This window comes from Pinus tabuliformis, chromosome 1_2 (assembly GCF_031772625.1).
Source record: "Pinus tabuliformis cultivar Carrire ecotype Pingquan chromosome 1_2, CPIR1, whole genome shotgun sequence".
In the NCBI taxonomy this organism is placed as follows: domain Eukaryota; kingdom Viridiplantae; phylum Streptophyta; class Pinopsida; order Pinales; family Pinaceae; genus Pinus; species Pinus tabuliformis.
In genome coordinates this window covers 822,483,828-822,555,916 of record NC_142298.1, presented here as the reverse complement: position 1 = coordinate 822,555,916, position 72,089 = coordinate 822,483,828, and the positions used below count along the sequence as shown (strand labels likewise).

Genomic DNA, 72,089 nt, shown 5'->3' with positions numbered 1-72,089 from the left:
TTGTTGAGGCTTTTAATTAGCATAATAATGTTAAATCCAACCCACTATGGTGGCCAAAAATGTCAACAAAAGTGAAAAGACACCCCTTCTCCTTGATATGTAGTCATAAATGTATGGCCATATGATAGACTAACTTATATTTGTAAGTCCACGAATCACCTTAAAACTCTAATATTTTTTGGTACAACCTTGTTCTTTAAGTCTTGCAATGAGATTATTGGATATAAATTTCAATAATTTTGTGCATATCATTTAGTTTATGCATATCCTTTATGATTTTTTTTTTATCTATGTTGTTGAGGTTTTTAATTAGCATAATAATGTTAAATCCAACCCACTATGGTGGCCAAAAATTTCAACAAAAGTGAAAAGACACCCCTTCTCCTTGATATGTAGTCATAAATGTATTGTCATATGATACACCAACATATATTTGTAAGTCCATGAATCACCTTAAAACTCTAAATTTTTTTGGTACAACCTTGTTCTTTAAGTCTTGCAATGAGATTATTGGATATTAGCTTCAATTATTTTGTGCATATCATTTAGTTTATGCATATCCTTTTCTTTTCTTTTTTTAATGAAACTGATTTTTTCTCCATAGAGTTTTTTTGAAAACTTGTTCAAGTTTTTCTTTATTAGTGTATTGCAAATTATTTTACATTGGTGTAATATAGTTTCCTACTTGGCATATTATATAGATTTTTATTTTTTCAATACAAATTTTTGTTTGTGCTTCATAATGATTTCATGTCTAATGAAAAATTGCCAGTGTGAATATATGACTCCTATTTAAGGAGGTGTTGTCTTCACTTATTATTTAATTTTTCAACCCAGGGTCTAATGACTTGCGATGCTCTTGGTGTTGCATGCACAAGTATCAAAATTCCTACCACTTCTACATGTCTCAAACTTAACTCAAAGAAAGCTTATTGGTGATATGAGGCCTAAGTATAAATAGGGCTCAACTTAGTAATCCTAGTTCAGCTATGTGGTGTACTGTGTATTGAGATCACAACTCCACACTTAGCTCAATGTCATTCTCCTTATTATAGTGAAACGACTTTGTAGGCTTGTCTTTTCATAACAGCGGCTACGGATTTCATAGTATCTAGATTTCATAGCACAACTACGAAATCATCACCCTACAAACTTGAAATAAAAATGTGACTCGATTACAAAATAGCTAATACACACTCAAAATGAAATTCAACACACCATTTACCAGATTGCAAGAAAATGAAATTAACAATTGATTTATAAAATGAGCATGAATGTACCAAACTAAATTTGTAGATAAAACAAAACATAAACTAATAAGATGAAGTAATACAAGAGCTAATGCTATGCTAGAAGAAAAATTGAAAACACATTTATGTAATAGCCCTGGTGAAAATTCCATGTAAAAATATATAAATACCATGGATGATGGGACATGTATTCCAAGGTGAATGGTGGGGGAAACATCCTAGTGGGTGTTGATTCGGTTTATTATGGTTAAGGAAATTGGCAAAGGCAATGGCTAAGGTTTGGAGAGGCATGAGGTATTTTGGCACATTTATTTATGAAAATAATGGAAATTAGGAGAAAAAGGAGGTGAAAGGTCACAGGTTGCATGTGAGGAGGAAAATGAAGGAAAATAATGGAAAATGAAGAAAATAGAGGCCTCATTACTAAAAAGGCTTCTGAGGATCAGTGGGCAAGCTTGGTTAGTTTAGATTTGGAGCTATTTAATTATTCTCACTCTCTCTATCATAATCTTGGACACTTAGAGTTTTCTTGGAGCACTTTGGCGTTGGAACAAGAAAGGCAAAGAAGGTAAGAGGAAGTAAAGATCAAGTAGGGAAAGGCAAGATCAAGAAGCTACAACAGGCTTCATTGTAGGTATTGACTTGCATGTGTATTTTCCTTTCTAGATTTGGCATGCATGGGATTGCATGTGTTTATTTTTTACCATGGCATGGGTTTTTCCAAGTGTGACAGTATTTTCAGCCTAGCCTTGCCATTTCCTGATAGTTTTGATGAGATGGGTTCTCTCCTTCAATTTATGTGGGATGGCCGGATTGGATTCAAAGCTGAGTGTGGTGGATCTCGGAATTGAAAAACACATGGTGTAGTGGTCCTTGAACCAAACTGAGGATGCATGAAGCCACTGGCCTAGTAACCCCTGGACCAGACTGTGGGTTATGGTAAAGCTAGATTATGTGCCTCGGTGGGGCTAGGAATCGTTGTTGGTGAATGGTTGGATATACGGTAAAGCCAAGAGGTGGATTTTCTCTCCGTTGGGCCTAGTGATTCCTGGATGGAATGCATGGTAAAGCCTGGAGAGTATGTCTCAGTGTAGGGCCTAGTGATCCCTGGATAGGATTGTGGATGCACGGTAAAGCCTGAGAGACTAGGAGGCACTCAAATTCCTCAAGGTTTAGGTGGAGAACTCTAGTGGAATCCATATTGATTGGTGTTTTTGATGTGTTCTATGAGTCCCACATTCATTCTTGGAATATGAAACAAGGGTTATTGGTTGAAGAGAGACTTGGCTTAGCCAATCTACGGTTGGGTGGAATGTGGTAGTCCCATCACTAGTTGGTTCATTGTATTAATTAATGAGAAATGCATTCCATTGATTTTATGTGTAAATGTACTGGTGTATATATGGATTTTGATGGCTGATATGTTTATTGTATTTATGTTCCTATTATGCTAGTTATATGTACATTTTATGGCAGCAACTATGTTTGGCTCTCAACATGTTTTTACTTGTATTTGAATGGATATTGTATCTATGACCTAATAAGTGATAAGGCATCAAAATACATGAGGAAACAATGGTTCATGGTAATTCTCAGATAAGTATGAGATATCTACACTTAGTTCTGTTGTTTACACTTGTAGGTTACATGTTGACAATATGTTTGATGAAATTCTTGTCATGGCTAGTAGGGGTTTGGTTAAGGTCTTGATCAACTATTTACTTTTGCAACATTGTTTCCTTGTACTTTACTTGATTCTGAGCTTTAATTCCATTCTAGGCAGTGGCCTAGGCTCTGGGCCTGAAAAAGTGGCTTAAATCCGAAGGTCGTTGGCACAGAACTAGCAAGTTTGGTCCACAGTCGTTGGCATGTAGGCCTATGAGAGCGACTTTAGGTCTGTGGTCACTCCCTTGCCCATAGCATGAGAGCGACTATGGCCTCAGAGGTCCAGAACAACAATAGGACCCAGGGATAGTCTGTATGATGGCTAACTTGTCTCATGAGGGTTTTGTTGATGATGTTGGATGACTGTGTGTAACGTTTCGTCGATTTTACTTCCTTAAGGTCGCCTAGGAGGGTCAATCTGATCATAGTAGCCTATTGTCTCATGTTTACCCTAGTTCGCATGGTTACTTGGGTGGATGTGGGAGGAGGGTGTTACAGAGTGGTATCAGAGCATGGTTCAACTCTCAGATTAGATGGCTTGAATGTGTTAGTCATGCATGCATGTCAGTTGCATGTGTGTCTCTAACACTTATATACTTGTTGCATCTGCTTGATGTTCGATTATGGTTATAATATGGTTATCACGTAGAATTTGATATTGATTTCGTGAAATGCATTTTCATAAGTATGTGACTCATTATGTATGGATTATATGTCAATTATATCTTGACTTTATGTCACCTACTTACATCCTTGTATGTTAGGTTACATTCTTGAATATTTTGGATTACATGTATCAGTCTTATAGGTTGATTACAAGAATTGATTACTTATGTTCGACTACATGTGTCTATGCACATGTGTGATTGATTTGGCATTGCTTATGCACATTGTTGGTTGCATGTGGAAATGTATAAAATGGAGTAATTGTTATTATCATGCATGATGTCATGGTTTGTGTGGTTGAAATGGTCATGCATTGATGACTGGGCTCTAGCTAGAATGATGTGTGTATGGTTTGGTACTCATTTGTTATATGTCTATATACAGTTGATATGCATGTATGGTCTTGGTTATAGTTTGAATATTAGGTCAATCATGCCTTGTGAAGTCATGGTATGCAGTTTAGGTCATCATGGTGTTATTGGTATGTTATGATGCTAATGTGTTGAATGAGGTAAAGCAAGAGATGAAGATCATCATAATGAGGTTGCAACATTGGACTTTGGGGTAAGAGAAAATCGTCATACAAGTAATGTATGTTTGGCATGAAGGTATGTAAGTCAAGGATTGTTATATGCATTAGGTTATATACATTAGGTTTATGTACATGGTTTTTGATGTCATGGTTACATACATGATAGATGATTGTTGATTAGTGTAGTTATATGCACATGTGTCGGATAGTCAAGAATGATAGTAACATGTGGTTGTAAGCATTGCTATTGTTGGTTAGGTTACATAACTTGATGATTATGTTATATGATATGTTGCTGATGAGTATGTTGTAGGTTAACTTGTTGTCGCTATATGACAATTAGCTCGATGATTAGGTTTTATGTTGTTGATGAGCATGATATATATCTTATTGTTGTTATGTGCTATTAACTTGATGATTAGGGTTATTTCATTGGGATCTTGATGTTGTAATCTAGATTGGTCATATGCGTGATGGCTATGTTCATTGAATTGAAGATCTTGATGGTATATGTATTATGTTAACCTAGTTTGATCTATGCAGATGGTTATGGTTACGATATTCAGGTATGAGCCGACATATTTGTGATATGGTGATGTACTAATCTAGATTGACTTTACATATGTGTGAATGGTGATTGATTATAAGTTTATGATGTGAACATGTTAGTTAAGTGATCATTACAGATAGCATGATCTTATTTATGTTTGAGTTGATATCTCGTGAAGTTATATCATGCTAACTAGATTGATTGTGTAGACAAGATTGCCTTCCCTGATATACACTAAGGTATGAGTTTTCTTATGTTATATATTTGATGCTTGGTTGTTTGATTATGACATCTATTTGGTGCTTGAGTGTTTGGTGCCTAGTTGATTTATTTAGCATGGTATTTTGCAAGTGGGTTCAATGTTTGATGAATTTCGTAATATGAGTATACGTTCCAATGATCTTGCTTTAAGATGGTTTTACTAAAACATATGTGTTAAGACAGTTGATATGTACTTGAGTGTAGTAGGTAATAATTGATGTGTTTATATAACTAACAGTTGGGTGACGTGATAGTATATAGTAAGACTCAGTTGTAGCAAAGGTAAAAGAAAGGAATCGGGTAAGAATTCCTTTGGCTATGTTTGAAAACCCTAATTCCAAATGAACAAGTGCTTTGCATTCACGGAGTCTTCTTAACCTTTATTTTGTTTGACATTATGTGGATATGTGCTAGATTCATGAAAATGTATTTGACATGTATATTAGCTAGTCTTTAGTTACAGGTGGATCTATCAAAGGATTGGAGTCCCTTGAGAGATGACATGGATGTGTTCAGTTGCAAGCAACGTGCTTGGCACAACAAGATGAGGTAATGGATGTATTGTTATGTTTATTTATACACTGAAAATTATGTGTTTATGGCAATCTGATGCAAGGGACTGCATGGCAAAGAGAGGTTGCCATGAAATATTGAATAAGGCTCTCATTGAGTTTCCCTGGGAACCATGGGGATTGATACATGGTGTTTGTTGTTAGTCTTGTTCTTTTGGTCCTTTTTTATTTGCTTGCACTTAATTTACAACTCTATTTATGTCTAGAATATGGCCATACCACTTCGTTTGCAAAGTTTTGTTGTTATTGGTTTTCATGGATTTCTTCTTGTTGTTGTTTACATTCTTTCCTTTTATGTTTTGAGTCTAGAGAATTGATTAGGGAAGAGGAAAAGTTGATGGAGCTCGAGGAGAGCTATGTGGTACCCAACATTAATGTAAGACACGGATGAAGCTCGGTGTATGAGTAAGCACAACGAGAGATAAGACTATGACATTCGGTTGGACTGGTTGGGTTGATTGTGGTAAATGGATGATGACAGAGAAATCATGGGAAAGGTAATCAAGAAAAGTTAAAGTAAATGGATTTGAGTTGTCAGATGCCTTGGCTATGTTGGGAACAATTTTTCTCAATGTTGTGTATGAATAAAGGAAGTTCTCTTAACCTTGACCTTGATATTTAGTAATTATGTTATGATCATGATTGTGTTGATGTTTATACATGTAGGTGTGTATGTATGTCATGTTTGATAGGGTCATCATGGATCATGATTATTAATGCTAACATTTATATGTATACATGTATGTATGTTTTTTTTTGTCTGACAGGATGATGATTGTTTTATGTTAATGATTATATAGGTATGTATGTGTCTATGTATCTATGTCACTGTCTGACAGGGTCATCAGGAATCATTCTTATGGAGGAATGATTTCTTACGCAGGAAAATGACATGAATAGGTTCCTGGTCTATGCAGAATCAAGTGGGAAGAGTAGTCATGACAAACATATGAGATCAGTATCATGTGAATATGAATTTATATTGTATGCTTGTATTTTTCCTATGCTTATGTTATGGACAATTTATACCGAGGGATACATCAGCAAAGTGAAGGTAGTGTGGTCTGCGGCATGCTAGGACAAGCATGATAAGACACTGGAGGCAAGGTTTCTTGGTAAAGATAGTATGGTTTTCAAGGTGTGGTACTATTGTTGTGCACATGTTGTATATGTTGTACATGTTGTATCTATGATATTGTGTGCATGCCATGTTGTGTATACATAGAGTGTGTAAATGTTGCTTATGCAACATTATGTACATGATGGTACAGATAGTGTTGTGTGAATATTGCATATGCAGTGTTGGGTATGGATTGTGCTATGAAGATGTTGGATATGCAGTGCTATGTACATATTGTATTGTGCGCATGATGTATATGCGGAGTTGTGTGCATATGGTGCTTTGTGCATGTTGGATATGTGGTGTTGTGTACAAATAATGTTATGTACATGTTTTATATGTGGTGCTATGTACAGGTGGTGTTGCATGTATGTTGTACATGTGACGCTATGTATATATGGTGTTGTGTGCATGATTCTACAAGTGGTGTTGTGTGAATGTGGTGTTGTGTACATGTTGTACAAGTGGCGCTATGTGCAGGTGGTGTTGTGTACATGTCATGCATGTGGCGATGTGTACGTATGATTTTGTGTACATGTCATGCGTGTGGTACTGTGTACATGTGATATTGTGTACACGTTGTACATTGGTGTAGTGTACATATGGCGTTGTGTACATGTTGTGCAGGTGGTGCCATGTACATGTGATGTTGTGCACACGTTATGCATGTAGTGCTTGGTACATGTGGGATTGAGTGCATGTCGTACATGTTGTGTTGCAGGCATGCGATACTATGTATGTGCATTGTGTAGTCATGGTATCATGACATATGCACTCATTGTGTTGCATTCTAGATATGTATTTGAGTTGTGTTGTACACCAGGTGTAGGTGTATGAGTCGTTTTGTATACCGGGTGTACATGTATGCATTTTGTGGTGTCACACATTGTGTGTGGATGTATGTCTTGTGATTTACATTGTGCACATATACGTATGTACACTAGGTGTAGGTGTATGTGTTGTATGTCAGGTATTGGTGCATGCGTTGCATGGTCTTGTATGGCATGTGTGGTTGTATTTGTGTGACACACATTATGCATATGTGCACCTGGTGGAGGAGAAGGCATTGGATGTTTTTCTGGTGTGGCAACTAATCTAGAGTGCATACGAAATGAAGACAAAGGTAAAAGCTAAGGATTGATGAAATGATGAGTATCCACATTTTATTTAAGTTTTATTATGCATGTGATTTATGACTATGGTATATGATGATTATATGTGATCTATGATTCTGGTTTATGATGGTTACATATGATTTATGATGTTGATCTATGGCGGTTGTGTTTTGAGCTAACCATATGTGATATGTTTATACGTGATGTTTTGATCAAACCGTTAGTTTGACTTGTTGTAATAGGAAGCGAACAGGATTGAAAATGTACCTTATTGACGAGATACCCATGAGGTATGATTTGAAGTTATTTAAATTTATTTTTTAATATAATGGAAGTTATGTGCTTGGTACAGGAAGCACAAAAATGCCTAGTTGGGTGGTTAAAATCAATTGCAAGAATCAGCAGCAACATTGAAAAGAATTGGAATATGCAGTAGTATGTTGGTAAAGCACATCAAGAACAGGGCCATTGTGGGACACTTGTACCCTATTGTGTCCATTTATTTCCATGAACATGCTATGAATGGTATGATGGTTTTGAGACAGGTATATTCCTTTGTTTTTGTATTTTCTAATGCGAGGAAGTATTGCCAAGGGATGCACTACCTGGGATGGGGATGCCAGTGGAACTTGGAAGGTGAGTGATTGCATGGAAGGGTTCACCAGATTTCCTGAGGCACTGTGTAGTGGAGAAGGGAAGGTCGGGGATGGATTTTTTTTGGTCATGGGAATTTCCAAATGGAATCAGATGCACATTGGGAGTGTGCCTTGGAACAATGAGTCGGTAACTATTCACTGAGAGGACAAGTAGCGCAGGATTGCAGCGCTAGACATTGGATGCAGATTTGACTTTGTAGTGGATTATGGACTTCCTAGAAAGGAGATGAATCCTAGTATTACTTTGAGGGTGGAGGTGTGAGCCTCTAGATTCCCTTGTTTCATATGTAGGCATCATATCCTTCTATTTGTTGGTTGAGAAAATGTGCATATGTGTATATGTGTGCATTATTGTAAATACCGTAATGAGTTTTGTAATAAAGCTCCAGTATGTGGTATGGTTGTTATATTGTCGTGTTTTCATGATGTTTTTCTTTTGAGAAGGTATTTCATTGTAAATACTGCAATGAGCTGTGTTATAAAGCTCCATGGGAAATATGTTTTGTTTTCAACAGTCTTGTTGGTTATAGGTGTCATTGAACACCGAGGACGGTGTTCTCATAAGGGGGAGGGTTCTGTAATATCCCTGGTGAAAATTCCATGTAAAAATATATAAATACCACGGATGATGGTACACGTATTCCAAGATGAATGGTGGGGAAACATCCTAGTGAGTGTTGATTTGATTTATTATGGCTAAGGAAATTGGCAAAGGAAATGGCTAAGGTTTGGAAATGCATGAGGTGTTTTGGCAGATTTATTTATCAAAATAATGGAAATTAGGAGAAAAAGGAGGTGAAAGGTCACAGGTTGCATGTGAGGAGGAAAATGAAGGAAAATAATGGAAAATGAATAAAATAGAGGCCTCATTGATAAAAAGGCTTCTCAGGATCAGTGGGCAAGGCTTGGTCAGTTTAGCTTTGGAGCTCTTTCATTATTCTCTCTCTCTCATACTCTTAGACACTTAGAGTTTTCTTGGAGCACTTTGGCATTGGAGCAAGAAAGGCAAAGAAGGAAAAATGAAGCAAACATCAAGTTGGGAAAGGCAGGATCAAGGAGCTACAACAGGCTTCATTGTAGGTATCGACTTGCATGTATATTTTCCTTGTTATATTTGGCATGCACGGAATTGCATGTGTTTCTTTTCTATAATGGCATGGGTTTTTCCAGGTGTGTCAGTATTTTCAGCCTAGCCTTGTAATTTCTTGATAGCTTTAATGAGATGGGTTCTCTCATTTGGTTTATGTGGGATGATCAGATTAGATTCGAAGCTGAGTAGGGTGGATCTCCGAATTGACAAACACATGGTGTAGTGGTCCCTGAACCGGACTGAGCATGCATGAAACTATTATCACCAAAAAATTGATCATCTAGCCTGAGTTACTAGATGGATCGAAGTACACCATGTAAAGCCAATTTTACCATAGTAAAATTTGTTTCACTGTGAGAAATTACTTAATAAACCACCTTTGTTAAGTAATTTATAGTTAAACCCATGAAGAATAATTAAATAAATCACTATTTATTTGATTTTCTTCTAGGAATAATTAAGTAAGCCATTGTTTTATTATTATTCCTTTTCAAATTTGACCCAATCATGAAAAATAAACAGATAAATCATTATTTTTCTTATTTTTCTTTAAGAATAACTAATTAATCATTAATTAATTATTATCCTTTGTTAAATTTGACTAAATCCCTTAGGAATAATTAAATAAATCATTATTTGTTGATTATTCCTTAACTAATTCCTTGAGATGATAAATAAATCATTTATTTATTTATTATTTCTAAATAAAAGTTTAAATACTTTTTCTCTCCTAAGCAAATATAATAAAATATTCCAGGTGGTTATTCCAAGAATGGGATCAATAATATTTTATTATTGCTCATTATTCGAGGATAACTCAATATTTTGTTATAGATACAAGGGTTTTCCATTCATTATTCACGTTTGATTATTTTCATTGTTGCACTCACTATTGTAACTCTGATTATTTTCATTGTCACACACCATATTTTTTGCTATGTTTATGCATTATAGAGGAGAGAGACTCTACAGAAGCTGAAGACGCTCGAGGATAGCCAAGAACCCATCCCATAGAGGGGGACTGGTAACATTTATACGTTCTCTTCACAGGTGTTATTATAAAATTATTCTTTACATATCTGGTTTCCATTAGATAATTGGGGTTATTACTCTTTCTTTCATTGTTTAACTATGATCATAGCATAGATCAGAATTTTGGCAGGTTTTGTTTCTATCAATAGCTACAAATATACAATGTTTAGAATCCATTCATATTGTTGAGATTGTTTGTCATCCACAATCTTAAGTGGGTTCTTTTCGTACATCATTGAGAAGAAAACACTACAACAAATTGGCGACTACACTCGGTTTTATACTTCAGATCCAAAAACCTGGGTGACCTTCGGTTTTCAGCTTAGGGTTTCTTCTTTTTTCAATTTTATTAATGTTTCCTATTTCTTTAACCTTAGATCTGATAAATTTCTAACTTCCGCAAGCTTTCTGGTCGTTTCCGCAGGTCACAGGAACCAGCCGCGACAAAGGTGACACTTTTTTCCAAAATTTGCAGACTGGGATCCTCAGAATAGAAATCACAGTTTTCATCCCAAAAAGTGTGATATGGGCTTCAGAACGCACCTTTCAGCCCAAAAAGTGCGATTTCAGCCGAAAACATGTCAGTACCTGCGATTTCTGGGTTTTAGGGTTTTTCTCAAATCTGTTTCTGGGTTTTGCAGAGAGTTGTCTGACCTTTGTCTCATCCCGTTTAGGCCTTGATCCACTCTGATTTACTCATCGAAGTCGAATTTAGCCTCCCCTAGGACTTCTAGTACACTTCCACCTTTATAAGAAGAGTTTAGCTGGGTGAGAAGTCTGAGTTTCTACAGAGCTTTCAATGACATTTTCTAGATCTGTAACCTTTTGTTTTAGATCTATTAAGAAAGGTTTCTACCATCCATAGTTTCATATTTAAACTTGTTTGTTCATTCCCTTAGGGTCCCATCGGTTTCCCTACGTGTTTCACCCATATCCCTATATTTTTGCAGTGATCTTCCCCTCTGGTTTGTTGTTGTTGTTGCGCCACTTTCCAGTAGCTTAGATTCACTTGATCCTAGTTACACTGACATTCAAATCTATTGACCGTTTCAGTGTATTTCCCATCGGTTTAGCCACCAAGCAATACAGTATTTGCAAACCCAGTTTGGGTGGGGTTTAGTTAATTGTTTTGCTATTCAATTTCTGTTATTTATTTCAGTTTATTTGCAGCAAGCTTTTTTCTTTTTTACAAACACGATCTGGGCTTAATCAATTAATACACTTGAACACACAAGCACACCTTAAGCGAAGGGCATTTGGTTTACACCGCCACGCCAAGACTTAACATAATAAATTTATCTCACTGCATCAGAGACAAAAGATATATTGTTGATCTCCCTTCACTGTTTCCGTGTTCTGTGTGTCCTTCCATCCTTGCGCCGCCAAGGCATGTGTCGCAAAGACTATTAGGCTTCACCCCTAGTTTCCGCTTCAACATATTACCCCTCCCCATCGGGTTCGAGTTCATAGCCCTCTGAGTCCCCATACTGACTCTTCTCCCGGTCCTTCTGATTCCTCCTTTGATTCCAAGCCTCCTTCACCACATATCATCACCATGTCTAGAACCACAGCTGGTGCAGGAACCCAAACTGGTGTTGGCTCTGGTTCTATACGGTGGCCACATCAGGCGGAACAGTGTTAGGGACTGTTTCGGCAGCCCCCATACTCCCCTTTATGGATGGGTTAAGTCTACCGAATGTTAACCAGTTGATAAATGACCCCATACACCATGATGCTAGTTGGCCCCCTAAGCCGACTAAGCTTCCCTCAGACATCCCAAAGTTTGAGGGTATTGTTGGAGAGGATCCTACCAACCATGTCTGATCCTTCCACATGTGGTGTTCATCCAACTCCATACCCGATGACTCCATTCGTCTTCAGCTCTTCCAATGCACGCTCACTGGAGACACTACAAAATGGTATGTAGACTAGCCCTCCGCCTCTCATTCCGTTTTCGTGACGCTTGCTAAAGCGTTCCTTTCATATTTCTAGTTACCTCTCTAGTACGACACTGGTACGGAGATATTGACCACATTCTGTCAGTCCTCTGCCACTCGCCTTTCTGACCATGTTCAAGAGTGGCGTCAAAGGAGGAGCACATGTCGTGCCCCACCTTTCGAAGACCATGTCTATCTAGATTTGTTTCTTAAGAGCCTTCTATCCCCCATCGGGAAAGATGTCGTGTCCCATTTTCCTCAAACCAAGGAAGAAGCTCTCCAGACCGCTTTGAGATATGATCTTGTCTATGCACAATTCGGTTATGTCTATACTGTCATTTCAAACCTCCCTCGTCTTAGAATTGCCAATGCAGCGGGGGCATGTCATGTCGCTGACAGTATCATTGGATCCCTTTCACTCTTCACCATACTCTCAGCAGAGTTATGGCTATCCACAGGGGGGCACGAGTTCCTCCAACATTTATGCCCCTCCTGCTAGAAACATGTTTCCAGGACCCTAACCCGTCTACCAAACTATTTCTCCTTCTTATGCACAACATGGCGCTCCAACCCCTCAAGCATTAGCGCCACAACCTCCCACGCATCCTCAGCCCCAACAGCAACTGCCCCATCAGGGCCAGGTGTTTGTGCAGTAGAGTGCTACCAATCCCCTAAATTCAAAGAGAAAGAATAAGGGGAAGGGTAACAAGGGTAACCAAGGTAACCAACCTAGTGAACCCTAGGGGAACCAGCCTAACACCAACAACCAGCAACAGGGTGGCTAGCCCAAGAAGAACAAGGTTATTCGTACAAACAAGCCTTTTGCATGTTGTGGTGTACATGGCCATTATACACATGAGTGTCCTCTTTTACCCCAGATGCGCCAAATGTGGGAAGCTCAAGCAGCTTCTCGAGGTCAACAATCGCCTCAGAATCCTGCACCATCTCAACCAGCCATGCTCACAAAGCAAGGATTTGTTGCTGCTCAACCTCAGCCAGGTCAAGCAACCCATCTCCTCCAACCTTCTGGTCCTGGTGACTACGAGATCCTTATGATGAACTCTTATGAGGTTAACAACTCTAATATCAACCTACAAACTCGGTCACGCCAATATGACAAGCCCTCCACTTCGTCTGCTACCGAGTCCAAAACCAAAGTATCTGTTGAGCCTCTTAAGACACCAAATGGTCCTTTACAGATCCCTTAACCTAAAGTTGAGGCCATTCCTAAGATCCCAAAAGGACCATTGTGTCGTAATGCGGCTTCTAACAGCGCTACCCATACATACAGTATAGTCGACGACTTGGCACAATCACCTATTTCCATGTTGATGCTTGAAGTCCTCTAGTCATGCCCATCCCAAAAGAAATCTCTACTAACTGCCTTAGGTGCAGTGGATCCTTCTGACGATCGTTTGATTATCTTCCCGGTTGATACATCAAAGCATCCCCCATTTCCTTCATTTGTTTCTTTCTAGATACCAGTTAGTGTCCGTAATGCCATCATGTCCAGATGCATTATTGACAAAGGCGCATCCACCTATGTGATGTATGTTGTTGTTTGGAAACAACTAAATTCACCTGAGTTGTCCCCCTCCACCATCACTTTGCGTGCTTGGGATGGACACTCCTCCCAGCCCATCGACATGTAACGCAACTGTCCAGTGACCCTTGCAGGCAAGACTGTCCATGTCGATATCGAAGTTATCGATGCCCCTTTGGATTACAACATTCTCTTAGGTCGTAGTTACACATATGCCATGTAAGTTGTCACGTCTATGGTGTTCTGTAAGATGTGCTCCCCCCCCATGAAGGGAAGATCGTTACCATTGATCAATTGACTTACTACTAGTCGACATTTGTGACCTCCCATGAGTCCATTATGTTGTCGATGTCCGACAACCAATCTTCAACTCCTAACACCAGTGTCTCACCCGGAGTCTATAAGGATTCCTCATTATTGGGTGCCTTCCCTGGTCCTCCCCCTCCCATTTTTGAACCTACTTCCATGAGTGTTTTCATGTTACAAGCGTCACGGGTTACCCTTAAGCAGTTTGGTACATCTGATCAACAGCTAGCTCCTCAGCATCTTGCCATTGCTCTTCCAGCTGAACCCTCTGGACCCACTCCCCCAGGACCTCCTCCATTTTTGGGTGCCTCTCCTATGTTCCCTCTAGGAACTGTTCATCTAGGTCTTAACCATCCAAGAGCTATTCCGCCGGGACATTATCCTGCTAGCCAAATACCTTTCTTATTCCCCCCTCTAAGATTTTTTTCTGTACCTGTCATGGCTTTGTTGGTCCTTCCTAACATGACTCTAGGGATCCCTGTATGGTACATCGAGCCCCCTTCAAACACTCTGCATGGTTAGCCAAGACCATATCATGCTTTGACCCGAGTTCAACCGATCCCCATGACCCCTGTCGCTGCTTCAATTCCACCAGAACCTCAACAGGAACCAGTTCCTGTTACGAAAGCATTTGGCTAGGGGGGAAATCCAAAAGGAAAGATTCAAAGGACAAGGCTCCCCAAGCTCCTCCAACCCCTAAGGCCCCAAAGCCGACACCCCCGTGTGCTTTGTGCGAAGTCGTTGGGCACGCCACCAACAATTGTCCTGAAATTCCTCAACTTAAACCATTTGTTCGTGAAACGTTCCCTGAGTCGAATATTCTAGAAGTCCATGTTAACATACTAGTCCAACCTAAGAAACTCAAAATGCTTTGCACAAACCACCCTTATGCCCTGAGTGATCTTCATGGTCACTATTCCCATTGTTTCCCTCGTCTCGATGAGTTCCACGATTTCCTTGGGGCGATTCGTGAATACGAGGCCACTCGTAGTGGAGCCTATACTCCTCTACCTATGGATTCTGGTACCACCAATCAACCAGAACACGGAAACTCTGACCCTACTATTGTGATCCCTCCCCCCCAATGTCGAGATGACGGACACCGTAGGCCCCATTCTTTACATGTCGTCATCATTGAGGTCCTCGCCAAAAAACCTTTTTGAGGTTGCTGCGCGAGTTTCTATCGAACCTCTTTCGATAGAATCCTAAGTCTCAACATCCGTAGATCCTCCATCTACTAGTTTGTCATCTACCATTCCAGACGATGCGTATGTGAACCTTATTTCTCGGGTTAATGCACCAGGTAATGCCACCGCATCATGTAGTCAGTACTCCTCTCGTCCGCCCATCTCCCATCCTAATGAGGACACCATGGAAGCTATGTCTACCCCTGATTACCCCTACACTTAAGTAAGGGGGCATTTCTTCAGATAATTTCGAAGGCCATTTCCTTCCTAATTCTCCCAATGCGCTCTACCTGCAGAAATGTTGCTCACAGCACATCCCTTTGATATGCGTGTCTTCATCTCTGCCATGTAGTTAGGTAGATTGCATCATCTCATCCGTTGCCTTTTGCACCCTTCATGTGGATCCATCATCCACACCGTATATCGGTCATGCTGACAGTGCAAGTCGCTTCTCCCGAAATCTAGCCTCAGCCATTTTTACCCCCTTGCATACGTTAGTCCTTTCAAATGGAAGGTGCATTGGATCTGCCACCAATAATCAAGCCGAATATGATGCAGTGATAGGTTTGTTAATTGATGCCCTCGCTCATCGCATCCTTCACCTTCATGTTCATTTAGATTCCTCGCTATTTGTCATGCAATTGAATGGTGTGTATCATGTGCATAACCAAGTCCTATTTAGAAAATATCTAGGAGTGAAGCTATTAGTACGTGAATTTGAAACCATTACTTTCAGTCATGTGCCTAGAGCCCAAAATCACTATGTAGATACCATTGCAAACAACATTATAGATTTGCATTTATCACATGTATACCACAGAATACAACCATAAACAAAACAAATGGTGAACCATCATCGTCATATAAAATGCATAATCATATTATGTATCATAAAAGTGTTTGGAACCATAGTTCTAAATACATCTGACATCCCCATAGCATGTTACAAAAATCACAATCAAAGGGACCCACATGTCCCTGCATCTAGTCATAGTCCGGCAGATTTCGTGCCAAAGGCTCTACTCCACCTACACATAGATCACGTAGTACCTGACTTGCCATCGCCACATGCCACACGATACCTCGCCACTCTGAGGGAAGACTGGTGCACTCATCTGTGTACCGATCCTCTAAGTCGTGCCATCCACGCTCTGAAACCCTGGTCAAGAGTACATAAAACCTACGATGCAAATCAACAAGTAGCGCAATATCCTCTGGACCCTGCTGTGACGACGATGTCCCCCGATCTGCAGTGCCCGGCACTATGACTCAATCTGCATATCTTGCCGGTTTCACCAGTGCTATGTCTGCATACAACATATTTCACACTCAGTACCACATACATGTGACAGAAATATAAAATGCACCATAAAACATAGCAACTTAACACTTATCGTCAGGTCCCCATGCTCTCCCAGGTGGAAGTGGCAAGTCAAGATCCCCTGATAGTTCATCCCGCTATAAGGGTAATCGTCAATGTAAAGAGGCATTTGATCACAATGTGCGAAAAAATCGGCTCGGAACACCCATCCGACTCCCCCTCCTCCCCCCCTCCGCAGTTGCTGCCCCCAGCGGTGCATCCTAGGCTCCCTTAGGCCCCCATCTCAAATTTTTACATGAGGACGGATAGTGGGTATCTTCTCAAAGAAGAACGCACATAGTACTGTACCAAAAGTGCAATCTCGATTCACTGGTCTCTTGCAAATACTCAATTGTCGTTTCACTGACGACATCATCATTTGGGCCCATCCATTGTAGGTCCCGACCAAAACACTCTCAATTAACATCATCTGCCCTCCATTGATGTGGTGGAATGCCTGGCTACCCAAGATCTGTAGCACAGCTGCGGCAACATCTTGTGTCTCTAGCCTCTCTAGATCAACAAGCAGGATAGTCGTGCCCTTGACACAAACACCCCGTCAACAATGGCACTCCATGAACTCAGTAATGTTCCTCCCATGAGGTAACACATGATGAATATCCCCCACCACTCTGAGGGGAGGCAGTTCGGTCAAAAAGTAAATATCCTATAATGTGAGCTCGATCTTGTGCCCCTACATGACAAAGACCTCCTGGTCTGGATCCCAATAGCTCACAATTCTTGATAGCAAGGGCTCACCTGCCCTCATCAGTGGGTTCTCTACCAACTTGAGAACCCCATAACGAGCCAATGCCCCTCGAACCGCTTGATCCCCTTGGATCTCAGATCGAAGAGTATCCAAGTCTCATTCACGCCAGTTGATTTTCAGCTCTACCATATCTGCAAAACACCACATGTCTTGTCAGTTCAGAAAAGAAAACAACTGGCTACATTGATCAACCTGCAACCCCCACCAGGCCAACAGACCAACCCTTCCTTCAGCCACAAATTGTAGTTTTCAGCCTAGAAAGTGCAATCTCGGAGGTTTCCAATTGTTTCCTACGAGCCAGATGACATTTCTAGACCCATAAAGTGTGATGCAATCGTGAGCAAGGGCAAGGGTCTCTAAGGGAGCTTTCAGGTGCCAAAAATTAGGAAATAAACCACTGAAATTGAAGGGATGAGTAAGGCCACCTACCTGAAAGTCGCAGATCCTAATTCCGATGGTCGGTTGGTTTGCTACGATCTCCACAAGATTTAGGGCCTTTTCCTCCTCTCCAAATTCACCACAGCTCACTTAGCAAATGAATCCAAATTGGAGGGAAAACGTCCTTTCATAGAAAAATCCACAATTTCTTTGTCGCCCATTGCGATTAGACTATAGCTCAGTTTGACGAACCATCAGCACCATTGGAAAGATCTCATTGAACTCTATAATGGGTCTTCCTCGTTTTTTAATGATTTGACACTTCACTAGGAAGACTTTATTCCACGAAAGGTCACTTCATCACCTCTCAAAATCGAATTTTGTCATAAAGTGACACTTGTACTTTTAGGTCCACCTCCTCTTAATACTTGTCATACCATATGATTTTCGTCATGAGTAACCATCATTTACTCATGCTTTCATGGTCCCCACTGGGCCTAGTCTATATGGCAGCGTCATCAAGTCACCCTTGTTTAGAGCATCCGCGATGAGTCACCCTTCCATTCTTGGAGTCTATTTCATGTCCCATCATATCATGTCACATTATTCCATCCATATTTGCATATCGCTCATCCTGTGTTGCCCATTTTTGGCCTCCAATCATATTGTCCCCATCCCCTCTGGAGTTGAGTTAGTTGCTGCCAAGTCAACCATGAACTTTATGCTCTAACGAGGGTAGTCGTATGTTTATCCCTCATTCCCATTTTCCCCATTATCCCTGGTGTCAGTGCATCAGTCACATTGCTATTTTCCCTTGTGATTTAGTTGAGGATCCTCATTGCCTCATCTATCGCAGGCCCTATTCTATCGACATCATCTCATTTATTCCATAAGAATGGCCTAGAGGGCAGTGTATCTCGGTTCCAACTTCCATTCTTGTTCGGCGCCTTGGATCGAGTAGAGGGTCTCATTATTGCCCTTTTCCTTGGTCATTTCATGTTTGTGATCCATACACGTGATGGTCCAATGATGCCGCAGATTGTACCAGTGATTCCCAAGTGTGTGTGAGATGTTTCAGACCTCATGAGGGGTTGGCCCTTCAAGTAGCCCCCCACATGCCCGAATGCATACCTACCATGCTACAGCCTCAAATGCAGTTCTGCAGAGTTGATGGGTTCGATCCCTACTGATTGCAGTGTTCATAGCATGCATGTCTCCTCCAAATGATCCATTCAATTTTGCAGAGCCCTTCCTTGTTTAGCAGGGCTTCTCCGGTTGTTATACCCTCCCTCCCATCCATTTTTTTAGGGAAGGGGCTTTGTATCTCATGTACTCATATATTATTGTATTCAGCCATGGCTCATGTTTTTACCAGATGCATTATGTATGTGGGACACATTGTATTATTTTCTGACTCTGTTATGCCAACATGTCATGTACCATTCATCATGTACTTTATTGCTCATTTTCATATTTCTGGGCGAACCATTATTTTTGTACTATAGAGTGGCATTTTGTTCTACCTTTCTTCAGATTGTTATGGATACCTCTCAATTCATTTGGGAATTTTAATTATTTTTAGAGTTTTTTTAAATGAAGGCAATGAAAATATTAAACGTCGGGCCTCTTATTATTTGATTATATTATTATTATTTGATTATATATTTGAGAGCAGTAATTCTCGCTTCTCGCCACTAAAGAACTAATGAGATTTGTTGAGCACGGAATTCCATAAATGGGGTTGACAATATTGGGCTACTCGAAAAGATTAAAGCTTTGGCATAATGGGCATTTTATTTATTATTTTAATTAATATCTTATGTGTAGAAAGGATGGAATTTTTGTTCATATTTTGTATAATAGTGAATATTTTTTAAATTTGAAATATAATTTGGATAATTTTTTTTGTTAATAATTTTTTTTAATTTTTTTTTATATGGTAACATATAAATTTAAATTTGGAGGGATGGGATATATACACATGTAATTTGAATAGTTATTTAAAAAAAAATCTTTTGTTTTACAAACAATAAAGTTTTATATATTAATTTGATGTTGAAATATATTAAAATATCAAAATTTATTTATTTGCATTCCTTTCTGAAATCAACTCTCCAACTGCCACTCTGTGCGATTATGCACCCTTTAATCTTTATGTTAGACCATAAAACTATTTTATACGGTCATATTGATAACTCCATCATGCATATCCAAGGATAAGTGGCATATCCATGCGGTTATTAAGTCCCGGCATATCCATGAGGTTATTAACTTCCAAGCAGCTGTAACGGTAAATAAAGCACACAATAAGTAAAGGAGGAGGGCAGGAGGGTTTCAGTAGATCAGCGATGGCAGTGACAGAGGAGGACTTTGTAACCGACCTGCTAATAACTATGGAAGCTCCTTTTCTTGTGTATCGAACAAAGGCTCTATTTTTGCAAGGATTATCTTTAGATTGGCTCAGAAATCGCTCTAATTGGTTGTGATCACTAGATCAGTAATGGATCAGATACTGATTCATGGAACTCTCCATGTAATTGTCTTCGAGGCAGATTCACTGAGTGATCCTGGTCGAGTAACGGGAAGAACTTCTAAGTTCTTCAGAAAGGTAAAAAATGGTGTAATTTGAGTTTTAAGATATAGAACGATCGAATCCTCTGTGATTCATTTTGTCTTTTTTTCTTTTTTGATTATTGTTTGTGTCTGTGGTTACAGTTCGTTCAGGGCATTGAAGAGACTATAGAGTTTGGCAAAAGAGCTAACACACTGTATGCAACCATCGATCTGGAGAAAGCTCTAGTGGGTTGAACTCGGTCTGGAGAAAGCTCTAGTGGGTTGAACTCCGATCATCTGTGACGAACCCAAAAACCCACGATGGTATGAGTCCTTTCACATTTACTGTGCTAACCAAGCTGGCAAAGTAAGAGTTCTCTTTCATGCACAGGGGACTGTTGAATCTCGACTGCACTTTAAATACTTTGATGCTTGTATTTTCTTCCATCCTGGTTCTAAAGAATATGTTTGGCAATGGCAATGGCAGATCAAGACAACCCAGAGACCCCATCTGATAAGCTTTGCAGGTGTCCCAAAACCCAACAGTACAAAAGCCATTCATTCCGTCCTCGCAGAACATAGGCAGACCAGAGAGTTGCAATTTTTTGAACTGCAATTCCTGCATTTTCCTAGGTCCCAAAAACACAGTGAAGCTCTTCATGTAATCCGAATTCTACCTTCAGCCTCCTGGTGATAGCCTCAGAGATCCCTGTTTGATTCTCTTATAGTTGGGTGCATTCCTGTGTTGTTCAAGCCCTTTACAGCATATTATCAGTATCCATGGCATCTACTAATGAGAGCTCCTATTCAGTTTACATAGAAGAAGAGACAGTTGAAGAAAAGAATATAAATGTGATAGAGGCTCTTTAGAAAATCCCAGAGGAACAGAGGAAGGAAATGAGAAAGACCATAATCCAGGAAATTATGTTTGCTGTAGTGTATGGTGACACAAATTCAAGATTTAAGGTTTTCCATGACGAATTTATGATTTCTTTGAATAATATTTTCTAGAAAACAACTAATCCCTCCAAGGATGAAACCATTTGAATCCATGATGCATTCCATTATGGAGGGGACAATGCATCTGAGTTGAGTACAAATTTTGAAATTTATAGACAACTAAGCTCTTGTAAGAAATTTTTTTGAACTGAGGATACATGTTCAGACGTTCATGGTTTTTGTATTTGCAAATAAAAGCATTGAAATGGGTCAGATTGTTATAGGTGCTATCTCCACGATTCATAGGGCAAAAATTAAAGTGGGGTCTGCGCCCAGCAACTTTCGGTTTGCTAGATGTTATTGTAAAAATGTAGTGAAGAACATAGTCACTGGTTGTTATTTAGTTATGCATTCGTGAACATAATTATCGGCATTTTCTCTGGTTTTAGTTTGGTGGGTAAAGGTTACCAAAAGAAAATTGTTTAATGTCTAGAATTTAATTTCATGTATTTCTTTCTTTTAATATCATAAAACGTGCAAATTAAATATATTCAATGTATCCATGACGTCTAGATTGCGGATTACTCTAATTGTGCGTGGTTTACTTCAGATTATTGTTTCATTATTGTTTCATGGAGCAGGAAGTATGGCATTGGATGAGGTGGAGTAATTTTGAAACACAGTTGAAACGCTATTCAAAATTGATTCCATTTCTTCCTTTGACATAGTTTCTCCTCCATGAATGATGCACTGTCGGTCAGATTGAAATTCTTCAACGCGATTATCCGTCTGCTAGTTAATTTTACAGATTCTTTATTTTTGTTTTGCAAAATACTTTAGACATCACAACAGTTTTCTTAGGGCAAAATCGACTCAAAATTTGGAAGAAGTTTTGGAGTTGTTAAAGGGCTGTCATTTGACCACCCCTACTCAGTTTCGAAGAGTGGTTTGTCTCAACCCTAGGTTCTTCTTTTATAGATCGGAAATGAACCTGACGTCTAAGCTGACTCTCCTTAGGACCTTCATGGAGTAAGAGGATATCTCTAAACTAATTATTACGTATGCAAGCGCATTTGGAGCCAGTGAGAAGAAGCTTAAATCTACAATTTCACTTTTGAAAATATTGGGTGTTGAGGGTCGAGTATTATCAGAGTTAGTAGCTAAACATCCTCGCATGCTCATGGCTTCAAAGGAAAAGGTAATGAAGTCATTTAGACTTGCCGAGGGTTTGGGTTTCAAGCCGGGATCAAAGAAGTTTGTATTTGCGGTACATGGAACGTTTAATCTAGCGAAAGAAACCTTAGAAGAAATATTGCAGTGTTTGAGTAGTTTAGGTTTCTCAAAGAAAGAAATTTCGCAAACGATAGATCGGGATCCGTCTATTCTGTGGCTTTCAAACAAAAATTTGAAGTGTCATGTAGATTTTCTCATCAAAACTGCACTTAGTTTGGAGATGAGGGTGATTCCTCGGCATAGCTGAGTAATGGAGGCATTGAAGTCTATGCAAGCGTTGAAAACAAAAATGCATTTTATATCGATTCTTTATTTGACAGAAAAACGTTTCATGGAGATATGCAGAATCCTCAGTTCTGCGAGATATTTACCACCATTTGAAGGGTGGAGTGTTCAACATTGACAAGGAGACATCTAGTGAATCATATATCGGGCCAAGGATATTCGCCGCGCGCCAAGGCATGAAAGCTGGAAAGTTGAGCGTGGAGAAGGAAACGCTTATTGAATCACATGTAGGGATAAGGCTAGGTCATGGAGAGAGTCATCCTGAATGAAAAGAATTTAAAAATTTGTGGCAGGCTGTTTCAGTGAACGAATGGTGAGATCACTCACACTTTCCTCAGATTCAATGGTACATCAGCAACATGGAGATCAAGATTGTCTACACATGTCAGCATATAGTTCAGAATGAACAAGGGATAATATGGTTACTGTTTAGTGACTAGAGGACAAATATGGCTATGGCTACAGGTAAGCTCTATTATAGAGAAGCAAATTTTGTAATCTATGTCTAAGTGTTTCAGAACCAAGTGCGATGTTAGGTTTTGGTGGATTATTTTTTTTTTTTTTTTTTTTGGTACAGATGATATTGCAGCTGGGAAATATTATGTCTAGTATGAGAATAGCATTTAGTATGAGAATAGCTCGGCAGATAACTGCCAGATTCTGCAATTCTTGGTCTCTGAAATTCATGAGAAAATTTGGGGTAGATAAAAAGCTCATCATTGTAAGCTATATCTGGCCTGAACAAAATCCTTATTAAAATGAGAAATACATTGAATTTGTCAGTAAAAACATTTGCAAAGATCTATGAGTGTTTCAGAGCCAAGTGCGATGTTAGGTTTTGGTGGATTACTTTTTTCTTTTTGTACAGATGATATTGGTGGATTACTTCTTTTTTTTTTGTCTTTTTGTACAGATGTATGAGAATAGCTTGGCAAAGAACCGCCAGATTCTGCAATTCTTGGTCTCTGAAATTCATGAGAAAATTTGGGGTTAGATAAAAAGCTCATTATTGTAAGTTGTATCTGAACAAAATCCCTATTAAAATGAGACACACATTGAATTTTTGAGTAAAAACATTTGCAAAGATTATGAGAGATAGATCTTTAATATGATTTTTCTTATTCATAGTTTTTCTTTTTTCATCAAAGAACTCTAGGAACGTTCCACTTCTGGGAATTTTAATATGGGGACATTTTGGCTATATAATCTTTATGATTGCTCTTGCGGTATTTCAATATGATTGGTAATTTTAAAAAAGTGGCTATATAATCTTTATGATTGCTCTTGCGGTATTTCAATATGATTGGTAATTTAAAAAAAGTGTCGAGGCTTGTTGTTCACATGGTTTCAACTAAAGAGAGTTAGCCTAGATGGGACTCTAGCTTAAATTTGTCATACCTTGTCATAACAAGGAGTGCTTTCAAAAATGTCCCACTTGATCCATTTTGGGCGGGGAAAAGATAGAAATTTGAAGAGATTGGGCAAAACTCCACTATCTATAACAGAGTTCAAGTATTACTTGGACAATCATCTGCCTTTTTAAGTTTTAGGATATGTTGTCCTTTGCAATTTACCAAGTTTTGCTTCAGTTGTAGTTTGCAAAAGTAAACACCTCATCTTTGCAAAAGCTAACAATTCATTTCAATGAAAATGTAGTGAATTATTTGTTCTTAAAAATTTTTAGTCATGTTGTGAATGAGTAGTCCAAATGTATGATGCCTGCTTCATTTGTTTGACGAGATGGTTGATGGTCCTTACCATTACAGTGTTGATTTCTCATCTTTCAACAAATTTTGAAAGTGTGATCTAGCAATTTTAATAAGGGAACTTTTTGGCTATATAATCTTCATGACGCTTTTGCGGTATTTCATGATGCTATCTTTCATGATGCTCTTGCGGATGATAATTTCGACAAGACTTGTTGTTCAAATGGTTTCAAGTTTCAACTAAAGAGAGTTAGCCTAGATTGGACTCTAGCTTAAATTGTCAATCCCTGTCATAACAAGGAATACTCTCAGAAATGCCCGACTTGATCCATTTTGGGCAGGAAAAGGATAGAAATTTGAAGAGAGTGGGTAGAACTCAACTATCTATAATGGAGTTCAAGTATTACTTGGACAATCATCTACCCTTTTTAGTTTTACTTGGACAATCATCTACCCTTTTTAGTTTTACTTGGACAATCATCTACCCTTTTTAGTTTTAGTATACTCTCATAAATGCCCGACTTGATCCATTTTGGGCAGGAAAAGGATAGAAATTTGAAGAGAGTGGGTAGAACTCAACTATCTATAACGAAGTTCAAGTATTAATTGGACAATCATCTACCCTTTTTAGTTTTACTTGGACAATCATCTATCCTTTTTAGTTTTAGTCTATGTTGCCCTCTTTAGTTACAACATTACCAAGTTTTGTCTCATTACCAAGTTTTGTTTCAGTTGTAGTAATGGAGTAGTTGCTTTGATAACATCTAGTTTCATGCTTCCATCTTAACAACCTTTTCTTTGTTGGTGGCATTATAGTTATTACGATTTTTTCCATTACGAACAGATGACCAAAGATGGTGCTACATGGGACACAACCACAACAATATGGAGTCTACAATAGTATTACAGGGACCTAACATATGTTAACCCTAATCATCAAATCAAAGATTAAAATTGTTAGGATGGCATTATCGTTGAAGGACAAATTTACTTTACTTGGAGTCTTTCCCCTTTAAATAGACTATATTCTTCACAAATACCATGGGTCAATACCATGGGTTGTTAAAACCTAGGGTCCAAAAACCACTGGTAATTTGACCGAGTTGAAATGTTTATAGGACGGGACATTACAACAGTCTTTCCCCTTAATTTGACCGAGTCAGAATGTTTACAGGACAGGACATTACAACATGTCTTCCATACTAGGTTGGAAAGCACCTCTTAACGCAATAAAATATTTTGATTTTGAAATGAATTATGCTTTATGGGCATGTGGCATTAATAAGCCATGGTATTGGTCCATGGTGTTGTAACAAAGCCTATTTAGAAGTTAATAATAACCATGGTAAAATAGGGGTGAATATATATGGTTAAGAATCTAGTTATATTGTAAGTGAAATGCCCCATTTGATCCATTTTGGGCAGGCAAAGGATTGAAATTTGAAGAGAGTGGGTAGAACTCAACTATCTATAACAAAGTTCAAGTATTACTTGGACAATCATCTACCCTTTTTAGTTTTAGTCTATGATGGACAATCGTCTACCCTTTTTAGTTTTAGTCTATGCTGCCCTCTTCAGTTACAACATTACCAAGTTTTGTTTCAGTTGTAGTAATGGAGTAGTTGCTTTGATAACATCTAGTTTTATTTTCCATCTTAACAACCTTCTCTTCGTTGGTGGCATTATAATTATTACGAATCTTGTCCATTATGAACAGATGACCAAAGAAGGTTATTGCAAAGAGGTTGTTAGAATAAAGGCTTAGGAATAAATAATACAGGGAACTTAAACAACATAGACTTGGCTTTGGCAGTTGACCCATTCAACCTTGAACTACAATTACAATCTCCCCAGGTCATGTCCTTGAGGTTTCTAAAGATATAAACATTTCGCGATTGGCTTTAGGATCCAATGGGTTGAATGGGGTAGATGCACTAATTTTATTTTTACACTGTAAGGTGTTCCCCTCTAAAATCAACTCTCCTCTTATCTTAACTGTCAAACTATGATCCATTTGATCTGATTTTAGACTGTTATTGTTTCAGTTATAACTACATTTTAATAGTGGCAAACAATTGAAGGTAGACAGCCATGGCTTGCGTTGCAGAGTGAAGGTAGAAGGCCATGGCTTGCAATGCTTGCATTGTAGAATGAAGGTAGATGACCATGGTTGCAACGAGCTTGCGTTGCAAAATGAAGGTAGATGGTTCTCCTTGTGTGAAATAGCTTTGTGGAGAGAAAGAGGGTATATAGAGACAAAGGCAAGCTCTCTGTTTCAGTGGGTAGATGGCTTCAAGGGAGAGAAAAGCAAGGGTGGGTTTGAAGCTGCAAATCCCAGCTCAATAAGATGCATTTCTAAGCCTCTAAGCTCACCAAATTTAGCTAAAAATATATTGCCATTTTTACAGCCTTATTAGGCCTTTGAACTTATGGAGTTGGCATTTTGGCTCTTTTGGCAAAGGAAACTTTTATTAAAACTGCCAAGCCTTGAACTACAAGCCTCTGAACTCAATTAGTTGGCACCTTGGCTCCTGTCATGAAGAAAAACTTAATAAAAACCTTGTTGAACCTTTGGTTCACTAGTTCTCTGCGAATTCATTGAGGATCTGATCACTTATAAGGTGAATCAATCTTCATGAGGAGTTGGTTGGTTGCTAGGATTCCTTGGTTCATTGATGATCAATTCATGAGAGTAAGATTTTGAGATTTACATGGTTCTCTGCACATTGGAAAAAGGTTAAATCCTCTACCTAAAATGCTTCATACTAATCACATAAACCTTGTCTACATGGCTAAAAAATGAAGCAAAAGGAAACTTGTAAAACTATTTTAAATTAACTGAAATGGAGACCAACAAACTCCCTTGGTTTTTTGGCTTCATAAAACCATAACTCACTCTCATGAACTTAGATTTACAAATTGTCTATTGCACAATGTAGAGGACACAAAGATCTTTCAAATGAGTGGTTGGACAACACATTTTGTGTTCAAATTGTCAAGTTTCGTAATGTGGAATGTTGAAATTGCCTAGTTGAATGGATTTTTTTTTTAATGTGCATTTTTGTACCTATGAGCCTTGAATTGAATTCTGTTAGTTGCATTGAGTTTATACACTTCAAAAACATCTACGAAACCTCTTCTAGAATTCCCAAACTCATTTAAGTGGATGTCAAAATATGTGCAAAAAAAAGTTTGGTGCTTAGTGAGAGTGCTGCTTCACTTGAATCAAAGTTGTCTTTGTATGCTATATGGTTTTTAATCTAGGTAATTGATGTTATTAAGATCCTCACACATGAAACTAATTTTAAACAGTGAATGTGGCCTTTGATGATCTGAAATGGGGCACTAAAAGCTTCTTGTCAGCTTACAAGAAACTCTCCTACTCCAAAGCTTAAACAATTTCCAAGATCTATGCTTATGATTGATAATTTGCGGAAATAAGCACTTGAAATAGGTGTATGCTTGTGTTTGCCTTTAACTGCTTAATTGCCTTAAGTTTATTTTCTTATATTGATATATAAACACACATAACAATAAAATCCAGCAAATAAACAAACACATAAGACAACAATATAATATGGAGTTCACCTTGATATCTTGGGCTACATCTCTTTGAGCTTTAATCAACTCGACTAAGCTCTTTGCGATTATGGTAATGCTTCTTTTACAAGTTGCACACTCAACTCCATAGGTTTACAACTGTACCTAGGGGCTTATAATACCATCTTACCCCTGGTTGTCCTTACTCTACAGACAGATCTAGGCTTCTCTAGACTAGATTCCTTCAATTAGTGCTCTGAGCTATCTTGAGCTCTAGCTTGCACCAACTCCCTCAGAATTTTGTTAACTGTCTCTGGAACTCCTTCTTCTGTCTTCGGCACACATCAGACATTAGCAATTGCTTGATCTTTTCAATCTCTTTGTTGTTTTGAACTTCACTGCAGCTTCATGGCTTGTAGAAGTCCATTGAGCCATTTGGCTTTGTGGCTCTGCCTCCAACCTCTGGTGGCTATGCCTCTGTCAACGCTCTGGCTCTGCCTTCCAACCTCTGGTGGCTATGTCGAGCTTCCCCGAGCCTCTTCTTCACTCAGCAGTCTGACTCCTTTGGCATCCACGCATCCCCGTTAACTGTGCTTTCTGTGTGTTTATAACACATTTGTTTACAGTCGCCTCAAGCATGGAAAACAGATTATTTTATCAAAAGAGTCAGTTCACAATTGAAATGAACCGGCGGGCACAGGCAACCTGGTCGTTTGGCCTTCCCCCTTCAGAAATCCCGAAATAGGCATATAACGAAAATACACAGGAAACTCACGAAAACACCATCATGAGCGTTACAGTCGGAACTCAAATAAAATTCAGTTACACGGGAATACAAAGAAAATCACGTAAATCTGGATTTCAAATTATATGAAATCGCGTCTATAATCCCATCGAGTCCGCCTTTGGTCGTAATATCGCGATCGCACAGGCGGGAGTCCAAAAACATCAATACACGAGAATACATAGAAAATCCACAAATCCGGATTTCAAATATTATTCAATCGTGTTCATAAACCTAATCGGGTCCATGCCTTGATCGCTAATTGCAATCACATCTTGCATATGTTAACGGCCCTTTATATTTGGGATTCACCAATTGTCGATCCAATCACAACCGTTGATCCCTTTTATCCATCCAATGGCTACGATGAAAGCGCTTGTCGCAAGTCTTTAAGCTATGGGTCCTGGTTCTTCTCCCTTAGTTCATTGCGATGCGACTTAATCTGGTTCGTTGATTTACCTTTTAATCCGACAGTTCGCACTAAACCTGAAACACCAAGCAGTCCACTCAATCTCCACCATTGATCTGCGATCTCCAATCCAACGGCTGTCAACCATTTCGAGTGGCCCACTTGCACGGAGATTACCCGCCCGAAAAACTGGTTTTCTCTCTCCTACGTGTGCTACGTGCCGACCAGTGTATGGAATCGGGCGGAGCCTCTCCAATACTGCTTACCGCCTGAAGCCTGCCCGAAATACCGTTTACCACAGAACTCAATTCCTTTGTTGTTTTGTTCAATAATCCTTCGGATCCGTTGAAAGCCTTCATGCCTGTGTTAAGGCCTTCCCTTTGGCACATTTGCTATGCGATATAATATTGACCGATTTCCTTTTTTACCAATCAAACAAGGCCACATGGCCCAATCCCGGCCTGCCATGTGTCAACTGTGGATTGGCCCATGAGCCTATGTCAAAAATCAACATTTTCAATATAGTTTGAAGATTAATGAAATTGCCTCCTTTTTTAAGGACATTGGACAATTTTCATTTTACAGTGACTCCTTCGTCCGGAGTCCGTTTTAGTCCATTCAAATTGCAGTAGATTCAGAATGAAGAGATTTATGCAATGGGACTATTTTCAGAAGCATCCCTTGACTTTCATTTTTGAGTAAAAAGTCATCTAGGATCATTTTCTGATCACACCTTCACACTAAAAAGCTTTTGGACTCCAAAATACTGATAAACTGATCTGAACAGGAGTACCTCACCCTCTTCTTTCAGCCTCCATACACTTGCCTTGCATAGTGCCTCTGAACCAAAGCCTTCGAACACTTCCTTCCTGGATGTGCTTGTCTCTCTGGGAAGAACTGTGTTCATCCTTGACTTCATGCAGAACTCCTGTTGAGAAGGTTACAAAAGGTAGTTTAAACCTTTCTGCCTTGATCATTGATCCAAGGCGGCTCAAACAAATGTGAAGTTACATCTTCTTCACAAAATTTTACATTTGTACCTGTTTGACATATTGTCAACAACAACTGTTAAAAACAACAACATTACAGACAACAACTGGATGGCCTAAACTCTTGCTTCATCAAAAGAAATAGATTTTACATCTTGTGAACACCTCCATGTCTTTACCTCTGCATACAAATGATTGACTAGATAACAAGCCAACAAAACATGCCTTTAAAACAATTGACCCTTCAAGTCAAGCATGTAGAAAAAGGAATTCTACAGTTCTTTTTCAAAGATGAAACACTTCATCATCATCTCCATCTTGGAGACCAAATCAACTTTTCCCAAGTCAATATTACATGCATGTTTAAAATAAAGTAATCAACCCTTCAAGTTAATCACACATACATGTTCAAAAACAAGGAAATCGTCAACATCCCTGTGTTCATGCATATCAAACTTGTGCATGCATTTCATCCTTCAACTTTCGCTTAAGTACACTATACTTTTGACGCTGAAATGAATATAATGTTGCAGTAATAAAGTGAGTCTCTTACTCAACTTTTCCATTCACCTTCTTGGTAAAACCTTGCAATTTGCATTCTATTAACAAAGAAATGTATTCTATTGATTTGATGCATTTTCAAAAGACATGCAACCTTAATTGGATAAGAACTCTAACCATTTCTTACCAATCCATTTCAAAGGTACTTCCTTTGTCTGTACATCAACATTAACATGTGGATCATCTTAAAACACATCATTTATGGAAACTTCCTTTCCATTTCTGCCATTTTCTCTTTCCCCCTTCTTCAACTTTTGTAGAAGCATTGTTAGATTCAAAGTCCAACATTTTGCAGCAACATGTCCTTGCTTATGGCAGTAAGTGCAATGCATGTGCACCTTCTTGACAGCATGATTTTCCTTGTCCAGTGGACCTTTGGCTTTTTGCTTCCTCTCCTTCAAAAGTTTCATGTATGTGGTCATTCTCTTCCAACATCTAGAAACATTATGGTTATCCAAACCACAAAAAAAACATGCAATTCTTTTCCCATGCTTATATGGAAATTTACCATGCTTTACATAATCAAAAGGAATATGGCTAGAACCAGATTTATACATTTCTTTTTCACCTTTATTACCTTCATGAGGAGGTGAATCAAATGAAGAAGTAGCTCCCTTTGGAACACCATCAACCTCTTCAATGGTTTCATAGTTTCCACAACTCTCTGTTTCAAGTGTATGCTTATGAACACCTTCTTTTTGAAAATGATATTTCAAGCTATTACATTCCCCAAGAATACAATCTTCACACTCTTGAGGTAGAAGCCCTGAAATGAAACTCTTTCTTGGAACTGTTTCAATTGTCTTCATGGCAACTTTGGAACTTTTTCCATAAGATTGTCCATAGCCAAGACCCAAATACTTAGGCCTTTCCTCAACCATTATTGGCTCAACAATACCCTGTGTATGTTTACCCAAGCCTTTTCCTTCATAACCCATCTTGGAGATTAACTTGGAACCTATGCCTCTGGTATGTTTTTCAAAAGAACCAATATAAACATTCTTAGAGGAAATTGAAGACAAATTGGAATTATTTACCTCTTTTTCAAGTTGATACTTGACCAAGGCTTCCTTGGAAACAAAGAGTTGTGTCTCCAACTCACGCATCCTTTCCAGGTTCATATTTGTAATATGAAGTTGTCTCTTCATTTCCTACAATTTGTCAGAAAGCAACTGCTTCTCTTCTTTCATGGAATTCAACTGCTCTCGAAATATGATGCTCTTCCTTTCATCCTCGTACATTTCTCTCACCATATCCATCATGATGAACAAGTCTTGCTTCATGTCTTCATCAAAGAATCTTGTGATGAAGGAGGAATTTGAGGATTCACTTGTAGAAGTTGTCATTATGCAAATGAACAAAAGAACTTCAACAAGATTAACAAAGAGCTTATTCAAGCAACCTTTTGCAACAAACCTCTTGTACTTCAAGGATTTCCTTGAGGTCTTTCGGGATAAGAAGTATGCCTTCAACCCTTCTTCCTTCTTGTCCTCTCCTAGACTTAGCTATTAATAGCTTTCACCTCTGCAAACTCACACAACAGTGAGTTTACAAACAATCAAACAGTGAAATTCTTTCTACTGTTTGAACACATTTCAAGTCAAACAAGCATATAGATTTCTCTGTCAATCAAGCATTCTGATCTGATACCACTTGCTCCATGCTACCACCTGCTTAAGTATAAGCTCTGATATCACCTTCTTTGAAGGTGGGGTTAATCAACATAATGCTCTGATACCACCTAATCTGAAATGGGGCACTAAAAGCTTCTTGTCAGCTTACAAGAACCTCTCCCACTCCAAAGCTTAAACAATTTCCAAGATCTATGCTTATGATTGATAATTTGCGGAAATAAGCACTTGAAATAGGTGTATGCTTGTGTTTTCCTTTAACTGCTTAATTGCCTTAAGTTTATTTGCTTAAACTGATATATAAACACACATAATAGTAAAATGCAGCAAATAAACAAACACATAAGACAACAATATAATATGGAGTTCACCCTGATATCTTGAGCTACGTCTCCTTGAGCTCTAATCAACTCGACTAGGCTCTTTGGGATTATGGTAATGCTTCTTTTACAAGTTCCACACTCAACTCCATAGGTTTACAATAGTACCTATGGGCTTAGAATACCATCTTACCCCTAGTTGTCCTTACTCTACAGATAGATCTAAGCTTCTCTAGACTAAACTCCTTCAATTAGTGCTCTGAGCTATCTTGAGCCCTAGCTTACACCAACTCCCTCAGAATTCTGTTAACTGTCTCTGGAACTCCTCCTTCTATCTTCAACACACATCAGACATCATCAATAGCTTTATCATTTCGATCTTTTTGTTATTCTGAACTTCACTGCAGCTTCATGGCTTGTAGAAGTCCATTGAGCCCTCTAGCTTTGCGGCTCTACCTCCAACCTATGGTGACTATGCCTCTGTCAACGCTCTGGCTCTGCCTTCCAACCTCTGGTGGCTATGTCGAGCTTCCCCGAACCTCTTTTTCGCTCGGCAGTATGACTCCTCTGGCATCCTCACATCCCCGTTAACTGTGCTTTCTGTCTATTTATAACACATTTGTTTACAATTGCCTCAAGCGTGGAAAATAGATTGTTTCATCAAAAGAGTCAGTTCACATTTGAAATGAACCGGCGGGCACGGGCAACCCAATCGTTTGGCCTTCCCCCTTCAGAAATCCTGAAATAGGCATATAACAGAAATACACAGGAAACTCACGAAAACACCATCATGAGCATTACAGTGGGAACTCAAATAGAATTCAGTCACATCTATAATCCTCTCGGGTCCGTCCTTTTATCGCCTATCGCAAGTCGCATTGTGTAAGGCCAAAAACCCAATTACACGGGAATACAAAGAAAATCCCATAAATCCGGATTTCAAATTATATGAAATCACATCTATAATCCCATCGGGTCCGCCTTTGGTCGTAATATCACAATCACACAAGCGGGAGGTCAAAAACATCAATACACGGAAATACATAGAAAATCTGCAAATCCGGATTTCAAATATTATTCAATCGCGTTCATAAACCTCATCGGGTCCGTGCCTTGATCGCTAATCGCAATCGCGTCTCGCATATGTCAACGGACCTTTATATTTGGGATTCACCGATTGCCGATCGTCGATCCAATCACAACCGTTGATCCCTTTTATCCATCCGACTGCTACGATGGAAGCACTCGTCGCAAGCCTTTAAGCTATGGGTCTCGATATTTCTCCCTTGGTTCATTGCGATGCGACTTAATCTTGTCCATCAATTTGCCTTTTAATCTGACGATTCGCACTAAACCCGAAACATCAAGCAGTCTGTTCAATCTCCACTGTTGATCTTCGATCTCCAATCCAACGGCTGTCAGCCATTTCGGGTGGCCCATTTGCACGAAGATTACCCGCCCGAAAAAGCGGGTTTCTCTCTCCTGCCTGTGCTATGTGTCGGCTAGTGTATGGAATCGGGCAGAACCTCTCCAATACTGCTTACCGCCTGAAGCCTGCCCAAAATACCGTTTACCACGGAACTCAATTCTTTTGTTGTTTTGTTCAATAATCCTTCGGGTCTGCTGAAAGCCCTCACGCTTGTGTTAAAGCCTTCCCTTTGGCACATTTGCGATACGATATAATATTGTCCAATTTCCTTTTTGACCAATCAAATAGGGCCACATTGCCCAATCTCGGCCTGCCATTTGTCAGTTGTGGATTAACCCGTGAGCCTATGCCAAAAATCAACATTTTCAATATGGTTTGAAGATTAATGAAATTGCCTCTTTTTCTAAGGACATTGGACAATTTTCATTTTACAATAACTCCTTCATCCGAAGTCCGTTTTGGTCCATTCAAATTGCAGTAGATTCAGAATGAAGAGATCTATGCAATGGGACTATTTTCAGAAGCATCCTTTGACTTTCATTTTTGAGTGAAAAGTCATTTAGGATCATTTTCTGATCATCTAGACACCCAATGCACTGAAGGAAAACACATTAAAACTCATCGCCTTACTTCAAAAACTTCAAAACTTACTATGGTTGGATTTATTGGCATCATAATCTCAGTTTTTGGAGGACCTACAAATTTTGTTTGCTAATTGGAATTCAATTAATTCATTACAGGTAAAATTGCACTGTCTAAGGTATATGCCAAAGAAAAACAAATCTCCCAACCCAGCGATTTGTCTTTTAGAGAATGAATGTGACTGAAAAATAACCTTTTTTGATGCTTTCTCAATCTATTTTCAGTAAATTTTTCCCAATTCAAATGTTAGAGGGTGAATAATTGGTTTTGAGAGGCAAACACACCTCTGAGCTCACCAAATTTAGCTAAAATGATATTTCTGGTTTTACAGCCTTGTTAGGCCTTTGAACTTGGGGAGTTGACATTTTGGCTCTTTTGGCAAAGGGAACTTTTATTAAAGCCCCCAAGCCTTGAACTACAAGCCTCTGAACTCAATTAGCTAGCACCTTGGCTCGTGTCATGAATAAAAACTTAATAAAAACCTCGCTAAACCTTGATTCACTAGTTCTCTGCTATTCATTGAGGATTTAATCACTTGTAGGGTGAATCAATCTTCATGAGAAGGATTTGGGTGGTTACCAGGATTCCTTGGTTCAGTGATGATCATTGCATGTTAGTAAGATTTTGAGATTTACATGGTTCTCTGCACATTGGAACAAGGTTAAATCCTCTACCTGAAATGCTTCATACTAATCAGGGAAACCTTGTCTCCATGGCTCAAAAATGAAGCAAAAGGGAAGTTGTCAAACTATTTTAAATTAACTGAAATGGAAACCAACAAACTCCCTTGTTTTTTGGCTTCATAAAACCATAACCCACTCTCATGAACTCAGATTTACAAATTGTCTGTTGCACAATGTAGAGGACACAAAGATCTTTCAAATGAGTTGTTGGACAACACATTTTGTGTTCGAATTGACAAGTTTCGTAATGTGGAAAGTTGGAATTCCCTAGCTGATGGGAATTTAAGTTAATATTTTGGGAGATTGCTTGGTTAAAAAAAACACAAGAAGCTCCATATATAGCACTGAGAAATGTTGTATTACGGTGAACGGTATTAATCACTATCAATGTGTGCATAGAGAGAAAAATATCCATACTCATTTCTTAATTGTGATACTCTTTCAGGGGTAGTGTGGCTCAATAAGTTGAAATATAAATCAAGGCTGCACGAGGTAACCACAAGAGAACAACAGACAAGTAGAATGGAATTGAACAGTTCTTCATATTTTCAATATTTGTTTTTGTGTAGTGGTTCACAATATGGTCATCTATGTTAGGCCGATAGGCCTTCCTTTGAAAGAGACTTTCGTCGTCTCTTTGTTCTTCATGCTGACACCTGGCGGGATGGGCAATTTACTTCGTATTTGTTCAAGCTTGATTATCAGGCTGACACTTGGCGGAGTGGTTTCTGCAGCCGATTTTACAGTGAGTTGTTACCCATTTTATGCTACGCCGGAGTTCCAGTACACCACTTGGGTGCAGCACAATCCCAAGTCCAGGTGCATGCACCTGTCTGCACAAAGTCACTCCTCCCTCTGCATTCGATAGGGTTTAGAGGTCTGTTCTCACCCTGCAATTCTTGAGGGGGTCAAAATTTCTCAGAGCTCACGCGCTTTGTTAATGGATTCTCGGTACAATTCTCAATGCAAGTTCAACGCATTTTCTTGATCTTTGTACATCAAATCCTTCAGACAAAAGCAAAATCGACAACAGCAATCTAGCGACTCTGTTTTTCTGAAATCCTGTGCGTGGTATCGGGAGCTCTGGAAGTACAGACGAGTGGCTTTGAGAGTTCTTTAGCCAGGCACGGCATTGAAATTCTGTGCATAAGATCCTCATTAATGAATGATATGTTTCCCTTTATCTTTAGCCGAAGGACTAAACGGTAGACCCCCCTTTTTAATCTTGCTTTGAACGGAAACCCAAAGGGTTTCGATCCCATGATCTCCTTATACAGACCCAACAATACTTTTCTCGGCAGGTAAGTGCTCCATGATGGGCACCAGTGGTGCTCCCAAGAGGTCCATCCGACCACCGCGGCAAAGGGTTAAGGTTCCAGGATGGGCTTCCTTTGATGCCCAACAGCGGGGTGGGGTTCCTAAGGCTGACGTGGACCCTTTCCCACCTTTTCCTCCAAACTCGTCCTCTTCTAATCATCTGCAAAGAAAGCCAAGTCAGGGTTCTGTTATGGACAAGAATTATCTGAAAGATAGAATGATGTCTCGGCTGTGGTGCGGCACGAAAATATTTCCTTTATGTCTCCAAATTCTAGAGGCAAACCCTGGAAAGGATTTTCTCAATTAATAGAAAAGGTTGCTGTTAGGCCAGAGAAATTTATTGATCCTTATCCTAATACAACCCTGGCTAGCACTGTTATGCTGCAGGGCGTGACAGAGGAACATTTGGCTGCAGATAAACTAAATGCTAAGGCAGCTGCAGAAATTCTTCAAATTAGAAATGAAAAACATAAGGACATTTGGAAGTTAGATCTCCATGGGCTTCATGCAGCAGAAGCGGTGCAGGCCTTGGAATTCCGATTGGAATTGGGCGCACCAGTTGTTTACTACTAAGGGAAAAAGAGGTGGTCACCCTTGGTCGGTGATGGTCGTTGGGGTTCCATACCCATTATATAGGAGCAGCTGAGAGGATCTTCTTCTCATCTTGTACTGTCCTCCTTGCGAATCGCTTTCATTCCACGCGAACTTTTTATACATGACAGACTCAGTCCGTATTAGACCATCAATTCAATTCGTGTTTCTGGTCCCTCTGTTGATTTTGGGAGGTAAGATTCTCTGATCCCATTCTCATATTTCATATAAGTTTTATTAGTGGGACACTTGTTTTCAGGAGCTTTTCCATTTTATTTTCAGTGGGTCGTATCTGAAACTGGGATCCGGTGGACCCATTACAATCATATTTTTTACTATGCATTATCCTCTGTGTTTCTGAACGCTATTTTGCCAATTGGGGTAGGTAGAGAAGACGCCTAATACGTCTATAAGGAATGCGAGTGCAAGTTGTGGGGGCATCAAACTGTTTTGGGTGTCTGTGAGTGTGCAGATTTGGGTAAATGTGGAAGACTAAAGCGTTGTTGCAGTATAGCTTTTTGGGCTTCCTGCTTTGATAATCTAGCGACCCAGTTTTTATTTTGTCTGGAATCTATAGTTCAATTTGATTTCTTGGTCACCTGGATCATTGATATGGAAGAAGCCAATGGTAAGCAAGCATTCTGGTTCTTGCCTTTTTATTTAGCTGAAAGTTAATTTATTCCAACATAATTTTTCGTTTCTGGTTTTCAGGCTTGTTTATGTGATGGGCATGTGTGCACACACCCATCAGTGCCTTATTAGACGAGATATACGTACAAACCCAAACACATATAATATGCAAATACCCATTCTTTAAACTGAAAACAGTGTGTTTCAATACAAGAAATGAGGAAATAGGAGGACCTTGTTATGACAATTTATCACATGTTTTCTGATGCAGTTGTAGAATCCAAGGATGGGACCATTTCTGCAGCATCGGCATATACAGGTCATCATGAAGGTCAGATTTTGCTAGGTTATGCTTGATAACAATATTTTATGCTACTTTTCAATGGATTTGTTCTATTTGGGATCATGAAGATCGGTGCAGAAATCTGCATATAATTTGCAGAGTGATGTTCTTTTACGGATTTTTAAACAAACTTTCGTTTTTCAAAGATGAATTCTGCCATTTGAAATCTAATCCACAATAGAAAAGGCCACGAGGTATGGATGGGGAAAATTATTTAGCAGCTTTTCAAGTGGACAAATTTTTTAGCAGCGCTTCAAATGATTCTCGTATCTGCTTTCTGAATTTCCTGTTTTTCGTTGTTGTTGTTCAGTTGTTCAAGACAGAGATATGAAATTCTTGACCAAGGCTGTTGAAGAAGCACACAATGCAGTTAATTGTGGCCATGGTGGGCCTTTTGGTGCAATCGTGGTTCGTAATGATGAGGTTATTGCGAGGTGTCACAACATGGTTCTCAAGAACATGGATCCCACTGCACATGCAGAGGTTTCGGAAAAATATTGGGGCAGCGTCTCCTCTTCTAGGACATCCCCGCAGTGTCAGTCTTCATGAAGAGGGAACAAAAATACCACGGGAAGGTTAAGTCCCTCATTGATGGCTTGAGAGACTCCGGTATTCAACTCATCTGAATACGAAAGAATTCTCATTCGCCATTCCATTTTTTAATTTTTCAGATGGGAAAAAAACCTATATTTGATCATAAAATTACTCCATGGTTATAACACTAGATGCCAACAAAATATTGCTGTACATTTCCCAATGGGTTTCTGTTGGTGATATGCCATGCCGGAGTTCGGAGCTGGATAGTGTATGTGATGGTTAACCCGTTTGGGAATTAGGTCTCTGCATAGGTCAATGAGACTGAAGGATACAATTAATATGAGTACAATGTGGGAATGCAAACGCAACTCTTAGAAAATGCCAAAGTTCAATCTAAAATAACATGAAATGAAGTAAAAAATGGATACATAATAGGATAGCCACAGTGAAGTTTAGCATTGTTATCCACATGGACATTAACTAAGGAAAAAAAGGCTGACCATACTTATTGAAAAAAAAAAAATACATAATATCAAGTCTTTCTCACCATCTCTTCTCTATTTCAGTGAAAGTGATATGTGAAAACCCATCAATCTCTGATGTAAGTTTCATGTCTGTTAAGCAAGTCACATGATGGTTGTTTTGTAGTTTTTCTCTGTGTTAGGACAGCTTGATCATTTTCATGAGATATGCAAGGGTGTCACTCTTCTTAGACACCGGTACCACTATCCAATTAGGAGAACTTTAGAGGTTGTAGACAATTATACGAGAGACCGTGTACAATTGGATGATCTTTGGGCGTTGAATTACTTCTTAACCAAAATTGGCAGTGAAGGTCAAGTGAACTCATAAGTTATTTTGTTTTCTCTATTCTAAAATTTGAAACTGAATTCAAAACCTTGACTGTTTTCCTTACACATTTGTTCTTCTAGGCACTGTTTTGTATGGAGGGTTCTTGCTTGAATCCCCTTGTTTTGTATGGAGGGTTCTTGCTTGAATCCCCTTTGTTATTTTATTTTTGGATGAACCTAAATAAAATCTTTCCCCATTTCTACTTTCTACTTTTGAGTGTGTAAAAAAAGGTGAATTGATATCCTTCAGTATCTTTCCCGACACCCTAGATTCCTCAGCAGCTGCTAAAAGGTCCCTACTAATAATGTGCCACAGTTTTTGGTTGAAATCAATAGGGAAACCAACAGGCCTTGGGCCCTTACCAATTTCCATTGAGTACACAACTGATCTCAGTTCTTCCTGGATGAGGACCCATGTTTAGTCAGCAGCTGCTAAAAGGTCCCTACTAATAATGTGCCACATTTTTTGGTAGAAATCAATAGGGAAACCAACAGGCCTGGGGCCCTTACCAATTTCCATTGAGTACACAACTGATATCAGTTCTTCCTGGACGAGGACCCATGTTTAGTCTGCTATCGGGATTTGAGATATCAAAAGGCTTTGTTAGTAGGTTTTGGTGGTAAGATTTTGCTGCTGTCTTAATACACAGAGCTGATCTGAGTTCTTCTTTCCAACCTTATTCTATATGTCCTGTTTGCTTCTCTTCTCCCTTCAGTAGTTGTGTGAAAGAATGCAGTTGTCACGGACTAGAGCTTTCCCCCTTCACGGTTCATTCATCAGACAACACCAGTAGGCTATGATATCCTCATGGCTGTGCCTTTATGGTCCTCAGACCTTTCTATTCTTTTTCCTCATGGCTAAGATCTTGTTTTTAGATATATAAGTCCATTTTTATAGGAGATTGCTTTTGCACTCCCCTTTGGAGCAATTTTATGTATGTGGAAGGAAAAGCAATTATGATATCGCTATTGATTTGCCAAACCATTGTTATGTACTTTTTCAGGTCTGAAGATGTGTAACTTGTGGTTTAGCTTGGTACATTCTCTTGTATACCAATTTACTTTGAATTAGTAAATATCATAAGCCCAGTAGCGATTTAAGTGTATGTCTGCATGGCAAACTGCATTGGGCTTGAACTTTTCTAAAAAATTAAGTTGTATTTAAAAAAATATGGTCTTTGCTCCTTCTAGGCTTGAACCAACATCTCTTTAAGAGAAATTCAACAATTCTAATTTAATAATCCTATCGGCCTCTCTTTGTACCTTTTGGGACAATTGCTAGTTATACTTTATTTGAAGGTGTCTGGTATGTGGTTGTATGTGGTTGTAGAAGGTGAAATTTAAATCTTTGACAACTTTGAGAAGATATCTCCATAGATTAATGCTAATTTATTATTAAAGTGAGTGCCTTAATAAGTTAAGAACTCCTTTGTGACTATGGTTGGTCATCTATGTTATACTTTATTTGAAGGTGTTCATTACTAGCATGTGGTTATAGAAGGTGAAATTGAGATCTCTGACAACTTTGTGAACATATCTCCATAAATTAATGTTAATTTGTTATTAAAGTGAGTGCCTTAATAAGTTAAGAACTCTTTTGTGACTATGGTTGCTCATCTATGTTATACTTTATTTGAATGTGTTTGTTACTGCTCCGTGGTTGTAGAAGGTGAAATTGAGATCTTTGACAACTTTGAGAAAATATCTCCATAAATTAACGCTAATTTGTTATTAAAGTGAGTGCCTGAATAAGTTAAGAACTCCTTTGTGACTATGTTATTAAATTCCAGTAAGTTTTAGTAGAATGAAATGTTCATATTCTATTATTCTTTCTATGTCACAATGCTTCTTGAATTTATGCCTTAGTAGAATGAAATATTCATATTCAATGATTCTTTATATGTCAAAATGCTTTTTGAATTTATGCCTTATGACATTTCCTTTGCAACATTTGGTGCCACTACTAGTTACTATTATTCCAAAAAAAAAAAAAACTATAAATCACAATATCATCAATTTAATAAGTATTTATTAATTTTAATTAATATCATATGCATCAAAAGGACAGAATTTTTGTTCAAAACAATGGGTATTTTATTTATTAATTTTAATTAATGTTGTATATGTAAAAAGGATCGAGTTTTTGTTCATATTTTGTATAATAGTGAATATATTTTAAATTCTAAGTATAATTTGAATAATTTTGTTGTTAATAAAATTTTTTTCTTTCTAGTAAGATATAGATTTGAATTTGGAGTGGTAGAATGTAATTGGCAAACCGCTTGACAAAAACATAAAATAAACTTGTATATATATTCAAAGTACCAACTTGATTTCTGTATCTCTCTCCCTAATTATTGTTGGTTGTAATTTCTTTATAATTTTAAAGTGTGAAGTAAACAACTAAGGTTGCTATTAAACATAATAAATACAATTATATTTTTTTGTCACTATGTTAATTTAGAGAGGTGACAAGTGGTATCAGCACTGAAGGGTTCAACACTGAGGCCTGAAGGGTTCAACATTGAGGCTTGTTAAAGGGATAATAATAGTAAACTGAGCCATGTTCCATAGAAATAAAGAAAGTGAAAATATGGAAACCCTATTCTACTCCCTTGCTTAAGTTAAATCTCGAATACCCACTATGGTGATATAAAATAGGGGCCAATTGACACTAACATATTAGGCGCATAGGAGGTGAACAATTGTTTGAAAGATTTATGCAATAACACAATAATTAATCAAATTATAGTATGCCACTATTGATAGTGAAGAAGTCATGCCCCAACAAATCAAAATATGAGTACAGGAATAGATTAAGGAAAGTGACATTTCCTAAATTGAAGATATGTTGAAAAGGAAGGTGGGATTGTTGTATGTAAGATTAGGATTTTTTGTAATATGATTCCCTGTTCATAGTTGAGGAACTCTTTTGGTTAATTTGCACAAAGATTATTTTAATACATAGTTTATAAGATTGATATTCATAATAATATCATTTATAAGGATTTTATCAAGGAAGGAGACAGGCATGGAAAAGGGTTAAATGAGTACTATTGAGGTTAAATAACATTTCATTCTAACACCAATTATATTAGGTGAAAATAATAATAATAATAATAATAAAACAAATAAATAAGTCAAAAAAAAAAGACTTTCTACACCTATATTGGATTCTAACTGAAAACCTTGTTGAAAGAACAAGGAAAATCATCAATGGCTAAGTGAATTTTCAAATATAATTCTTGTAAAGGATGGAAGTTGTAGCTATATTACAAAACACTCGTGATGATAAATATATTCTATGTTAAATAGGAATTTACACAACATAAAATTTAAAAAAGGGGCATACATGTGGTATATTGAGACATCCGAGGGAGGCATTGAGTATATTTAAGGTAACTTCTATCAAAGATGAATAGGGATATATGACAGTTCTGATTACGTATGAATATGAGTCGAATGGAATTATCTCAAGTCATTGGTGGGAATGGTTCGAAACCTATAACCAAATAAGCATTAACAAATGATAGAGATTGAAAGTGATGCTAACGAAAGATAAATTAACAGTATAACTCAGATATAATAAATCCATTACAGTTAAACCAACAAGTCTCATAATTGATGAAAAAAACTAGACTTGATGAAAAAAACTAAGGAAATCGGAGAAAGATTGATCAAAATAGCAAAATAATTGGCAGAAACCATCACGTGATATGGTAATTGGATTGGGTTATTTCAAGGCTTTGGACTTGCACAAAAGTATTCAAGAATTGTCCTACTGATACAAAAAACAAAATATATCATCGTACACCAAATTTAGTAAGCATAAAGTGATCAAGATTAAAGTCATTCCTGAGAATATGGAATCTTCTAGGTAGGAAATGCAATGCCCTCCCAGAAGAAATTTAGACAACTTCTGAAAATTGTTGAGTACATACTTGTAATATCCAATCATGAAATGATTCGCTAATTCGCTGCCTCCTTATTGGTAAGGCTAAGTTTGATCGAAGCTAAGATGGCATGAGAATCTCGGTTATGACTATTAGATGTAAATTTAATCACTGAAGATTAACATAAGTTAGTACAACACAACAAATAGAAACAAGCTAGGTTCCATGAGTAATCTAGCATGTCATGTCAGTAGGAAACAATAAATTTGACCAAACAATGCAACCATCAATTACGGAGGAAAAACTCTTAACCCGGTTAACGATTGATTAATTTTTTGTCTTAAAAGTTTTGGATAGGGTATGTGCCGAGGATGGTAACATGGAAGTATATATATATAAATATATACATGACAAGGTATACATAATAATAAGTATATATATATATAATACTCTGAGAGGTTCGATGTCCTAAAATGAATTGAGGCAGCAATGATAGAAATAGATGAACAAAAATATATATATATATATGTAATTAGACACCAACAAATAGTCGAATAAGGTAAAAAGGGAAACGTGACATCTAATTTTAAAAAATATATATATATATATGAACAAACAGTGACAGCATATTGGCTGGAGTGGTACCAATGCATGTTTACGTGGAAAGGACAACATGTCCCAGTCAACGCTACCCCAGATAAGTAGCGCAAGGAATTTCAATATGATTTCTTTATATATCAATGAAATTTTAGTCAAATAAATTTATTGGAAGCAATTTTTGCTTACAAGATCAATATGTCAATATAACTACATTAAAATTGATGTGTCAGGAAATTTAAATGGCTTAAAATTGATGTGTCGAGAAATTTAAATGGCTCAAAAGATGCAACGCTCGAAGGATTCCTTAGATCAACAGTTTTACAAGAAGGAAAGGACACAAACCCCAAGAAAAGAGTCCATAGGAACTCAGGGGTGAGGCGCATCGGAAAATTATTGTTGCGAGATTTGGTGACATGAATTCCTTGTGATATCGATAATTCTAAGTATGCCCATACGACTCCAAGTGCTCTGTTGATTTCTTATAGTGATTTTATTTAATATTTCCTTATCCTTTTAAGTTTTAATGACATTAGATAAAAAACAATGAAACCATGGAAATTCATTAAATTATAAAACCCTGATCAAGAGTTCTATGGATAACTAAAGTGAACATAACTAGATTCACTTAAGCAAGGACAAAGACAATATATACTATTAAATTATAAAACCCTGATCAAGAGTTCTATGGATAACTAAAGTGAACATAACTAGATTCACTTAAGCAAGGACAAAGACAATATATACTATGAACACAATAAGAGGTTGTAACATTTAATGTTAGGAAATTTTCAGTGTCTAAAGGGTAAATTATATTAAAAGGAGGAAAGAAAAGAAAGAGAGAATAATAACAAGTATGATTACTAGAGAAAATATAGATATATATATATATATATATATATATATATGATAATAATAATTATTCTTGTGTTGGGATAAGATTGTGGTGTACTAACACTTCATAGGGATCTTATAGTCAAATGTGTTGAAGTAACCAACAATATTTTTATATGAAAAGAACTCTAATATAATTAAGATGATACAATAATACGCTTATAGAAAAAAAGGAGAACTCCCATGGCCATACACAGAAGCAAGGTTGTGTACAACTTTTATCATCATCATGTAACGCAACGCAGGATGATGATATACAACTTTTATCATCATCATGTAAGACAGGATGATGATATACAACTTTTATCATCATCATGTAACGCAGGATGACAGAGGATGATATAGAGGATGATATAGGATGAATTGAAACTAAAGGAATGCTGCAAAGTAAAATCCTAGATATGCACTAAAGGAAGAATATAAAGTACTAAATAAATAATATAGTGAAATAACTCAGAATAAGAAAAACTAAGTGTACTTGGGCAAGTAACAACAAAATAGCTGCCATGAACTTGGTCAAAAAGAGAAATAATCCCAAATTTTATGAACTTGGTCAAAAAGAGAAATAATCCCAAATTTTATGCATACGTGACTAATATGTGTATAACATTTGAAATGAAAGCATAATAATGCTACCAACTACAATAATTCATTGGCTGCAACCTTTCATTTGATTTCTGAAAGATTAGTATCTTTACACAAATAGAGCAAATGGAATTGATACCCCTAAATCGAAATCTATAATAAAACTACACAATGGGATCTTTGCCGATAGGCACAACCTCTCATTTGATTTCTGAAATATTAGTAATTGATACCCCTAAATTGAAATCTATAATAAAACTACACAGTAATTGATACCCCTAAATTGAAATCTATAATAAAACTACATAGTGGGATCTTTGCCAATAGGCACAGTTATTGGGTAAGTGCATATATTTTTTTTAATTGCTATGAGTAATAAGCCTACAATAATGAATGTAGGTTGTTAACACTTGTTGGGTTGTGAGGTATGTTAATGACCCTTACTGGGTAAATAATAATTGATGATCTTGTAATAAAATTGAAATATATATATATATAATATATATGTTCTTAGATAGTAACTAATAGAGACTAATGGAAGCCATAATGATTGTGCAGATTGGTTAAATTAGACAGGATACTCTTGGCCAAGTCTCTGCACATTCTCGGGCAGAGAGAAACTAAGCTACCAACACAAGTAAACACAAGTAATCATTCAGGATAGAGTGCAACGGAGGCACCTTAGAAGGAAAAGCCTACATGGAAAATGGAAGTTCATACGTACAAGCATATTCCAACCTTTCAAGGGAAAGAATGAACACGCATATTCCAACCTTTCAAGGGAAAGAATGAACACCAGAGACGGTGTTTTGCTGGAGGAGGGAAAGATGTAACACCTTGCTGGAGGAGGGAAAGATGTAACACCCAAAGAATGGAGGAGGGAAAGATGTAACACCTTGCTGGAGGAGGGAAAAATGTAACACCCAAAGAATGAACACCAGGGATGGTGTTTTGCTGGAGGAGGGAAAGATGTAACACCCAAAGAATGGAGGAGGGAAAGATGTAACACCTTGCTGGAGGAGGGAAAGATGTAACACCCAAAGAATGAACACCAGGGACGGTGTTTTGCTGGAGGAGGGAAAGATGTAACACCCTGTGTTTTGCTGGAGGAGGGAAAGATGTAACACCCCTCGGTATTAGGTCAATAATTTTTTATTTAATTTTATTTTGGTATCGTGTAAATAATTTTTTATTTAATTTTATTTCAGTATAGCGTAAATAGTCTTTTATTTAATTTTACTGAAGTAATTGGCAGACTGCTTGACAAAGACATAAAATAAACATGAATATTTATTTTTTAATTTTGTCAATTTAATTTCATTTTTGACTTGCGAAAAGATGTTAGAAGAGAGTTCACTTACCAAATGGTTAAGACAATTAATACTCTCCCTAGAGATAAAAATACATCTAAATTTGGCAAAGGGGGGCCAACGAGAAGGAAGAAAAATCTGAGGCAACTTAAAAGACAAATCTGAGGCAACTTAAAGACTCAGTACCTGGTTGGAAGAGGTCCAAGGGAGGATATAGATAGAACTGATTCCTTACAGAACATTGTAAGGAATTTGTACAGCATTGTGGAGGAAGAGGAAAGACAAGACACTGCTAGAGAAAGGGATTCTTGACTGGTTTGACTGGTTGGAGCTAGTGGAATTCCCTATGAGGATTCTTGGAATTCTTGAGCTGGTTGGAACTAGTGGAATTCTTAGTGGAATTCTTGGTTGGAACTAGTGGAATTAGTGGAATTCTTGAGCTGGTTGGAACTAGTGGAATTCCCTGTGAGACCTAGACCTGTGCTGGTTGAGGATTCTTGGAATTCCCTGTGAGACCTGTGCTGGTTGAGGATTCTTGGGATTCTTGAGCTGGTTGGAACTAGTGGAATTCCCTGTGAGACCTGAGCTGGTGGAATTCCCTGTGCTGGTTGAGGATTCTTGGGATTCTTGAGCTGGTTGGAACTAGTGGAATTCCCTGTGAGACCTGAGCTGGTGGAATTCCCTGTGAGACCTGAGCTGGTTGGAGCTAGTGGGGTCTGAGATAAACCTAGACAAAACTGGTGTGGTCTTAAAAGTTCTAGGTGGGGCTGTTTTGATTCCTATCTAATGGCTGTTCTGGAAGTGGAAGTGGAATATCTAATGGCTGTTCTGGAAGTGGAAGTGGACTGGCTCGGGGAAGAATTGGACGCAATTTCCATTCTTGTTGGTCGGGAGGAGCAGGATTTTCGCCTTAGTAATCCTGTGAATTGGTCGGGAGGATTTTCGCCTCGGTAATCCTGTGACAGCCTAACTGCTTTGGAAACTAGACAAGTATCTTGTCACTGTGATTATATTTCTGTCAAGAACAGTCATTGTTATTTTATACTGTTTAAAGCTTGAATGAGTGGAGTTCGGATCACTGAACATAAAAGTTACAGTAATACTATTATTTTTATGGTGAATATGTACAATAATCAGTGTTAATAAGTATGCGCACCGGTTAGTTCCAGGCCAGAAGCAGGCCTTGGCCTATTTGTCCGGGAACAATCCAGAGGCCAACACATGGATTTGGAAAATATGGCAGGTTCTTGAGTAAGAATCTCCCAAAAACCCAACTCAAATGCGTTTATAAGTAGTTAAAGAACCTACAGAAAAAAAATAAGTACTGATAAGTAAACATAAGAGGGGTAATATGTACCAACAGAGTGTATACTGGATACCAAAGAAAATATGTACTCGTTTTAAAATCAACATGGATTACTAGTAGTTTAAGAATGCTACGAAGTACCAACTGAAAATAATTTGTCCACAAATAGAAAATAATTAACATTTGGCGAAAATATAATAGATAGAGGTTGTTTTATAGTCAATATAGTCTATATGTTACTACACACTAAAAAAAATTACAATTATATTTCTTAAAAACAGTAGCGGTAAAACCAGTGGCATGACAGGTTATTATAGATTTTCCTTTAAGCTCGAACTGAGTACAGTTCGAGCTATATTTCGAATATAGCTGCATGACATAAAGCCCTTGATGACATCTTGAATATGTGAATGACAATTAACAAAAAATTCTGTAAAAAGGTCGTCGGCCAAAATGAATGATAGCAAATCCAAAATACCAAATAATCTATTTGGAAACCCTTAATTTGGGTTTGCATTAACGGTATATATGTATTAAACTTAACATTGTTCATTACAAAAATGAAATAATAGATCCCAGAATCAATGTTACAACAAACTGTGTGTAGAGATCCTTTTAATTTATATCCTGGAACTGACAATTATATGCCGCTGACAATATAACCCAGAACATAGAAGAAGAACCAGAGAAACTAACCCAGATAGGGTTTGATTTCGAGTATTTCCAGTATTCGAAGAGGTGATAAGATTTTCTCCATCTAAGAGACATTGTGAAGAATAGAACACCTGAAATGGAAAGAAGAAGTCATCAGTCAATCTCCAGGCAGTTGAGCATAACCCAATGGTAGCGTACCTGTACCACGCAAAAAAGGAAGAAGGGTAAATACAGTCTTTAACTCTGAAAATCAAATGAGGATTATTTAACCGGTTCTCGGTGGAAGAAATAGACAAGGAGGAGGAATTAACCTGAACCCTGCAACTGGCATAGAGAAAAATCTAGCACGCAAGATGAAGCTGCGGAAGGGAAATTCTCTTTATAACTGCACATTAAAAAAAAAATTAAGTGGCAGCAGTACTGAATAGGTAAAACAAGAAAAGAATAAAGATAAAGTGGGAAAAACTATGAAGCTTCTGTAAACCCTTGATCTTTCATAGTGTGGTAAGAGGTTGGGCCAATGCATGGGAAAAATAGTAACCGGAAGATTGAAAACATTTAATGAAAACCTACAGATTTGGTAGCCTCGAAGGAATAGGCAGACTGAAGAATTTTTCTTACCTGATGGTTCAATCAGACCGTGTAGCGTTGACACGACTCCAGAGCTATGAACAATTGCCATGGCTGGACTGCAATAACCTTCAGAACTGGTAAACCCTATTCAACAATAGGAAGCAAGATGCAGAGCAGGGAATGAGCAAATGAGACCCACCAGGAAGAGAGCGAAGCTGAGTTAGTTGCCCTCTAAATCAATCCCCACCGTAAGATGATTCCAAATCCAGGAAGACGTATATCTAAAAGTAAAACCCGAGATCGATCTGCCAAGTGGACAGACTCAGTTCTACATCCAGAAGGTTCTTGACTGTTCATGTCAGCCACGTCATGGCATTCCAACCTAACTAGGGTTGTGAAGTCATCTGGTGCAAAACCCAGAGTATGAATTTAAATGAATATAATTAATACACCCAAATGGTTCATAAACTTGTAATGGTTATAATGGTAAAGGCCTACGAGGGTAAGTGAGTGCATTATATATATACACGTCAAAGTACCAACCTGATTTTTGTATGTCTGTACCTAATAATTGCTGGTTGTAATTTCTTTATAATTTTGAAGTCGCAAGCGAACAACTAAGGTTGCTATTAAAAAAATAATAATACAAATATTTTTTTGGTTTCTGTGTTAACCTAGAGGGATATGATATAGAATATATACACATTTGTAATCTAAATAGTTATGCAAAAGCAGTCTTTTGTTTTACAAACCATAAATTCTCATACAGTATTTTGATGTTGAAATATGTTAAAATATCAAATTAAATTATTATTATTATTCTTAAAAAAAATAGATTATAAACCACAATAACATCAATTTAAATATAGGTCTATGCATGGAGCGGTGAAGAAAAACAGAGAGCTTCAAGATTGCTCGATTTAGCATTAAAAAAAAACCTCAATCAGCTCCGGTGTAATCTAAGGTTAGGGATTCAATTGAGTAATGGGTTCAATTGAGCTAATTTTTAAAAATTTCTCACCAATACATCTTGGGCACGAAATTAAAAAAGGTGGCTTGATTGAGCCTTAAAGCTCGATCGAACCATTTTTTAACCACATTAAGGGCTCGATCAAGGGTTTCTTAAACCCTTGAACGAGCTATCTAAATTTTTACTTTAAACACTTGATCAAGCTACTGAGAGCCTTAAAAATCAAGGTTATAGCTCCCCTTCTACAGATTTCTCTGCATAACTATTTTGTATCCTAGTGGACATAAGGCAAGAATTTTTCTTAGGTGCCAGAGTTGATCTTGTTGGATTCGTGAATGAATCCTCTATCCAATGGCATATAAGTTTGAATTTGTCCAATTCATTTGATATTTTTTATCTATTTCTAGTTAAACATCATGCTTGAATTTTTTTTGGACAATTTCAAATGGGCTAAATAAAAAATCAATCACATAAAATACAAACAAACAATTTTTTTTTTTAAATAACATTATCTTCATTTACAAGTCCTGTTCAAAAGGGTACCCTTGTTTTTTCAATTTATTTAAACAATTGAAAAAATCTTACGCGAATACATGTGTCTCCAATCTGCCAACTTCGAAAATTAATAATAAAAAAATATAATTTTGGATTAAAAAAAATAATATGAAAAACTTAGTTCTCTCCATGTAGATTATGTTCACACACACACACACATATATTAAAAATTACACATACTTCTTAAGATGCAAGGACAATCATTTCATTTAATGGAAAATGAGATTATACAACACTAATTTTTTCATTTCATTTAATGGAAAATGAGATTATACAACACTAATTTTTTTTGAAAAAAATATACGACAACATAATTCTCCACAAATTGTCTTTTTACTTTAAATCAAAATTCACAATGCTTATCTAATTTTTGAGGGCTTCAATTTGATAAAAGAGTAAAATTTTGAAATCTTATCGCCACATTTAAAAGTGTAACCCATCTTCATGCATTCTCCCATATAATATTTTCAGAACTTTAAAAAATAAAATAAAAAATTTATTTTGTAAAGATTTTATAGAGATAAGGAAATACAATATCAAAAGCACACAATGATTCATATGCTTTTATGGTTATACCAATATTAATCCAATTTATGTGAGAAAATTATGGAAGAAGGGGTTGGCATGAAGATGTCATTACACCTATATAAAGGTGGAACTATAACAAGAAATTCTAGCAATGAATATTTAAGGAATCAATAATACAAAGAAGAAAGAAAATGCTTTTCACCACATAGTTTCCTGCACAATCTTATACTTTCATTAGGTATCTAGTTGTCTTTGGTTTTCCAATTTTCTAATTCCTATGTCAACCTGTCCATCAAATATGTACATATTTTATTCTCTAATCCATTTCTACAAGATGTGGAACATGGATTGATCTTTGGAGGAGTTATGATCAACTTCATTAATTAAGGCATTGGAGCAAATTTGCTTAACATTTTTTCTTCTTATAATTGGAGTTATTTTAATATGCTATATGCATAGCTTGTTTTCATTAGTTGAGGTTAGATTTCAAAATGGTATCGGGTATAAAATTAGAACTTGGATAGCTTAATGATGTCTTAATTTGCATCCGTTGACCTAATGGGAGGGTCAACACTAAAAAAAATTGTGCATTATGAATGTTGGTTGATGAAGCCATTGGGTATCAAAGTGAAACCCATTTTCCTTTGAAGTTCTACAACATTGACTACCCTAACAAAGTGATGCTTACAAGAAGGAAAACACATGTACTTGCTAGATGACGTACAAGTATACATGCAAATAGTCCACATGTTCATCTAGTTACAATCCATTAGGGGAATTTTTGTGGTCTAAAATGAGCCTCCTAAGAAAAATGTATGACCAAAATAAAATTTGTAAGAACCAATAGGATTCAAGATGATGATGTCAACCATGGGGGATGATTCACCATTTTTGGAGTAAAAAGGTAAAAAGACTAAAAAATAATAAAATAGTAAAACTACTTTTTCAACTTGTATTTTCAACTTATCTCCCTAAAGTTTTGCTCAAATTTCTAGAAAGAGTACTCGTTAGATGAAAAAATTAATTCCTTAACCAAGGAGTACCCATGTTTCATACTTTTGATGGACCCTACTACACGAAAAATGAGAAATACATGAAAAAATGTGATTGCAATCACATTTTTCATATATTTCTCATTTTTTGTGTAGTAGGGTCCATCGAAAGTATGCAACATGGGTACTCATTAGATGAAGAACCACATTTTTCATCCAACGAGTGTTTCCACTCGAAATTTGAGTAAACTCATAGGGAGATACATTGAAAATATGAGTTGAAAAATAGCTTTTTCTTTTTTCCCTCTAAAATTGATGATGCGATCTAATCTTATTTTATTATTTCCACTATTATTTTATAATTTCCTTAGGAGGCCCATTTTAGACCTAAAAATTCCCCTAATGATAGTTGAAGTTTCATTGACTTATGACTAATGTGACTCCAAGTACAATATAAACGTGGAATCGTTATATTGGTGCATGTGGTAGGTTGATAATGTTAGTATCCTTAAAATTTAGATCTTAGGGAATTAGGATATGTGTAGTTAAATGTATATCCTTTAGATGCCTCAACATTGGTTTATCTAATGATTGGGCCAACACTTTAGAAAGTCACATTGTAAAGTACCATCAAGTTATCATGGCAATTAAAGTAACACAGTTAGTATATTACTCACACTCACCCATCAATATAGCCAAATGAATTTTAGTGACCCCAAAGAGACTCATATCTAATGCGAATTTAAGTGACCCCAAAGAGATTCATATCTCTTGCGAATTTAACCAACATAAGCTCTAATTTACATTTAGATACTAGTTAAGAACCATTGTAAAAAATATATTGTAGATTAAACCATTCTTAAACACCTTTTGTGAGGGTCAATAAACATTCATAACGAGTAGATGACTTGCAACCAACCACTTCCTAAATTATATGCAAGTTTCCCAAAAATTCTTTAGAGGGGTGCCCCAAATGGGGTATCAGAGGGCTCCAAATATTAGGGGATGCAATTGTGTGGGTTATATATCATCCTTGAGTTAGCTATTTTAGGGCATGAAATGGTTAGGAGTCTAGTTAAACATAATTTTGAAAAGAATAAAACTTATTTATAAGAAACCAAAATCTAATACCATGACAATGAAACAAGGAATGGCGTATCTATTGAATGTCAAAGATTTCTACCTTAAGTATACAAAAGTTATGTCTAAATATAGTTTCAATGCAACCATTCATGTAAAGTTGATTAGGTAAAACCTTAATCGTGGTGCTTTTGAACATGATGCCATAATTTAACTAGTCTCTTAAAATGGGATAATAACTCGTCATGATTCATGGGAAACCACACAAAGTTAGGTTAATAGCTCATTTGACGATTGTTGGGAAACCACACAAAGTCAAAACTACTTTCAAGTACCAAATTAGTTCATGTGATAGTTGTGGAATGTTGATGCATAACTTTTTTGTTATCCACTCATTGATTCACCCTGTTTGCATATTTCTTGAAACATATTTTCTTAAACTCAAACCCATACCAATAAATCCCACATAATACATTGAGATCCCTACATAATATCCAATATATATGTTCACTTCATCATCTTCATCTTTTTCATACTGTGTGAATATTAGAAGAAGACTACTAAAGATAAAACCCTCATACTCCACCTAATCTAGGGATGAAATTCCTGACTCCCTCTCCATTCCTTCGTTAAGATCTCTTCCTCATCAAATCCATATCAAGAAAAATTACCTAAAGGACTTGGTTCATCATGTGGAATTCCATGTTCATCAATATTTTCCCTCAAAATACCTATGTCATCATATAGGTTTCTAACACATCTAATTAAATAATTTTATTATATTTAGATGTGGAGAAGGCTTTAAGAAATAAAAATATCATCTCATCCCAAGAGGAAATAAACTTAGTGGGTAAAGAATTGTATCCAATAGCTACAACCCCTTGGAAAGTAAATATGTATAAACACTACAAGGAAAAGACCTAGCAAAATTTTTTGTGAAAGCCCCTATAAAAATAACCCAAAAATCATTTGTAGCAGAGGTCACTAGTGGAGGTGGGCGGGCAAATGTTTTAGTGAATGATTTTCTCATGATGTGTATACAATATACAAATACACCAGTGCTTTACTATCCATATAAGCATAAGTGCCACATAGAACATGGTGCACTGTGGAAAATCTATTTTTATAAAATAAAAAAACATGGTGTGCTAAATAAAACAACACACCGATGCTTGAATAATCAATAGCACCGGAAAAAGGTTAACTTTTAAAAATTGTCAGTTTTATATACACCAACAACACCGGTGCCCTTCTGGCAGTAAAACGCCCCGATGCATACCAAGAAGGAGCATCGCTATAGTTTTTTAATTTCAAAAAAATGTGGTGTTGTTTTCAAACGATGCACGAGTGTTGTAAATGTATTAAAACACATTGGGGCGTCTTCTAATGTTAAGTTATGGTATGTTCTATACTTATAACAGTTTACTTCCTTTTCTTATTATATTCCACAGATTAGCAATCACATGTACATAAAGTAAAGTGCAGATAGAACATTAAACAATCGACGAAAAACAAGCCAAGACAAGAGACACAAGATATGGCGGCTAGCCAGGGACCAACCCCACAATGTGTGGGGAAACCCTTTGATCAAATCTTCTTTTATCTTCAGTAATTCAGCAGAGAGAAATAGTACAATAAATCTGATTTATATCGGCAGCAGCAAACCCTAGATCAACAGCATCAGCGTTAGCAGCCTCATCATTAAACTAGGGCAAACGATATCTCACAAATCAACTGTCGGATCGGCTTGATTCCACCACCAAAAGTTGTGGCTTCCAGAGGAGGTTTAGATGAACCTACAGTGCAGTTCAAATGAGGAGATCTTCTGGTCCACGTAGGTCAAACTTCACTTCTACAGTTTCGGCAGCTTCCTTCAAACTAGGGCAGTCGATATCTTGCAAACCATCCGTCAGATTGACTTGATTCCACCACCCAAAGTTGCAGCTTTCAGAGGAGGTTCATATGAACCTACAACGCAGATCAGAAGAGGAGGTTTGATGGTCTACACTGGTCAAAGTTTGGATCTGCAGTTGCAGCTTCAATTTCAGCAGCTTCCAGCTTCACATGTGTGAGAGATACCCTTTTTTGCGCAGTAGAGAAGAGACTCTTTTCTACACAGTAGAGAGAGAGAGATGTGATGGTATGAGTGAGTGCAAATGGGGAAAAGTCCTCTTGTATTTATACACAAATGATGATGTTTGAATAGATGCGACTGTTGGGCTTCTGAGCCTACATGAGTTGTAGGTCGGCTTGATAATAATTCCATAATCAAAATAAATTCATATCTCCATGAATACTTATCGGAATCGGAAGATCTTTATATCAATCGTACACCTCTTGACAAGAGGAATCTAATAAAAATATTATCAGCCATGAATAAGATGACCCACATGAAGTTTAGCCCTAGTTGCCAATTTTAACACTCCCTCTCAACTACGGAGAACTTCATTTGCAATCTGTCTATCGGTTGTTACTATTCATCCATCGAATGCACTTCCCTGTACATCTTGACCCTTGCCCTGCTTTGCTCTATTCTGTCTGTTCTGCTTTGACTTGTTCTGCCTGTACTGATCTGTATTGTTCTACTCTGCTCTTGCATTGTTCTATTCTGCTTTGCTTTTGTCCAAATTATGAAGAAGAAGAAATGATCAAGGATGTATCATACTGACTCAAAGTCTATCTCAGAGTATGTACCACTGGTCCCAGACCAGTCTCAACCGACCCGAAGTCAGCATCATAGTATGTACAACTCCTACCACTGGTCCCAGACTAGTAACATCCTCCACTGACTCAAAGTCAGTCTCAGAGTGCGTACCACTGGTCCCAGACCAGTCTCAACCGACCTGAAGTCAGTGTCATAGAATGTACCACTCCTACCACTGGTCCCAGACCAGTATCATTGATCCCAGATCAATGGAGGTCATCCTAGCGTAGGGAGTATGGTAGATACAACGATGCATCCATCAGTACTACTATGGTCCCTAACTTCATTTCCCTACTCATTGATCAGATGAGAGGTACTTCCCATGAGTACCAGACTGCATGGGTAGGTTGCCTCAACAGGAGAACTAATCAATCCTATCCTCACAGGAGAACACATCAATCCTGCTACAATCGCCATGGAGAACACATCAATCTAGGCCACCATGGAGAACACATCAATCCAGGCCTCACAGGAGAACACATCAATCCTGCTACAATCGCCATGGAGAACACATCAATCCAGGCCTCACAGGAGAACACATCAATCCAGGCCTCACAGGAGAACACATCAATCCTGCTACAATCGCCATGCAGAACACATCAATCTAGGCCTCATAGGAGAACACATCAATCGTGCTACAATCGCCATGGAGAACACATCAATCCAGGCCTCATAGGAGAACTAATCATCCTACTACACAGGAAAGCAAATCATCCTGTTCCACAAGAGAGCGAATCATCTTGTCCCACAAGAGAGCGAATCATCTTGTTCCAGTGTGCACCACTAGGGGAGGGTGAGTCACCCTGTGGTCGTATGTTGCTCCAATAAGAACCACAAGCCCTCAGAGCTCCCAGAGCTCAATGTATGCAACATGCAGGACCCTTGTACAAGGGTTTCTTGAAGACTCCAAGCCATTTGGGAAAATCACAGATTAGATATTTCCTCGGGGCTTTGATAAGATGTATCGACCTGTACATCATCTTAATGCAATGAAGCCTCCTTGCTCATCGACTTACCATATCCCAGATGATGTCTATCCGCTGGAGCAATTGATGAATATGGGATTCCTCAGTAATCGAATCCCACCTCTGGTTGTTACAGAGAATCACACTGGTATGTGTTCAAACAACTCATTGAAGAGCTTTCCCAACCAGGCAGCTTCATACGAGATCATACTCGTAGATATGTATCTGGTCTCGGCGATGCTTATGGCAACCGACTTCTGCTTCCTGTTCATCCATTATATCGAAACAGAATCCAAAGAGAAACAACACTAAAAGTGCTCCAGTGATCCTCCACACTACCTGCCTAATCAGCATTCGAATAATCATGCAGTTTCATATTTCCGGCAGTGTATCTCAATCCATGAGAGATTGTGTCCTGAAGACATCTCAGAAGATTTTTGGCACCAATCTATTGAAGCTCAACCAAATATGAGCTCACCATGCTAATTGCAAAACATATGTTCGGACGGAGGTTCACCAAGAACATCAACGCGAATGAGTTTTTGAAACTCAGAGGCATTTCCGAAAGCTAGTCCAACATCACTACCATATAACTTTTGAAAGTTAAAATCCTCGATATAGTCACAAGCTTGCAGTCCATGATACCAAATCTTTTCAGAATCTTCACCACATATTTTCCTTGAGATAGGAAAATTTCCCTTAGCTTTTGCCACACATCAAGTCCTTGGTTCTTCATTTCAAATTCAGAAGCTAACTCCCTCTTACATTTGTGAATGAGAGGGTATGCACCTGTTAGAAAGAGGTCATCCATGTACAGCACCAGTCTGATAGGTTTGTCGTCTTCAACCTTAAATTAAAGGTTAGGATCGGCTTCACTCCTAGTGAATCCCAGCTTCATCAAGTAGCTATTGATCCTCTCATACCATGCTCGGGGTGCTTGCTTCAGCCCATAGAGATCCTTCTTCAACCTGCATACATGAGATTTTCAATCATAAATCTCAAATCCTTCGGGTTGCTCCACATAGACCTCTTCTTTGATCGAACCGTGCAAGAACGTGGTCTTGACATCCATCTGATGTAGGTTCCATCCTTGTGAAGCCACAAGGGCTATGATCAAGCGAATGGTCGTATATCTGGCAATAGGTGCAAATATCATAGTCTATACCTTCCTTTTGGGAGAAACCATGAGCAACAAAACGAGCCTTATACTTTTCCGTACTTCCATCTACTGCATGCTTTATCTTGTAAAGCCATTTGGAAGTAACAACTGTCTTGTCCTGGGGTCTAGGAACTACTTCCCAGACATCATTCTTCATAATAGACTCATATTCTTCGGTCATAACATCCTTCCATACTTGATGCTTGACGGCATCTGAGAATGATGAAGGCTCATTTTGTATGATCGTGCTCATGATGGTCAGGTATCCCTGATACTTGTTAGGTTTCTTACTTTCACAAAAGGTTCCTTGGGTTGCAGCATGTCCTTCAGCATCATCAAGTATCCCCCTAAGCCATGAAGGCCTCTTCTTAGAAGAGGAAGGCTCAGGTGGATAAATAGGATCCATGGGTTCCTCCACATCAGGCATTGTTACATCATCTACCCATAGAGACAGCTTCCACAATCGTGCAGTTCTTCCTTTCCACCACACCATTCTGCTCAGGAGTATGTGGTGTAGTAGTCTCCCTCTGAATGCCAGCCTCAGATATGCTTGAGTGAACCAACTGTAATATATCGGAGGTCTTGCTTTGGCTTGAGGGGAATGGTCCCCTTTTGAGCTTTCCTTTGGCACATCCTAGACATACACCTTCCTTCTCTACTCGGAATTCAAGCATCCCTGTCACCATTTGTCTTACACCAAGTAGAGCTTTATAATGAAGGGGGGCAAACCTCCGATGCCAAAGTTTGGACTGAAGAGATGTGTCATAAGACATGATACCTAGCGGACTTCCATCGACTTGATATAATGAATCAACTCGAAACCCAAGAGTGAAAGCATCTTTAACATTATTTTTTGATACACGTACCTTGCCATTACTGAAGGTTACCTTGTAGCCTTTGTCTTCCATTGCCGAGATGGACACCAGGTTCTTTCGGAGGTCAGGTGCATTTAATACATCCTGGAATTTCTAGCCTTCTTGAATGCTTGTCCTCTTCCTTGATTCCCAACTCTCCTCTTACCTTTGCTATTGAATTTTTCATTCCTTTGATTGCCATCAGAGGGATTTTGATCATCGTCCCAGTGTGAGTCCTTTCTATCAGGGCACTCCCTTGCATAGTGACCTACTTTATCGCAGATGTAACATCGTCCTTTTCTTCCACCCTTAGGTCCAGCCTTTCCTTTTGATTTAGTCCCGGAATTATTTCTTTTCTTAGCATGAGAAGAAAAGGCAGCAGGAGGACCTTTAGGCATGGGCATTTCTTGCTCTTCTACCCTTGTTTCTTCTTGAATGCATCTAGCCATTAATTCCTTGAGACCAGGAATTACATGATTGTTCAAAAGAGTAGTCCTAAACACGTACCATTCGGATGGTAATCCTCCAAGAGTTGTGAGTGCCATTTCTCTGTCAATAATAGTCTCCCAATAGATAGGAGATCCTTCTTGATCTCGGTGATTCTTAAGAAGTATGCTTGCATACTCTCATCTTTACCCTTCTTGATTTCCCTCAGCTTATTTCTAAGAAACAAAACTTGATTTTCATCATTAACTTTAAATAAACTCACCAGTCTATAGTAGATTTCCTTGGAGGTGTCTAGTTCAGAGATGTAGGCCACCAAGTGCTTGTCGATAGAGTCCGAGATGATCTTCTTTGTGTTGACTTCTCTGTTTTTCCATTTGTTCCAGGCAGCAGTGGATGCATTTGATGGAGGCTCAACAATATTGCCTCTTACATGTTCTAGGACTCCTTGATCTTCTAGGGTTAGATCGATAGACATCTTCCATCCGTGATAGTCAGCTTTCTCACGGAGCTTGTCTTCAGCAGGAAAGAGTGTTGAGGACCCCATAGTTCTTTAGGATACCCTTGCCAATCTTCTCTTCGGTGATTGCTCTTACTCTTGCTCGGGCCTTGTCTTCACCTCAGCTCTGATACCATGTTAAGTTATGGTATGTTCTATGCTTATAACAGCTTACTTATTTTTCTTATTATATTCCACAGATTAGCAATCACATGTACATAAAGTAAAGTGCAAATAGAACATTACACAATCGATAGAAAACGAGCCAAGACAAGAGACACAAGATGTGGCAGCTAGCCAGGGACAAACCCCACAATGTGTGGGGAAGCCCTTTGATCAAATCTTCTTTTATCTTCAATAATTCAGCAGAGAGAAATAGTACAATAAATATGATTTATATCAGCAGTAGAAAACCCTAGATCAGCAGCATCAGCATTAGCGGCTTCATCATCAAACTAGGGCAGACGATATCTCACAAACCGACCTTCGAATCGGCTTGATTCCACCACCAAAAGTTGTTGCTTCCAAAGGAGGTTCATATGAACCTATAGTACAGTTTAGATGAGGAGATCTTCTGGTCCATGTAGGTCAAACTTCACTTCTGCAGTTGCAGCTTCAGTTTCAATAGCTTCCTTCAAACTAGGGCAGTCGATATCTTGCAAACCGTACGTTGGATTGACTTGATTCCACCACCAAAAGTTGCGCCTTTCAGAGGAGGTTCAGATGAACCTACAACATAGATCAAAAGAGGAGGTTTGATGGTCCACTCTGGTCAAAGTTTGGATCTGCAGTTGCAGCTTCAGTTTCAGCAGCTTCTGGCTTCACATGTGTGAGAGAGAGACCCTTTTCTGCGCAGTAGAGAAGAGACTCTTTTCTGCGCAGTAGAGAGAGAGAGATGTGATGAGATGAGTGAGTGCAAATGAGGAAAATTCCTCTTGTATTTATACACAAATGATGATGTTTGAATAGATGCGACTGTTGGGCTTCTGAGCCTACATGAGTTGTAGGTCGGCTTGATAATAATTCCATAATCAAAATAAATTCATATCTCCATGAATACTTATCGGAATCGGATGATCTTTATATCAATCTTACACCTCTTGATGAGAGGAATCTAATAAAAATATTATCAGCCATGAATAAGATGACCCACATGAATTTTGGCCCTAGTTGCCAATTTTAACATCTAAAGAGCACCACAAGGTGATTTTTATTTTTTTTAAAAGAGCAGTGTTATAGTCCAACAAAGCACTGGTGCGGTACCTGTATGAGAAGGCCCTAAAGCATCTTAACAAAATCACCGCTATAGATTTTTAAATTAACAAAAAAAAAGATGGTACTCTTTGATATCTTCTGCACTGATGTGACTATAATAACACACTAGAGGAGGGTTAAATAAAAAAATACGCTCGAACGTAAATTTCATTTTTACCATCTATAGTGCTAGAGAGCTCTAAAGCACCAATACCAATCTTGCCTCATGCAAGCGCCTTGATGTTGATTCTTATCTTGATCACCATCCTTCTGTACCATGCTCATTGCCTAACTTTCCAATTTTTTCAGACCATGGTAAAATTTGTTTTTCTCCATTACATGTCAACAAAGCCTCCCCAACGAGCAAGTGTCTAGGCAATATCTATGTTTCTCTCTGATTTAATTTTTTAGCGGATCAAAATTGCAAATTAGCTTAAAAATTCTATTATTTTTGAAAAAAAGAAACCTATGTTGTGTGCTTGATATGTTCGGCTCATGCTAATAGTGGTGAAACTTGTAAATTTGCAGGGTGCACCGCAATTTGGTGTGTGAACATAACACACTTCTATTGTTTTGGTGCGTCTGGTAAATGAAAACAAACCAAGAAAGCTATAAATTGTATGTCGGTGCGTATATTTTTAGGTTACGCCTGGTGCAGTTATATTTACTAAATACATCACAAAAATAATATTTAAAAATATAGCTTGGTGCATTCGATAACCTGAATGTTATGTACTGGTGCGAAAAGGTTATATGTGCAAACCGGTACATAAGTGTGATGCACCGCGATGAAAATTTAAATATGTGAATTAATAATGGTGTGTCATAAGTATCTGTGCATCGAGGTCGGTGCAGTGTGCACTAGAGCCAGTGCATTACTACTTTTTGGCGCACCGGGTTTTTTTTTTTTGACTGAAATTTATGTTTCCATATTTATAACATTTTTCATTTAATAAAAAAGGTTGTATTTTATCAAGCTGATGAATTTATATGTTATTCATGTAGCAGAGACATTAGCAGAGGGAGAAACAACATGAGCAAGAGAAAATGGCAGACCAATACAATGTGGTCCAAACATGGGAGGCTGAAGTGAGGGAGAGGGTTTTATACCCTCGCCCTATTACTACAACGACTAGATGGATCTTAAGGAATGTAGGACCCGTAAAGTAATATGAGGAGGCTACATCCCTGAAGGTGTACTTTGTCTTGTTGGTGCATTTGATCTTCGGATGGAGTGTCCAAGATCAGGGTTTCCATGTCGGTCTTGGGGCGTGGTATAGACCCTTTGAGGAAGACATATAATTTATAACTGACCTATCCAAGAGACGGTGGATTTTCCCTAGTTCCATGATGTTCCCCATGGGGTTGTAGCAGAGAGTCAACTTTCCTACTCTCAAAGATATCTTAGACCTCATGCAGTCAGTCCAACAAATTTTCGGGTGTGTGGTGGACAACTATAAATTTCTTCTTTTGCTCCATAGGAGGTTAGGTGCCTCCCGTTATTAGTCACCACCATTGCACACTTTAGCAGTGAGGGAAGCACATTAGTTGCCCTCTTTTGTATTATGTCGATTATTAGATTCAGTCACCACGTTGTATCAGATGGCATGCCACTTTTTTGAGGCAGTTTTGTATGGATTTAGATAGATGTTGTGTAATGATACATTGGAAGGCAAACTTCCCTTTCGATTCAAAGATTTTTTATTTATTTTTTAGGAGGTTTCCAGATATGAGGCCTACATTTTACTGTGGCCCTCCTAGGCTGATCACTAAGGTTCAGATGTGCATGTGGGGCTAGATGATGCCTGAGAGGGACCAACTGGAATTTTCGACTAGGATATCCACCTAGGAAATGGCGCTACTCACCAATGAGTTTGACCATGTGTTTATCTTGTTGTTATTTCCTTCTGCGGGGATTGATTAGAGGTTGTGTCCCAACATCCTCTTCAGACCGACTGAGCCTCCAGATGATAGAGATAATATTAGTGTTTTCTTTAAATTAATATAGTTTCATTTTATTTTTTAATTAATTAGAATAAAATTTATTCTAGTGCGTTCTTTAACTTGTTTTATTAAATCATTTAATGAAATTTGCCTAATTATTGTTGTGTACTATATATTTTGTAGACATTGACACATTCAATGGGGACATTCCTCCTCCCCCACCGGATGGAGGAGATTAGGAGATGGGTGATTCCCAAGAGGGTGAGGCACATCGTCAAGGGGTTGTGGAAATCTAGGCCCGTAGAGCTAGTTTAAGATTTTGGATGGACTACTGCGACAATTTTTTTAGAGTTTTGGTTGAGGAGGGAGTCTGCCCTACGAGGGCTCAAGACATCAACGCAGATCCAAGTTTCATGGAACTTTACAGGGATTGTTCGCGTGAGATGATGTCTCTTATGCGTCATATCTTCAGAGCTAGTAGGCTACTGACAACAATGAGGGATGTAGGGCATGTAGTAGCAGATATGTCAGATCATGATGATAATGAGGGTGATGATCATGATCATGATGCTTCTGGTAGTACTAGCCAATCAGATCATGGTGACGATTTTAATGAGCCTTATGGCAGTACACCTCCTCCATAGTTGCGTAATGATTAGATGCCAAAGCTAGAATATATGCCTTATGTTTCTCTTGACAGAGTAGATAAGCCACCTCCTCCTCCATCTCAGGGTTCAATAATGTTGAGGCAGTCATTGACCATCCATCGTCTTCTACTGCCGACCAGTCACCTCCTCCCGATCCACCTTAGAGTTCGACATATGTTGAGGCAGTGGTTTACCATCCATCATCTTTTGTTGCAGACCTCGTTGGCACTACTACGTATGTTGTATCATATATTCGATTACAGTTATTTGACTTGTTTATATATATATATATATATATATATGATGCATTTTTTTCATGCTTATGTACTTAATTTATATGTTGGCGTTGATGTGTATATTGTTCGGTCATGTTAGATATGTTCATTTAATGTTCTTGTAGATAGATGTCTATGTGATAACAATTATTTGACATGAGATGTATATTAATTTGAGGATGTGTGTGGTGGTGATGTTAGATTACAATGTTTGTGTTTTATTAGATATGATCACGATGATGATGCTCTGTTAGATCATTAGATTTGTGTGCTAGCTAATGACATTTATATGTGCTAGAGGTGTATATAATTAGATGACGGTAGTGAATTTGAATGTATATCTTAGATGATGTTTATGTTTGTTAGATGGTTATCATCATGATCATGTTTATTTTTATGAGATAATATTTATTATAGATTATGTATTAGTGAACTTATATCAAACGTTTATATATAAATTTTCATGCAAAATGACTTAATTTTAAAAAACAAGCAAAGATATTTTTATAAATTACAAAGTTTAGTATGGTTGAAACAATGATTGTAAAATTACGATAAATATTTTTCTATTGCTTAGACAACTCAATGATATTCAATCTAACTTAATTAGTAAAATATTTCAATACTCACAAGGAAAAAATAATGAAAGGTAAAATAATTTAGTTAGTTCTTAATAAGATGAAAATGTGTAATTGATTTAAATTTTAATATAAAATAATAATAAAAACAAATTATTCAAATATACAATTTAACCAATTCAATAGTGGTTTATAAAATTCAATTTATTGTTAAATTTAAAAAACTTAAGTCGGATTTTTTATAATTAATTTAGATTTAATATAACTCAAAAATTTATTTTTTTATAAAATTTAATTTATTAATAAAGTTATGAGATTTTCAAGAAATTTAAATTTAATATTTATAGTAACTCTTACCGATTTAAATTAGAAATTTCTCTCTCTAAAGATGAGAATCAAGAAATGTAAAATAAGGCTTGTGAAGTTACTTGTAGTTCGGGATTTGTTCTATTGGAAGTTCTCCCTTAAAGAGGCAAGTGAATTTTTTTCTAGTAATAAAGATATAACATTTTGGTGCTATTTTGGTTCTCTATTTTCCATTGTACTGGTTTAAATTTAATTCCTTTTAATAATAAATATGAATTAAATAATATAAAAATGATACTATATTAGATTTAAACTTTTGACAAATAATATATTTGATTATTTCTTAATGAACAACTCAAAAAATATTATTTTTTCCACATATTTATCACGAGATAGTCACTAAAATTCATATTTTCACATTTCTCCTAGCTAATATTACATCATGTTCACAATGATAAAGACATGTTTACTTTAAATAATTTACTTATAAATACATAAAATAGATAGTTATTTCACATAATCTAAATAGGAAAGAAAAATGCATCACCAAGTGTATTTGAAATTCAAACAAATTATTTGTAATTACCATTGAAAAGAAAAGTAAAAATTGTTCCATTATCCATGAAGAAAAAAATTAAAACCTCTCATTCCTCCATGTAAGCCCATTTGTTTCTCTTATGGTCCATAAAAAGATGTAATTAACATTTAATACATGCATAAGACCTCCTTTTAGTTTGCATAAAGTTGCAAGAACTGTAATTTAAATATAGTAAACATGACTTTACCTCTCATGTCAAGAATTTAATCTTACATATTAATACACATTTTTTCATTGGTAAAGTCCTCATAGAGTTATCACTACATGATGTTTTATATTGATTTTGAACTAAACAAGAAGAAAAAACATGTGAATTGATTACTAAACCAATATGTATCTAAATATTCAATGTTGTTTCTAAATTTAATATTTAATTATCATTTTCTTATTTGAAAAGGATTGTCACCTTGAATCCTTAATATCATAGACATTGTACACAATTGGAAATACCTAGTTTTAAGTGTAAAAATGTTTCCACTGCAAAAAAAAACATGTAAAAAAGTTTATGAATCTTACCAATTATATTATAAAACTTCAACAAGACAAATAAAAAACTAATATAATTAGCAAAATAAAGAAAACAAAAACATACAACAATAGTATAAATGATGAAATAACGCAAGTACATATCACTCTCCATTGTCATCACAATGATTATCTTCCTCGCTTGACATGATAACACTATTGTTCTCAAAAATATGTTTTGATCTAGGGTCATGTCTTAATACAAACCACCAATCCCTATCCAACACATCTGGGTAAAAAAACACCTAGCTGCAATGTTTTTGGAAAACATAAGGCTCCCTAACTTCATGCCACATATTTCTAGAGTTGATAGATATCAACTCACTACCGCAAGATATTCCTTTACATTATTCCAATCAAAGGTGTACCACCAATTGCACCTAAAAATAACACATTAGAATGAAGAGAAGTCCACTTGAATGATGCCTTATATCTTTCCAACATAAACTAACATCCCTTGCATTAGGATTTGATTACGGTGGCTAGCATGACTAGATTGGTTGAAGTCGAATTCCATTCCACAGTGTTGTGTCATGCATCCATCATCAACATCCTCTGTGCGAAAATGATATCCATATGCCCACATAGATGGGAACAAATGGACTTATAAAAAAGTGAAAAAAATCACAGTGTCATGTGTCTAATAACCCAAACATAATTAAAAATATAAAATATATACAAATGTTACAATTCAAAGGTGAAATATGAAGTTAAAACTATACAAAAAGAGATTACAATTACCGAGTTATTGCAACCAATGGCTATGTTTGGTGCATCCTCTTTAGCACGCAAGTAATGACCAGATGTACCATATTTATCTCTGACTTGATCTACAACCCAATTGTTAGGGCATTTCATTGGCATATTTTATTTGAAATGATCAGGATAATATGTATGAGATAAAAATATGCATTAATATGAAATTTAGTGTGAACGGTTACTGTATAAAATTTTGACAAATGATAAGCGACTTACTCTTTATCATGCACATCTTTCGATTCGTTTCGAGAAGCTCCGCTTCTTTTTTGTTTTCATCCCTATTGTCGTCCCAAATCACCGCACCTAGTGTGTTGTCGATATTCTTGATGTACTCACTGACATAATAGAGAGTCTCATATGATATATACCCCTTTTCCATAGACCCCTCGGGTTTTTCCTTTTGTCAAACAAAACCTTTCAATTTCTTCATGTATCTCTCTAAGAAGAACATCCAACTATAAGAAACCACCCCAACTAATTCAACCTCATCTACTAGGTGAATTAGTGTAACACACCCCTTCTCATATATACCCACTTTCACTGGCTTTCCCGAGGTAAACATGAGCTGAGGGGCTACTATGAGAAGTGTTAGGTCACTAATTTGTCATCATTCTCACTTGTCTTTGTCATTCATTAAGCCATTACCTCCAACTATCCATTGCACCATTTCACTCACTTGCCACCATTTTTACCATAATGTTTCATGATGTGTCTCTATATGTCTAACATTAACATCATTTTCCTTTATTTTTATAGATTAAGAAGAATTTTGCATGATTTTAACTAATGAAAGTTTAACAAGTTCAAGTTTCTGCAGTTTTGTCAAATTTCCATAGCTGCCTCCATAGTTGAGGTAGTAGCACCACTCTAGAAGGAAATCTGGCGCATGGAAATTTTTTCTAAAGGTTCTAATATTGATTTATATTGGTCAAATACCACACATCTCGCACGTGTGGACCTCCAGCATCAAATCAAGGGAAAAATGTAGCAGTTTTGACCAGTCAACTTCCAACGCATTTTCTGAGCAAATGAAAGCGAATTTCGGAAAATGAAAACACAGGTTTTGTTCAGCATGGGCCCAATTAAGTTCTCTATGAGTATTTTTCTCAAGTTCGTTACCATTTGAGAGATTCTTTAAGACCTTTGGAGCCTTATTTTACAGATTACGTGGATATACGGTTTTTCAAATTGTCATTTAATGCACAGTCAAAAAATAAGTGAGAACAAGCTGTTCTTCAGAAAATTCATGACAAGAAGATAATTATGAACATATTTTGGATCATCTTTCATCCTAAAATCCTTCAAAACATATTTGATTTTATCTCATGGCACAATTCATGCAATCAAATTCTAAATTTCTAGTTGCTTAAGAGATCTATAAAACCATTGTAATCTATTTGATGAGGGAGAGATTATTGTTTGAAAAACTTTGTTTTTGCAAATACAGTCCTCTCTTTTTTTTCATTCCTTTTTTTTTTGCATGGTGTCGATGTAGAGTTTTGTTATTGCCTACAACTTGCATGAGGGACCCCTCGAGTTGTAAGGATTTCATTAACTATAGATAACATTTCAATTCTCCGTTTTGATTTAACATTCCATTAGTTTGTTTAAATTCTTAGTTTTGATTTTCGAATGAATGATTAGGATTTTTTTATTAAGATTGCTTAATCATTTTGCTGTAGAGTGAAGTGAGATTGATATAGATATGTAGTATAGTTGTGTGAGTAGGATTTTAATTCAGAGTTAATAATTTTTTTTAGCAATTGGAATTTAGTTTCATTTTCAAGTGTGATTTATTTCAAACAAGAGTGAAGAAAGTGTGATTTTCTTTTGAGCAAGAGTGATATTTATTTGTGCAAAATGTGATCTTTATTTTGAGCAAGTGTAATAATTTTATGGTGATTTTAGTTTGCAATTAATTCTTTTAAGCAAGTGTGATCAATTTGATTTTTAGAATAACATATATATTTTCATAGTTAACATGTGCATCCCAACATCTCAATTTAATTTAGCAATTTCTTGAATAAAAAGAACTTCTAGCACATACAGTGCACATACACTTCATCAATATACTAGCTGTGGTTGACAATTTATGTAAGTAATTTAACATCAATTAAATCACCAAACATTTTGGCATTGTTGTTGGGGAAGTGTATACAGGAGTCCTTTTCTTTTCATTACAAAAAAAAAAACTTCAATCACCTACCACCCCCAATATATCACGTGGTGCAGTAAGAGCCACAAATCCACATCATAAATTCTTATTTTTGAAGGTATAAGAAGAGGTAAAAAACAGGTTGAAGAAATGGAGGGAGATGATGACAATGAGGAAGATCCTTTTGGATTTCCCATTCAAGAAACTAATGTCAATGCTCATATGAAGAACATACCTCCATCCGTACTTACTAACTTAAAACGTATGAGATCATAAGACCCAGAAACCTTTCTTTTTGAATTTCAAATGATTTGTAGATCTTAGGCTACTCATTACACATGAAAAAAATGAATTTGTTTTTGGTAACATTGAAGGGTAGAGCTCTTAGATGGTTCATGACTTTAGGAACAAATTCTATAAGGACATGGGATGGTATGAAAAGAGTATTTTTGGAAAAATATAAAGATTATTGCATACACCATGACCTTAGAAATGAAATTTTTAAGATGAACCAAAAAGAGGATGAAATCCTAGAAGATTTAGTGGAGAGATTTACTTATATCAAAATATCTAAATTGCATAATTTAGGATCAGACACATTAAAAACTCTCATACTAAATGCTATAAGAGATTAATGGATTGATCTTCTTAACCTAGTGGGAAAAGGAGATGTCTCTCAATTGTCATTTCAAGATATTTTTGAACTGTGCAAGAACATATCAAGAGGGAAAACAAAGAATGGAAGATCCCCTCATGATCTAGTTATGGAAAGAGTAAGTCAGTCGACATCAATATTAGTAAGTCAAACTGAACTTAACAATTTGCTAGACATTTTTGGTAATTTAAATGAACAAATTGATATGCTAAGAATGCAAAAAAAGCAAAAAGTTGAGAATGTTGCTTCATTTATATTTTGCCCTAAATGCAGAAAGAAACATTCTTTGCATGAATGTCCACTTGATAACATTAAAATTTGTGAAAACTGTGCAAGATCACATACTACTAAATATTATCCATCATTACTAGGGTTAAAGGCAGTTTACCAAGGAGCAAATCAAACACTGGAACAATCCTGTTATGTAGCTCCAACAAGACCATTTCAAACTCATCAATCCGCTATGATACAAGATCTTAGTTCACGTTATGCACAACAATCACAAAGTAATTGGAAAATCCACCATATCCTCAATCTTTCCCTCACTATCCTCAATACCAATATCAATGTTATCCATACCATTCATCTCCACCACAACATCAGTTTCACCCTCAGTTGACCTCGATTCAACCTTTCCCATTACCACCCATAAAAACACCCCAAAGATCCATTCCCACTCAACTACCTACACAACCATTTCAGATCCCCAATAATAAAACACCTCAATCCACTTACAATTTTGAGGTATTGCAAAATGATTCTCTAGATTCCATTGAAGAACAACAACAAAAAGAAGAATATTAAGATAAGCTCCATGAATCATGGATACCTGTCAATAAAGAGCAGTTGTTGGAACCTGAGATTGAAAAGTTTCTTGCATGCCTATCACTAGATTATATGAATGGAGATCACATCTTTGAAGATTTACATGGCATGATAGCAGGAAGCCAAGGAAGAAAATATTACATTGAATCATGGTTCAAGACAGTCATTGGAGCCTAGTACTCCATTCTTCAGTATCTTCTAACATCATCTCAATCAAGGCAGTTGGTCTCTCATATACTAATATATATCAAAGAGTATATTTCAAACCTGCATATGAGTTTATCTATCATCTTGTTACACACATGGTTCCATTGGAAGTATTCATATACTTGAACAAGATTTCTTTTTCAAGTAGAGTAGGACATATAAAAAATAAAAATAAAAGTAAAGAGAAAAATAAGTCCTATGTGAAAACCAGCTTGTTGGCACAATTGGACATGAGCTTTTCTTGAAAACCAGGCAACTGGCGAGCAAAGTTCACAATAAGTTTTGCAATTTTATGATTGTTTCAATCTTTTATTATGGTTCTTCAAATCATTTTTGGTTCTATGCTCGAGTTGGTTGATGTGGGATTCCTTAAGGCCCACCTTCCAACATATCTTGTCTGATCAACCTCAACACCTTATCTAGGATCAAGATTATATATTATTTGGAGTGCCTTGTAACTTGCATACATCAATGGCAAGCCTCGTCATTCAAAACAATGGGAATACAACAATGTCTCTCGATTGTCAGATCTTGCAGGCGACTTGAATTCAACACATTCATTCGTCCCTGTCAAGATGCACTCAAGTACCTTGACACTCATTTACATTATCGGTGAGTTGTCTCACATTAGTTAATGATTTTCATCAGTGTTCGGTAATCCAATGATTTATTTCCATGCTCGGCTTTGGCACATTCATTCACATGGTAATAATTGTACCATGAATTTTTGTTTTGATGAAGACTAATGGTTTTATGGAATCAACAACAACTTGCAGCAATACATTTTATTGGTTCCTTGTAGCAACATGTTCATATTGTTTTTCAACAGCAACATGA

General features: G+C 37.2%; 1 long non-coding RNA gene across 4 annotated transcripts; it reads right to left on the bottom strand.

Moving 5' to 3' along the window:
• Positions 1-49,034: 49,034 nt before the first annotated feature.
• Positions 49,035-50,235, bottom strand: LOC149208451 (uncharacterized). 4 transcript variants are annotated; one of them, XR_016252109.1, is made up of 3 exons: positions 49,823-50,044; positions 49,513-49,586; positions 49,035-49,399 (listed from the first exon to the last, which is right to left on the bottom strand). It is a non-coding gene; the product is annotated as an uncharacterized LOC149208451 (long non-coding RNA). The 4 variants fall into 4 exon arrangements; XR_016252110.1 differs by having other exon boundaries at positions 49,035-49,332; positions 49,823-50,042; XR_016252111.1 differs by lacking the exon at positions 49,513-49,586 and having other exon boundaries at positions 49,823-50,235.
• Between the last annotated feature and the right edge of the window lie 21,854 nt (positions 50,236-72,089).